The sequence below is a fragment of the Lycium barbarum genome, chromosome 8 (genome assembly GCF_019175385.1).
Source record: "Lycium barbarum isolate Lr01 chromosome 8, ASM1917538v2, whole genome shotgun sequence".
NCBI classification, from domain to species: domain Eukaryota; kingdom Viridiplantae; phylum Streptophyta; class Magnoliopsida; order Solanales; family Solanaceae; genus Lycium; species Lycium barbarum.
Genome location: NC_083344.1, coordinates 121,559,860 through 121,620,807, shown reverse-complemented (window position 1 = coordinate 121,620,807; position 60,948 = coordinate 121,559,860). Strand labels below are relative to the sequence as shown.

The 60,948-nt window shown below is 38.3% G+C and overlaps 3 protein-coding genes, 1 long non-coding RNA gene and 1 pseudogene across 6 annotated transcripts in view; 1 reads left to right on the top strand and 4 right to left on the bottom strand.

The window, feature by feature from the left end:
* Nucleotides 1-355: 355 nt before the first annotated feature.
* On the bottom strand, nt 356-3,047 carry LOC132608255 (tRNAse Z TRZ4, mitochondrial-like). The gene is made up of 10 exons (XM_060322308.1): nt 2,973-3,047; nt 2,112-2,156; nt 1,969-2,023; nt 1,737-1,792; nt 1,225-1,620; nt 1,085-1,145; nt 849-997; nt 634-708; nt 504-542; nt 356-397 (listed from the first exon to the last, which is right to left on the bottom strand). Exons 1-10 carry the CDS (start codon nt 3,045-3,047, stop codon nt 356-358), a joined length of 993 nt encoding a protein of 330 aa, XP_060178291.1.
* Nucleotides 3,048-6,479: 3,432 nt separating this feature from the next.
* On the bottom strand, nt 6,480-25,283 carry LOC132607017 (tRNAse Z TRZ4, mitochondrial-like). Of its 3 annotated transcripts, none has more exons than XM_060320801.1 (14): nt 25,128-25,283; nt 21,965-22,033; nt 18,063-18,152; nt 17,101-17,145; nt 16,958-17,012; nt 16,725-16,780; nt 16,213-16,608; nt 15,840-16,108; nt 15,632-15,767; nt 15,490-15,528; nt 13,673-14,043; nt 12,955-13,573; nt 12,526-12,753; nt 6,480-7,553 (listed from the first exon to the last, which is right to left on the bottom strand). In XM_060320801.1, exons 2-14 carry the CDS (start codon nt 22,016-22,018, stop codon nt 7,521-7,523), a joined length of 2,391 nt encoding a protein of 796 aa, XP_060176784.1. In that variant the 5' UTR covers nt 22,019-22,033; nt 25,128-25,283; the 3' UTR covers nt 6,480-7,520. The 3 variants fall into 3 exon arrangements, with proteins under 3 accessions (XP_060176784.1, XP_060176785.1, XP_060176783.1); XM_060320802.1 differs by having other exon boundaries at nt 12,601-12,753; XM_060320800.1 differs by having other exon boundaries at nt 6,480-12,753; nt 25,128-25,282.
* Nucleotides 25,284-31,294: 6,011 nt separating this feature from the next.
* LOC132605380 (uncharacterized) lies at nt 31,295-36,177 on the bottom strand. The gene is made up of 3 exons (XR_009569164.1): nt 36,109-36,177; nt 32,148-32,237; nt 31,295-31,339 (listed from the first exon to the last, which is right to left on the bottom strand). It is a non-coding gene; the product is annotated as an uncharacterized LOC132605380 (long non-coding RNA).
* Nucleotides 36,178-56,356: 20,179 nt separating this feature from the next.
* On the top strand, nt 56,357-59,294 carry LOC132608254 (tRNAse Z TRZ4, mitochondrial-like; annotated as a pseudogene).
* A 373-nt stretch (nt 59,295-59,667) lies between these two features.
* The window catches only part of LOC132607016 (transcription factor ORG2-like), a 7,898-nt gene continuing 6,617 nt past the window's right edge, over nt 59,668-60,948 (bottom strand). Inside the window, exons 2-3 of the mRNA XM_060320799.1 lie at nt 60,026-60,391; nt 59,668-59,844 (exon numbers count right to left, since the gene is read on the bottom strand). Coding sequence (XP_060176782.1) covers nt 59,761-59,844; nt 60,026-60,391 — 450 coding nt within the window. The 3' untranslated portion in view covers nt 59,668-59,760. The remainder of the gene's footprint in view (nt 59,845-60,025; nt 60,392-60,948) is intronic.

The following is a 60,948-nucleotide window of genomic DNA, read 5'->3' as shown; positions in this document are numbered from 1 at the left end:
GCTCGAGATGCTACTTGTGCGAAATAAAATCAGAGTGTATAAACCATCTTTTTCTACACTGGAACCACTTACCAGATCTGGAAACTCTCTTTGAACATGAAAGGTATTTATTGGACTATGACAAAGTCCACAAGAGATCGGTTACCATGCTGGATACTGGAGGATTTTTTAGGCAGAAGAAATGGTGGAAAACAGTTCCTGCTTGTATATGGTGGACCGCATGGAGGGAAAGAAATGCAAGATGTTTTGGAAGAAAGACCCAGGCCTGTGCAGAAAATCAAAATGAACTGCTTGCTTTTGATTCATTTTTGGTGTAAAGAAGAATAACTGGAAGATGCTGATTCACTCTTAGCTATCATAGAGTTGTTGTAGGAAGCACAAGGATATACTCTTGCTCCTTTTGAACAGTAAATATAGTTTGTAGCACATCCATTGTGCTGATGATTTATAATACAGTTAACCTTTCTAAACAAAATAATCTCGAAAATTGGAGTCAACAATACCTTTAAGAGATTTTTAGCAGATATGCCACAAACTGAACCCTGCAAAGACAAGTATCACATATCACAAGCTTTCCTCGACTTTTAAAGATGTCTCACAAGTGACTATCAACTTTTAGAGCTTAAAACAAACCTCCACCGGTACCTTGAAATTTGGTGCTGCAACATCGTCATTCAGAACGGAAGGAAGACTAGGAGCTGGAAAAAGCTGAGGACACAAATAATGTAGTCTTGTAGCGATTCTAGCACTAGATACCAGAATTGGAGTTGTTTAATACTTCCTGTGACAGAATGACTATGAACCAGTGTTGATATGGAAAAAATTAAAATCAGCATTAAGAGGGTTACAGGCCTTGTAGTTCTTGCCATAATATGTTGGGCGAAACCAAATTTGCTCATCCATTTCTCATAAACTGGACAGCTGACAACTGTAGCAGGGCTCAAATGAATGATGCAGTTCACAACCTTGGTGGTCTCTGGGGAGTTGCTTTGGGGATCTGTATAATAGGCATCAAGGGCTTGTGCAGAGAGTAACTCTTATGCATGAGGTTCTGTTGGACAGTCAACAATCAGTACAATGGGACCAGGAATAAGTGGACCTATAACATCACTGGATGGACCTGAACGAGGCAAAATGAAAGTCAGCTGCAATTTAATAACTTCAAAGGAACAAGTATTGTAGATTTAAAGTCCATATAGTAGTTCTAATGAGAGTAGAACTGACCTCGATATCCAGAAGATCTGACTTCACACTGAACCCCTTCTCCAATTCTGCAACTTTTCTCCCTTGTTTAAGTCCGCAAGCTTTAATCTTTTCGGGGTCAAAATTCCCCCTGATGTCATGTAGTTTACAAATATATACAATGGAGGTATCATTTGGCTTAAAATAAGATCCAGCCAACTGAGTCAGTGATAGGAGAATAGCTGATATAGTAACTGCCTTGAACTTGTGTTTATCTTTCAGCTCCAACACATGTAAAGAGGGAGCTAATGCAGATCCATTTTCATGAATATTAGCGTTGTCTGGGATGATATGTTTGTTGACCATGGTAGCATGAGGGTCAAAATTGTTCATTGCATTAACCAATAAATCTAGATTTGGAGGACCCCATATGTCGACCTTAAAGGATTAGTAGAGATGTTTTTTCAGTAAGTACTAGCACCACTGTTGCTGTTCATTTTAATGATAAGTAACATATGAAAAATAGGGGAGGTAAGCACTGGACTGGTACTCACATGCCCAGTACTCTCAGGACTACCATTGTTCATGCCAGCCAAAGTTAATAGGAAGCCTGAGAAATGGTGAAATAGGGATCATGAGGAAAAGATTTCCTGAGAGATTTGACTCTTGGAAATTGTCATAAATTGTACCACATAGATAATCAATTTAATTTCTTAAGAAAACAACGGGACAAAACAATTTATGGCTTTAAAAATTAGTTCATTCCCCGAAGGTCGAGATACAAACCTGGAAGTCCACCTGCTGTCTCTGAGCAGACACGAGTCAGACATATGTGGTCTACCTGTAAATCGATTGTTTATGTCCGTCCACAAAAGCAGTGACCAATTGCTTCTATACTTTGAAACTGAAATCGTGCATGTGAGACATACCTGAGATAATTTTATCTTATGCTCTGTACAGAAGCGTTGTAATCCCTGCAACATAAGTAATGCTTTGAGGAATAACGCCTTACAAGTGTTCTTAGAACTAACTAGACAACTCCCACAAGCGGGTAACAACTTCTTCTTTTTTTATTTTAAACAAGTGGATAATATTTGCTCTGCAGAACAAGTTTTTTTTTTTTTTTTAGAATACAAAATGCAGAGCTTTAATTCTTATTACAGAAAACTATTTCAACTAAAAACCACAAGGAAAAGTTGTCACTATTCTACTCAATGTGGAAAACAATCACAGCAAGTGTCACACGCCCTCCTCCAAGCTCCCCAAAAAAACAAAAAACTTGGAATGTTCACCTGTTGATAGTGAACTAGCAATCAATTCAGTTCAACAAAGAGTTGAATCGGGATCTTTACTTCAGCAAACTAACTCGAGGTTAACAGGGAATATTGGGTTTAAGCATTCTACCAATTTACTAAAAGAATGAATGTGAACAGAATACTTCTACTCATTATACTTTGTCAACAAACGCCCATCGCCCCATCCTTTGAAAATAGCATTGTGTTGGCATCTCCAAGCTGCCTGTTCCTAGAGCTTTCAAATTAAATTGTTTTGCACAATCAAGATGCGAAAATTACTAGGAATGAGAATATTCGGGAAAGCAAGAATTTTTAAGATAAGTATGAAATGGCTCACAAGGGTGAAGCATAAACAGAGTTAATGAGTATCCTCAACTTCAATAATCATACTTTTAGAAACATAACGAAATAGCAGGCAAGTTGAAGTAAGCCCCAATCTACTCTCCAATAAAAAGATGTAGTGGGTAATAGATATTACTATCACTCAAGAGTTACCTCTCCAGCGTTAAATATGAATCTTTCCTTGTTAAAGAAGAGCAGAACAGACGGGGATGTTTCGTGGGTATCCATTCCTGTCCCTAAAATCTTTATGCCAGAGGTAGGCCTAACGCCAAGTATTCGAGATTATGATAGAGTGATCCAAGCCATTTAATTGAGACATTTGAGTTGGGAAATAAAAGTCCAAGTTTCATTGAAATAACAAAAGCGAGTACATTGATGAGACAATAAACCAAAATACATAAAAGGTGACATAATGTAAAGACAATCCTAAGACTTGACCTAGATCTTTCGCACTTGATCATGCTGGCGGCTGAACTGCATTATGTTAGCCATTTGAGCCCACATCTCGGGAGTGACAACCATGGTCCCTAAGCGAGAATGTCTTATCCAAATTGTCTTCCCATGACGACATCCAAACGCAATAAACACTCTCAACCCAGGCGAAACTTAATTAAATTAGAATCCTAATAGAAAATTTCCATACGTAAACCAAAAGAAGAAAAAATCGCGAAATTAATTCTTATATAAATTTGTCCTTCTCCTGCTACTACACATACAAATATCAAAGAAAACTAGATGGTTCAAGGCATCATTTGATCCCCCAGTTAGCACCAAAACGACTTTAGCCTTAAGGAAACCAGCTGGTATCCTTTTCCTCCTTAGTTCTACAAAATACAGCCTTTAGCAGTTGCAACTGTTAGCTTCCGCATGACGTCATGTTATTTCGTTTCCAAGAATAGGTACACATATATGTATATTACAGGCATATGGTCTTTGTAGGCGTTTGAACGTGAAATGAGTGATATAGAAAAAGTAGTATTTAGAGTTAAGTTGAAAAATGATATCCGAGAGTTGCTGTCGTGTTTGAACATGCATTTCACTTGAGAAAATGTTGAAATTTTGTAAGAGTAAAAAAAAAAAAATTACTTGAAAAATTAATCCTAAACTTTCGAACTCAGAAAAACTTTATGTCCAAGTTCAGAGTGAGTCGACACAATGTATGACCAAAAGAAAAACCTTGAGAAAAGCAAAATTTACGTCCCACCGGGTCTATTTTGAGAAGTCCAAGAATTTATTTCATGTTAAAATAAGTTGTCTTCAATTGAGTCTTTAATTATTCAGCACTAGTACTTAATTCAATTATCATCGACATATATTGGTAATTTTTGCTTGCCCAATATGACTACGGGACGAAGCAATGTGACTAATGACATGCTACAATGAATGAGGACCAAGATGAGATCTTTTGTAGTCAAGTCAATAACTAGTTGCATCCAGGGGCGGTCCTATGTTGAACTCACTTTATTGAAAAATTACACTGTATATACATGTATATTTAATTTGTTTTTAAAAAATATATATGTATATTTTAAAAAATATATATGTATATACAGTGTTATTTATATATTTCTTATATATTAAAGAGAAAATACATGTTTTAACCCCTGAACTTGACACGAAAACTCAATTTAGCAACTAAACTTAACTTCTATTTATTTATTCCCCCCCCCCCCCTTAACAACTTACGTTTCAATTATTTTTCACCCCAAATGCTGACCTGGCAAAAAAATATAAAGAGAGTGAAAAACAAAAAAAGTGGACCCGCTCATATATATATATATATATATATATATTATTATAAATTAAAAAATAAAAAAAAATCTTTAGTTTTACAAATAAAATTCAACTCTTTAGCAACGGACAATCTAAAAATTAAAATTAAATCAATAATTAGAACGATTATAAATCAACACGATTAGATTGCTTGAATAAATAGAATGATTTGGTAACTAACATCAAAATTTATGATTGAAATTCACAATATATGACAACAGCAAGCTTTTTTCTTGGAGTATTCCTGGAATTAACCTCCACAGCCCCCCCCCCCCCAGCCACAGCCCCGCCCCCCTCCCCTGCCACAGCCCCCCCCCCCCCCCACTAGTTGCTTCTTCTTCTTCTTCACTTCACAGCCCCCCCACCCCCAGCTGCTGCTTCTTCTTCTTCGTCACAAATCCCTCTTTCTCTTTATATTCTCATCATTCTTTTCTTTTCATTTTCACCATTTTTTGATTTCTTGATTTTGATTTTTATTTTCTTTCAAAAATAAAGTTATGGAAGAAATGGATTTGCTAATAATAATACTAATAATGGCCAACAATAACAACCAAAACAACCAATTTGGATGAGACTAATTTGAGAAGGAGTTGGATGAAATTTGTTGGGAGAGATAATGGTGGTGGTTGTGGATGTGGGTTAAAGATGGTGGTTCTTGATTTTGATTTTTATTTTCTTTCAAAAATAAAGTTATGGAATAATGGTTATAGAAGAAATGGGTTTGCTAATAATAATGCTAATAATGGCCAACAATAACAACCAAAACAACCAATTTGGACGAATTGAAGTGTAAGTGGGACTAATTTGAGAAGGAGTTGGATGAAATTTGTTGGGGGAGATGATGGTGGTGGTTGTGGATATGGGTTAAAGATGATGGTGGTGATTTTTTTTTGGATTGATAATAATAATGATTTTTTTTTGCGGAGGTGGCGGCAGCGGCGGTGGCGGTAGCAGCGGCGTAGTGGTTGTTAAAATTAGGGTGAGGATAAGGAGAAATAAGAAGAAAGAGAAAGAGAAAAAATAATAAAAGAAAAACAAAAAATGAAGTATTGGTAATTTTGACATGGCAATGATGTGGCAACGACGTGGCAATGATGTGGCATTGACGTAGCGCGAGTGTAATACACCTCCCATTGTGAGAGTGGTATTATATTTTTAGGGTGGAAAATAATTGAAACGTAAGTTGTTAAGGGGGTAATAAATAAAAGTTAAGTTTAGTTGCTAAAGTGAGTTTTCGTGCCAAGTTCATGGGTTAAAACATGTCTTTTCTCTATATTAAACCCACTTGGTAAAAAATCCTAGGTCCGGCACTGATTGCATCATCTAAATATTTGCTAATTGGCAACTTAAGCACCACACAAGGAGACAGTTTTTTTTTTTTTTAATAAGGTAAAGTTTAGAGAGCCAGATAATGCTTTGAGATCATAATTCAAATGACTAATCACTTATATCCTCCTCAAAAGTCAGGTTTGGTGGATTGACCATAAACAGACGTCCTAAATTTAGGCAGAAAATGACACATGATCTTAGCATCGTAATTGTCAAACTTCAATCTCGTTATTTCTTCTTCCGATTTTACTAGTCAAATGTCGAATTGTAGAAGTGTGGCCCGGTGCACAAAGCATCCTAAGTTAACAGGGTCAGGGAAGGGCCGCACCCCAAGGGGTGAGATGTACACAACCTACCCTAATGCATCAATGACTGTTTCCACAGCTCGAACCTGTGACCTATAGGTCACACAGAGACAACTTTACTATTGTTCCAAGGCTCCCTTATATGCCATAACGTAGAAGTAAATCTGAAATCCTTGCATGCCATAACGTCTAGTTGAAACAACAATAGTACGATGCCGTGTCCCAAAGGATTTCAGAATTGTAGAGGCCAACATTGCAAACAGAACATAACGAGGAATTGACTCAATTATAAATCGAAGTCAGTACATAGGTGACCAAAGACTTGAGCATCAACAGGGACTCAATAATGAAGCTAGTTTCTTCCTACTTTTTCTGTTGTCTTTCTACTCTTCTATACACAAGATTTCAAATACATCGGATGTAATCACTACAAATCACTCCATCATAGATGGTGAAACTGTCGTTTCATTTGGTGGAACCTTTGAGCTGGGATTTTAAACCAAATTACAGCCATCACTTGGTTCACAAGTGCAGCAAGATTTGACCATAGCAGCTGCATAACATTAGAGTGTAGCATCTCTTCTTTTTAGATGGGCAGCGATTTGATCGTAAACATAGCAGCAGCCATTTTCATCAAAAGATAAGAACTGGAACGCAGCAACCAGTCTACTCCAAGCAGAGATAATATGCCTTTGAAGGCAGAAACACAATGGTCTCAAAAGTGCAGCAATACGCCTCTTAAAGTACAGCAGCAAACACAACAGTCTTGTATAAATATGCAGCCACAAGTTGGCTCAAAATGCAGGCAATATATCACTACCAAACTGAGGTTTGAATTGCCAAAATGCAGTATCTCCTTGCCACAAAATATAGCAGCAATTCAGGTTTAGAATACAGTAACTCGTGGCCAAAACAAATCAACGGAATGGACAAAATGCAGCTAGAGTAGTATCTGTTTCCTCATAAATATAGTTGTAACCCATCAGCTTGTTACCAAGACACTAGCTCAACCACAAGCTAGGCAGCATCTACTTTTGCCCCAAACTTAAAGCAGCAAATCAGCAACTAGTAGTAACAATAGGCAGCCACGCGGCCTTAGAAAGGCAATCACAATGAGCCACAAAATGCAGCAAACAAATTGTCACAGGGCTGTAGTTAAGTGCAGTATTTGGTTTAAGGAATGTAGCGGGAAAACTGGTCCAAGAACCACCATTTATTTGCAGGTAGCAGCATCGATTTAATCACAAATGGGACTTCACAATACAACCAGCAGCTCTTTCAAATGTGCAGCAAATCAGTCCATGATATTTGGGATTTGGAGAAGTCCCTCAAGTTATGAAAAGAAAACAAGGGATGAAGGATGAGCATCCGAAACAAAAAGATTTTATCAAGATAAATCAGATGAGATGCCTCATCTATCATATTTGGTCAAGTCTTAATTTTAAGACTTGAAGAAGAGATGACCATTGCGCACAGATTTTCATTATGACCAAAGTATTCAGAAATCACCACTTAATAGGATATAAATGTTGATCCCTTAAGGCTGAGGATATTGGAATATAATTTATTAAAAGAACAATTTGTTAAAACACAACCTCTTACGAGTAGCATGGACAAATAGGTACTTAAAACAAAATCTTCATTAGTGAGCCTTCAAGCAGCTAATAGATCGCCATTGAGGAAGGATTAGATTTTAACACTAGCCCATATCATTAAGACTAACACATATCCAAACAAGATAACAAATATACTCCAAGGTGCTCAAAGTAGGTGCTTAGTTTAGCTAAAAGGGATTCGACAGCATATGAACATTGTGAAAAGATTACAGAACTGACAGTAGCCTTAAATGCCAGATATTAGCACAGCAAAACTCAACTAAGAACAAACAAAAGTCTAATCATAAATGCTAGAGCCAAGTACCCAACTTAACAGGTTTGCTTTCAAGAGCCAGGGAGCTTAAAGGTTGATCATAAACATCACCACAAGACCTCCACTCAAAAGACATAAGCAACAAAGGGGTTACCACCATCCACATCCTAATGCCGCACAAGGTCAAAAGGTTTCTAGAACCTTAGGCATGGCGGGCTATCGGAGGAGGCTAAACCAAACCCAAGGCATGCTTTGGCTTTCAGCAGGCATAACAACAAAGGAAGAGACTTTAAACCAATAAGTCATTCAGTAAGACAGATTCAGAAGTACTTAATATGTTTCAAGACAGCCGCACTTTATAACCCTCAGGGGTTTGCCTGGTGGCAATTGGCTTGAGCCTTGGGGTGCTCCCTTTCAAGGTCTCAAGTTCGAAACCCACTGGGTGCAAACAATTTCTGAGGGCCATCGGACTGGGTAAAACCCTGAATTACCCGTGGTGCACTTGCGGGAAACTCCTTGCCGAGGGCCTGTGCACCCCCGGGATTAGTCGGGGCTCAAAGAGCCTCGGACACCCGGTGCTTAATCAAAAAAAAAAGACAGCCGCTCTTTATTAAACTATTAGATTACCAGATGGCATGCTAAACACAAGCTCCTTATCGAGCATATGCGCACAAACTAAGTTTTGACTAACTCCTTTCCCTCTCAGAAATAATTAAGCAACTGGAACCCGATCCCAAGACTTGGCACCTTTACTAAACTTAAGAGATCTCTATCCTTTGAAAATGTTTACAGCGATCAAAAGGGAAGCAAGCTTAGCTCTCATTCAAATCACCTAACTACAACATTCTTTCACATATTTCAAAAGAAAAGAGTGTCCAGCTCTTTAGGCACTCCCTAATTAGTGGTTGAGGAAAACATTGACAACAGTAATTATGCAAGCCTTGTGAGCAGTTTAAAAGAAACTTATAGTTAACAAAAAAAATGGATCCAAACCATACTTAGTTTAAAACTCAAGATACAGACCAACTTTTTTAACAACTAAGCTAAGCAAATGAAATAATGAAACCTTAATAAAAAGCTCTCTCATGAGCACGAAATGAAAACTAGTTTATGAACAAACATTAAACTGAGCAGTATTTTAACAAATGAGGGCTATCAGTCGGTCCATACCATACTTCAAACTGTTAGTAATTCCTAAAAGGTTATCTTTCTTAATTAAGACATAACTAAACTTAAGTTAAACATAGCAACCCATGGTAGAAAATAGATTTACAATACACCTGATGTCTTGGCTCAACTCAATCAGATTCTAGATTTTAAGCCAACATAATGACGCCAAAATGATGTGTACAAGCACACCTCAGACAGTGATCTGCCCTTTTTATCTTAAACTGATCCTGAGGTTTGTCTCTATTTTCTCCCCCCTCTTTATAACGTGTAAGCAGTTAGGCAGAGGAAAAACAAATTAAGACAGTTCATACATGCCCAAGGTAGAAATAAGGAATCATGAGATTGTGCAAGAAAAGGGGCTACTTGACTGGTTTAGAAGCTAAAGCATAACTCTTGTTTATTTTTATACCAGTAGGACTTTAATCTCAGATTCAAAATGGTCCCATAAATGTCACAGAATGCTAGCAACTATTAAGGGATAGGGGTAGAAGGTATTGAATTAAGTTTTTTTTCAAAGGGGCATCTTGATGACTGTCGAAGTTTGAAGTAGCATCTAAGCACATAGATATAATTTTGACAAAGCTAACTGATGTTCTAAGTTAGATTAAGAATCACATGAAAGGAATTATCACAAGCCACATTGGATCACTTCTGTTGGCTATCCCTAAAGACCTTGTATTACTATGAAATCTGAAATTCAAATTTTAACTTCCTATACCAACTTAAACCATCCAGATTGAAACCAACCACAAACAACATCCTTATTAACTAAACATGGACTGGTTTACAAATCAGATTTCCCTCTGGCACTAATCTAAAATAATCATCATGAGAGAATTTGGAAACTAAAATATTTTTTAGTAGTTAATCAGGTCAGCAAATGAATCAACCTGGGGCATTGCTAATTCTTCAAGTTTTGACTGAAACAACACTGAGATTTGCAGCTGCTACACATAACTAAATACAAACAAGTCCAAAACAACATCAAATATAGCACACATAATGTTCTTCTCTTCCAACTATATGAGTATAATTAAACTAGGGTCATTTTTAGTCAAGAAGTCAGTCCAAACAGAACATCATTATTCTTTAGGATGAACACTAAAGGGAAAAAAAAAATAGGCACAGAGGCTTAGATTAAGTGAACATGGGGCATATTTCCAGGTTTTGAACTAACATGTAGTGATTTTATGGCCTAAGGATCTATGCTTACCCTCAAAACGATTTGAGATCAATACTTCAACTATTTTGAAACAAGCTTAACAGATGAAGAAGCCAGGACAACTTGTTAACAGAAGGACAAACTGAAGTGTAACCAAGCTTTCTCATGCCTAACTATGAAAGGAGAGAGAAAGAGAAATATATTCAGTGAATTCTAAATTAGCCCGTGCAATGAATTTTAGTGATGGGCAAGGGGAGAGTCTACGAACAAAATCTCACGTTGATAGCTAAACACAAAATTAATCTATATATAAGATATATGATACTCTTAATGATGTGATTAATACTTTTTGGAAAACATCGCGTGGATTCGGCCTAAAGCCAAGAATATCATTACATGATTAAACCTATGTACACCAATAACTATCTTTTAATCTCTAAAGTAGAACTGAGACTTAATTTTAAAGTAGATTTTTTCATCATCTGCTAACACTTCATTATTCTTCATGTTCACAGAAAAGACTAAGCATTCCATCAACAGTATCAAGAATTCTAACATACATACCAGAGTTATGAAATGAAGTGGAAATACTGATTCAGAAGAAAGAAGAACTTACGTCAACAACCATCTCCAATAATGAAAATTCAGCTAATTTTACTAAGAAAAAAAGAAGAGGTGGAATTGAGAGATCTTCCTTGATTATTTCAGCAAGTGAAATAGGTGATAAAGAAGTAGTGGTTCAAGTGTCTACTTTGAAGATCAATAAAGGTTCAATTGCTGAGGCTGTATCAAAATTAGAGGATGAAGGACTTGTGCTACTAAATGCATCTTCTTTGAAACTTTTTAGGATAGGGTATTTTATACCTCGCATTTTCAGGTATTATTAAATAATTCTTCCCCTTCTTCCTATTAGACAAAGTTTAACGCATCAGAATGAAAAATTACTCGCCCTTTATTCTTTTACTTCCCCCAATATACATTGTTCTTCGTTATACTTTTTAGGTCCGACATGGGCAAATATACCCCACAACTTTGTCATTTATATTTGATACTCCTCTTGTTAAAAAAAAAAAAAAAAAAAAAGTGGCTCATATCTTCAACGTCTAACACATAGAGCATATTTGCCCTTTTCGTTAACAGACTCCCATTTACTGAATTAAAAAATCATTTACCTTATTTTTATTGACCCAGATCCCACCCAAGGTTGCGGGGTATATTTTGCCCCGAATCCCGTCCAACATTTATACTTTCAACGTCTCATTTTATGTGATACAATGTTGAGTACGAGAATCAAATTATTTTTTGAGTGTGAATCGGACAAAAAAATTTCATTTTTTAATAATAAGATTTACAATATATTTAGAAATTAAATAAAATATACTATAAATCACAACAATTAGCGATTTAGAATATTTAAGACGAATTAGAGTTTAATGTATATTTTTGTGGTGGGGAAGGTCTAACGGGAAAAGGTAACTTTAATTAACAAAATACCTTGAGTATAGTTCAAAGAGGTCACAACTTTTATTAACTCTTAAATTAAAAGAAAACGAGGCATACTCCATGTCCTTTAAGTTTCAGAGAAGCTATGTATATGCCACTTAACAATTTAATTTCTTGAGTTAACAGTAGACTTATCAAATTGTACCCGCTAAAATCTCCACCTCTATTAGTCTTTGTTCATATATCTTCAAAATTGTGTTTGTTCTGTTTTTCTTATGGGTATATTTTTTTTCTTTTGGTCAACAGGTTGAAGGAGCTATGGTTGTTGAGGTTGACACCCTAAGAGAGAAGCTCTCATCATATTTTGAGAATGAAGACAAGTTATTACCATAACGAATTTCTAGCTTTATTTTTACTAAAATTATAATGTATTCATACTTATCTTCTTTTTTTCATCTTTTTTCGTAGGATAGTATCAGCAACAAATGTAAATGCATTTTAGGAATTCGAGAGAGGTATTTTCCTTATAAAAAATAAAAATTGTTGTTTCAAAAATAAAAATTGTCCATAACAAAAGAAGTTGTGTCTACAATATGTTACTTTCAAATTTAAATTAACCAACGTTTCTGAAAAGCAATTTGAGGTACGGAAGAACCTTAGGGAGCACTGGCAAATCTGCTAGGTTTACACTCATTAGGTCAAACGCAATACAAGTTCTTTGCATGCTCACTTCATCAAGTGCAGGTACTTTTGGGTATCTCTGGCTGAAGTGAGTCAATATTACCCGGTATGCATCAGCAGAATGTCCGACTTCTGTAGCTTCCTTAATTGTGCTGTGGTTTCTTGCAATAGCCTCCTCCACCAGGCCATCCTCGAAGGTCGCCTGCAGATAATGTACTAGCATGTCAATCGTTAAAAAAAAAAAAAAAAATCCTTGCTACAATTTGTGCACTTTGCATAACCAATGATAAGTTTACTGTACCAAAATGTTACTAAAATAAATAAAAAACCAAGCCATGAACTACTAACTGATTATCTTTAAAGCGACCAAACTACCTGATGAATGGAGAAATATTGCACTAACCTCATGTATAAGAATTGTTGCTCCAAGAGATGCTTCTATAACTTGTGAGCATGGCCTCGTGTCACCAGAGTACACAACCTTCCAACCTGGTATTACTTTCCCGCAATTCACTTTTTCTGCTGATTCCAAGATGACTCCAAACGCCTCAGGACAGTGTACAACAGGGAAGCTGATGAGTCTCACTAGCCCTGCTTCACTCAAAACTTTCTTGAAACACTTTAGCAATGTTATGTCATCAACTGGAGTGCTTGGCTTCATTCTTTTCGAACAGCGCAACAGAGAACTGTCTTCAGAAAGAGAACTCAACAGAGTATGATCTCTATATTCTCTACTTTCATCATGCACAAAGTCATCCTCCATGTTATCCCAGTTAGACCCAGTAGTGCTCTTACAGTCAAGGAACAACATGTCTAGATCTTCTAACGTTACATATACCTTGAGAAACTCCCCAACCTGCTCTGGCCCAATAACCAGCATGGGTTCATGGGCTACTCCCTTCAACAAATCACGTCTCAAAGCAAGTATCCGTGCCAAACCTGCGTGGTGATCAGCATGGATATGAGAAATCCAAATGCATTTAAGATTCCTAACTGCACTGTCTGCACCATTAATCCCATATCTGTTCCAAAATTATTAAAATATATTAATTCACAGATTAAAAATGACAAAAGAGGTTCTGAACAACATAGCAAAAATCCTAAGAGTCCAATGCTACTACCTCCTCTTGAGTTGTGCCAGGGTTCCTTCACCACAATCAAGGAGCAAACCCCCTTTAGAGAAAAGATTAACATAGATGGAACTGACATTTCGGTATTTTGAAGGTATAGATGAACCGGTGCCAAGAAAAACAATCTCCAGATCATCTCTCTGTACATTCTCCAGACACCTTGGGACTTCACCATTGTGCTGAATGTTGGATAATTCCACCTCATCTTCTTTAGGTTTGTGCCAACATTGGCTTATGTTCTTTGCTACATCAGCAATCTCAGGAATCTCTGAAAGTAACTCTTCAATGAACACTGAAGAGGTCATCGGATTTTGAACACTTGATCTGTCCAATCCCAGTCGTCTAGGAGGACGTAAGGTGAACTGTTCAAAAGGTTAGACAAGAAAAGTTCATTCAATCGAAGGCCATGCAAATGAAATTTTTTATAAAACCATAGGTAAGAACAATGTATTAAGCCTAGAAGAAGAGGAAAAATGTTAAATGTAGCTTCGAGAGGAGGGAGAATGGTTTCCATCACTTTTATAAAAGGATGAGTTTTCCTGCTCAGGAGTGAAATTATTGAATTGCTAATGAAATGATTCATAATCACAAGTACTAATCCGAAAAAGTTCTTAGATAGGTTCGTTAAGGAACAGTTTAACATGACATGGTTCCAAAAAAAACTCATAAAGGCAGGTAATTCATTTCCAGAGTCAGAGAACATTTGAACAAACTCCTTTCTCACTTATATTCTAGCTGGCAGGTGAACTAGATTTACTATATCATAAAGTGGAGTGCTTTCACTGTCAGAAAAGAACAGAAGGGGTTTAGGCATAAGAAAGAACTCACAAGCTTATGAAATGACTATGGAGATTTAGTTTGGAAGATCAAGCTTTATGGAGAAAAATTATTAGTGAAAAGTATAGTTAAGAGGGACAATGGTGTTCAAGGATTGTAAGCACCCCATATACACCAAGTGTCAGGAGAACTATCAAAAACTATGGACTTTGTTTTTCAATGATATCAGAATAAAAAGTTGGCAATGGGATGAAAACTTTTTAGATAGCAATTGGACTGGGCATGGACCTTTAAAAGACCTTTTTCCTGAATTGTTTTGTTTGAACCAGCAGCTGATGCTACAGCGGGGTTGGAATTTAAACTTTAGAAGACTTTTCAATGACTGAGAAGTTACTCAAATTGCTGAATCTTTCAGAAGTTTAGAACATGTACAAGCCATTACCACAACTGAAGATAGATTGTTATGCAGAGAACATTTACAAGGAAACATATATGACTCGAGAAAACTTAAGAGAGAAAATGCAGCTGTGCTCAAGATGCTACTTGTGCGAAATGAAATCAAATCGTATAAACCATCTATTTCTACAGTGGAACCGCTTACCAGATTTGGCAACTCCCTTTAAACATGAAAGGTATTTAGTGAACTATGCCAAAGTCCACAAGAGATTTGTTACCATGCTGGATACTGGGGGATCTTTAGGCAGAAGAAATGGTGGAAAACAGTTCCTGCTTGTATATGGTGGACCGTATGGAAGGAAAGAAATGCAAGATGTTTTGGAAGAAAGACCCAGGCCTGTGCAGGAAATCAAAATGAACTGCTTGCTTTTGATTCATTTTTGGTGTAAAGAAGAATAGCTGGAAGATGTTGATTCACTCTTAGCTATCATATAGTTGTTGTAGGAAGCACAAGGATATACTCTTGCTCCTTTTGAACTGTAAATATAATTTGTAGCACATCCATTATGCTGATGATTTATAATACAGTTAACCTTTCTAAACAAAATAATCTGGAAAATTGGAGTCAACAATACCTTTAAGAGATTTTCAGCAGATATGCCACAAACTGAACCCTGCAAAGACAAGTATCATATATCACAAGCTTTCCTCGACTTTTAAAGATGTCTCACAAGTGACTATCAACTTTTAGAGCTCAAAACAAAGCTCCACTGGTACCTTGAAATTTGGTGCTGCAACATCGTCATTCTGAAGAGAAGGAAGACTAGGAGCTGGAAAAAGTTGAGGACACAAATAATGCAGTCTTGTAGCGATTCTAGCACTAGATACTAGAATTGGAGTTGTTTCATGCTTCCTGTGACAGAATGACTATGAACCAGTGTTGATATGGAAAATATTAAAATAAGCATTAAGAGGAGTTACAGACCTTGTAGTTCTTGCCATAATATGTTGGGCGGAACCAAATTTGCTCATCCATTTCTCATAGACTGGAGTGCTGACGACTGTAGCAGGGCTCAAATGAATGATGCAGTTCACAACCTTGGTGGCCTCTGGGGAGTTGCTTTGGGGATCTGTATAATAGGCATCAAGGGCTTGTGCAAAGAGTAACTCTTGTGCATGAGGTTCTGTTGGACAGTCAACAATCAGTACAATGGGACCAGGAATAGGTGGACCCATAACATCATCTGGATGGACCTGAACGAGGCAAAATGAAAGTCAGCTGCAATTTAGTAGCTTCAAAGGCACAAGTACGGCAAATTCAAAGTCTATATATTAGTTCTAATGAGAGTAGAACTGACCTCGATATCCAGAAGATCTGACTTCACACTGAACCCCTTCTCCAATTCTGCAAGTTTTCTCCCTTGTTTAAGTCCGCAAGCTTTAACCTTTTCGGGATCAAAATTCCCCCTGATGTCATGTAGTTTACAAATATATACAATGGAGGCATCATTTGGCCTAAACTGAGATCCAGCCAACTGAGTCGGTGATAGGAGAATAGCTGATATACTAACTGCCTTGAACTTGTGTTTATCTTTCAGCTCCAGCATATGTAAAGAGGGAGCTAATGCAGATCCATTTTCATGAACCTTAATGTCGTCTGGGATGATATGTTTGTTGACCATGGTAGCATGAGGGACAAAATTCTTCATTGCATTAACCAATAAATCTAGATTTGGAGGACCCCATATGTCGACCTTAAAGGATTAGTAGAGATGTTTTTTCAGTAAGTAGTAGCACCACTGTCGCTGTTCATTTTAATGATAAGTAACATATGAAAAATAGGGGAAGTAAGCACTGGACTGGTACTCACATGCCCAGTACTCTCAGGACTACCTTTGTTCATGCCAGCCAAAGTTAATAGCAAGCCTGAGAAATGGAGAAATAGGGATCATGAGGAAAAGATTTCATGAGAGATTTGACTCATGGAAATTGTCATAAATTGTACCACATAGATAATCAATTTTAATTTCCTAAGAAAATAAAGGGACAAAACAATTTATGGCTTTAAAAATTAGTTCATTCCCCGAAGGTCGAGATGCAAACCTGGAAGTCCACCTGCTGTCTCTGAGCAGACACGAGTCAGACATATGTGGTCTACCTGTAAATCGATTGTTTATGTCCGTCCACAAAAGCAGTGACCAATTGCTTCTATACTTTGAAACTGAAATCGTGCATGTGAGACATACCTGAGATAATTTTATCTTATGCTCTGTACAGAAGCGTTGTAATCCCTGCAACATAAGTAATGCTTTGAGGAATAACGCCTTACAAGTGTTCTTAGAACTAACTAGACAACTCCCACAAGCGGGTAACAACTTCTTCTTTTTTTATTTTAAACAAGTGGATAATATTTGCTCTGCAGAACAAGTTTTTTTTTTTTTTTTAGAATACAAAATGCAGAGCTTTAATTCTTATTACAGAAAACTATTTCAACTAAAAACCACAAGGAAAAGTAGTCACTATTCTACTGAATGTGGAAAACAATGACAGCAAGTGTCACACGCCCTCTTCCAAGCTCCCCAAAAAACAAAAAACTTGGAATGTTCACCTGTTGACAGCGAACTAGCAGATACCGCACCAACAGTCCAGATTAGATTTTCATATAAAGCAATCAATTCAGTTCAACCAAGAGTTGAATCGGGATCTTTACTTCAGCAAACTAACTTGAGGTTAACAGGGAATCTTGGGTTTAAGCATTCTATCAATTTACTAAAAGAATGAATTTGAACAGAATACTTCTACTCATTATACTTTGCCAACAAACGCCCATAATTCGAAAATAGCATTGTGTTGGCATCTCCAAGCTGCTTGTTCCTAGAGCTTTCGAATTAAATTGTATTGCACAATCAAGATGCGAAAATTACTAGGAATGAGAATATTTCGGGAAGCCAGAATTCTTAAGATAAGCATATGAAATGGCTCACAAGGGTGAAGCATAAACAGAGTTAAGACATATTTTCAACTCAGCATGTCACTGTTAATACTTAATACTATAACATTCTGAAGTATCATCTAATGAATATCCTCAACTTCAATAACCATACTTTTAGAAACATAACGAAATAGCAGGCAAGTTGAAGCCAGCCCTAATCTACCTCCGATAAAAAGATGTAGTGGGTAATAGATATTACTATCACTCGAGAGTTACCTCTCCAGCGTTAAATATGAATCTTTCCTTGTTAAAGAAGAGCAGAACAGACGGGGATGTTTCGTGGGTATCCATTCCTGTCCCTAAAATCTGTAATAAACAGGAAAGTAGCAATTACTACTACAAAATGAAAGAGAATAGATATAAAGGCAAAAAAACAAAGAAATATGAGGGCATCCCCTTTTCAGCTAAGACTTAAAGGTAATTAATAATTCATGAGACAGATATATTTTTTTTGTAAGGAAAAGTTATTCATCAGAGATAGTTATGTTTTTGTATACTTTATAGATGATAAGGATATGTAGGTATGCAAACCGCTTACAAGGGTCTGGGGGTATTCATGTATTGCTTTAAGGTTTTGAGATGAAGGCACAACTCTTCCCTTGTCAATTTTGTGTGGACTGTCAGACTCGATTGTTCAATACTCAGTTCACATGCAAATTCAAGAATCGGGTTAGGCATGTCAAAGGGTGTTAGAGGGGACCTAAAATGCTTTATAGATGTCTTCACGTACTTCCTCCAATTGTCTGAAGATTTTGAAATTAATGCTCACGTATTTTCAGAATTAAAAATGGACAATTTTTGTAGTGCACATGGGTTGCACACCATCACTTCACGAGTTAGTAAAATTGTGTCCACACCTCGTAAAGAAGCAAAGAAATTAAAAGGACATGCCACTAACATACAATAGAAAATAAAATTACATGGAAGCTCAGGTGAGGATCAGAGTTACCAAACTAAACATCCAACGGTCTAGACACATCAAATCAAAGACTCTAGAAAAGCATTTAAGGAGAATACTATGGTCGATATTATGATCTCTAAAGAGGGTATATCTCTTATTTGCATAATGGTGCACAAAAATTTTTTCAAAAGAGCCACGCTTCAGCGCATTTGGTGTGACATTAAAAAAAAAATCTTGATGATGAAGCAATTTCCCGAAGATTGGTTGCCTAAATAGGGACGGAGGGAGCAGTTATTTTTTAGCGTTGTCCTCTTCAAGAATGGGCCAATGGGTGATGAGACACACCTTTTTCGCCTTGGTGCCTAGATTGGAACTATGCCTAACCAATGCGAAGTGATCTGCTAGTTTTTGTACTTAGCTTCAAGGCTTAAGTGAAGTGAACCTTTGATAATACTGCATTATTCATACAAAGTTAGAAATAGCAGATTTCTCAGTTATTAAAAGATTTATTTTTTTGAAAAAACTTTTGATCAATTAAATTGGTCTTACTTAGTCAACATCCTAAAGAAGATGGGCTTTGGAGATAGGTGGATAAGGTGGATTTACTTCTCCATATTAACAGTGAAATACTCTGTCTTGATAAACAGAAGCGGGTTTCTTCTCTCCACACAAGGATCTTAGACAAGGAGATCCCCTCTCCACTTTTCTTTTTATACTTGTCATGGAGGGTCTCACTCAGTTGTTGGATAAAGCAAAAGAACTACAATGGATTCATGGTTTCCAGATAGGCAGGAATCCAGCCACCACAGTTACTATTTCTCATCTAGTGTATGCAGATGAAACTTTGATCTTTTGTGGATCAGACAGACATCAGGTGTCCAATCTCAACTTGCTCTTCTGGTCTTTGAAACCATTTCTGGATTACACATCAACATGAACAAAAGCATCATATACCCTGTTAATGATGTTTCCAATTTAGAAGAACTGGCAAAAATCCTAAGTTGCAAAACTGGTTTCTTTCCAACCACCTACCTGGGATTGCCCCTAGGTGCCAAATTCAAATCTGTTGAAATTTGGAACAGAGTCATTGGAAAAATGGAAAGGAGACTAGCAACATGGCAGATGTAATATCTCTCTATGGGTTGCATTTTACACCACAAGTTCAAAAAGTCCCCTCTTTTTTCTTAAACTCCATGTCCAGTCAAATAAGTGAGTATATATTTTCTATTTCTTCTTCATTAGCGCCTCTTCCACTAAAACTCATACTTAAATTTTTTTTTTGTACTTGAATCCCCAACTGACCTTGGTGTTCTTTTACATTTTTCTAAGAGCGACCTTAACCATTTCTTTGTCCCAGGGCTCGGGATGGATTTCTGTATTTTATTTGCTCAGTTCCCTGTAACTATAAATAGCTCACTGATCTGCACAGAAGATTCATTTTTCATTTTCAATACAAACTTTCAATTTTCTCTCACACACCTTATCCACACCCCACACCCCCCCCCCCCCCCCCAAAAAAAATCTCTCTCTATCTTTTTGACTTCTCATTTAGGGTTCCAATTGATTCTTTCTTGCAATTTTCCTTCAACTAGGATCTAACGGAAGGACAACGAAGAAGAAGAGGAGAAAGCGAAGGAGGAAATAGAATTGAGAGGGGGTGTAACAGACATGTTGTTTAGGACTTCTGCTGCATGCTTTCTGTTTTTCGGGGACTTCACGTGAAATGATTATCGGTTGCATCCCATGGATGCTTAAGAAATAAATTAGAAGGTAATACACATGATGTAAAGGGGCATACTAGGAAACAAACAAAACATGTCAGAACCACCAGCAACAGCTTCGTTTTGAGTACTTCAGTTTAACTGGTTCTCTTTAGGTAAGGAGAGTTTACCAATAGATTAAAACAGAGGACATGTGAACTCTAGGATCCAACCCCTCAACTAAACAAGTGAAGTTATACACGAATCAGGGGAAATCTCCAATTCTCCATAAACAAATAACGGTCGCAGTTTGAATATAATCGAACAAGAGACTAAGTGATGTAGAAAGAGTCAGAAATTCCATGAGAAGCACGACAATTAATGACCCAAGAGAAACTCTAAGAAATCATTTTTTATAACCGCGGTGTCCCAGCACAGCTTGCGCACACCTCGACTAATTCTAGGGATACCTACCACCTCCTACCAGCAACAGGTACCAAATAACTCTGTCCACCAACGCTAGGACACATGGGAAGAAACTCTAAGAAATCTATTCAAGGGCATTTAGCTCCAGGCTACAAGATTTAAATTACTGTAAACACTGCTACATAAAAAAAGTCCTCATACCTATTAGACCACATGTTACAATATTCAGGTCGGTAGAAATTTGGTCTTTTACTCTTTCAGATTTCTTCCAAAGAAAACTTCCTGATGTGTAACGGTTCAGCAAGGCAAAAGCATTTGTATCCTGACTAGTATATAAGATTTTAGCGACTAGAGCGGTTAACCAACACAGCTTGTACAGCAACAAATCTGAGAATAATATCGATGTCTCACCAAGATTAATTTATTCATCTACAACCATTCTAATGATCGTTTCTTCCTCTTTTACCAACATACTTTTGTTCTGGTTCATCCGTTTGACTATAGTATACTCTATGTTTTCTTTCTTTTGTAATCTATGCATCTTCATGATGCTTTTGTTAATAATATCCCACTTACTTCATCAAAAAAAGACAAAGTATTCTTCGTGATGTTTTTGTTAATAATATTCCACTTCATCAAAAAAAAAAGTCTCATTATGTTTTTTTTTAATCAAAGAAATTCCTCGAGATCAGTGTCAATTGAACCCTAGGGTAATTTTTTTTTTTTATGACATGGAACCCGCAGCCGCTACAAAGGTGCGCACAGGTAAACCCAGCTCCTGCGCAATAGCTCGCAAACCACACAGGAGAGATAACCCGCACTAGTCAAGCCCCGTGCGGTTTTTTTTTCTCACATATATAAGTTGTCAAACCCCTTTTGACATAAAAAAAACTCTTTTTTTAGTTCCTAGAGATTATGACTGACTCGTTTTACTGTAAAAAGTGAAACTTTTAGTTACTATTCCATTATTTTTTCCCCCTTTTGGCACCTTCAAATCCGAGCAAACAAGTTTAAGCAAGTAAGTATGCTGAAGAGATAAATAAAATTAACAAAAGCACTGCACAAATATAGAAAAAAAAAATTAAAAAAACCTGGACATAGGCTTCTGTATTTTCACGGGGAACATTATTTTTGGGCTTAGACATTGGCGAAACCTGGACCTGTGTAGAACAACAAGTGCATTATGTTATGAATCTTCATACTAAAACACAAGGTAGAAAACAACACTAAGTATAATTTAATTTAATTAACTAAGTCTGTGTTTATATTTAGAGAAGGGGGGAAGGAGAAACATACAATTTAGTGGAGAAATTGATGGAGAGGACCAAGCTGGCGGCAATAGTTTATTTGTTCTAAGCTCTTCCGACTCGGTGAAGACCGGACTCCGAGTCCAATTATTTATTGGGAAAAACCACAAAATATTCCTTTATACTAGTGGGCTGTTGCCCGTGCTGTGCACGGGCCCAATAAACTTGTTAATCATTAATGCAAAGTTTCCAAAATTTACAACATAATTTAAGCTGCGTATTTATCAGAAATATGCGACCATTCGGGGTTATTTTTAGTCCAACTCAGCGTAAAAAAATATTCTATGGCTAGCACATCAAACACATTTATGGACAGGAAGAGAAACCAATGCAAATTGTTCAAATTCACAAGGCAAAACAATTTTACACAGAAAAAGAAAAATTAATCTAACTGTTCAATTTTTGTTTAGTCTTCATTGAGGGTACAACTAACAGATGTTTTAAGGTTTACACAATCTTAACATAGAAAGATGTGAATCACTGATTCACAATGTCAAACAAGTAAAGTACAATAAGGATGGTCTAAACCTTATTCCCATTCATCATTTTTATGTGAAACCAAAGTAGAAACTTAGTGAATCTGTATAGAGAAAGAAAAACTCGGGATGAGGTTTCTGAAATATCCCGAGTTTTCATATCAGAATCAAGAAGCAGATTGTTCCTCTCTATGTTGGTGTAAAAAGAATGCAGCTTCCCATTTGTGGATTTGCAATCTGTTTAGAATCACTGTCAATCCAACTGAATGGAACTGCAATATCAGTATAAATGTATGATGCTTTTCAGCTTGCAAGCACTCTACATGAATATGATCTGAACCAATCAATAACTTTGATAATTTCAGAACTTAACAGTGAGTAGTGCACTCAAGTTTGAAATGAATGTGTTGAACACATGACATTGTATTAAATCAATAAATCAATGCTATAAGAAATTAAGAATCATCAATTAAATTGAGGATTTGCATAAAATGTTTATGGGCATCACAACGTCCTCTTACAATGGCCCATCTATTGAAAAGAAATGAGGTATTATATGTTGAACAACTTGAATATGGAGAAGCAACATATTATGGAGAATTTTCTGTCAATACATCAAGATACTGGCTCATTAGGGTTGGAACAGTCACTGCGCAATATAGATTCCCCTAGGCCAGCATTATTTTTCCAACCCCTAGATCACGTGTCCGCAGCTTGGAGTTGTGACTGTACTTTGGGGAATTGGGGTTGTTTGATTTGACTCCCGTCACCTGTTATATTTGTGTTGTATTTGTAGGTCTGAGACGTGTGCTATGCTATTCCTTTTCTATCCGGCTTTGACACGTCATTCTCGCAAATACAGCTAACTAAATGTTTTCATATCTATCTCAAATTCCTCTTATGTTTTGGTGCTAAGCTTTTGTTCTTCTCCTGCACTGTTAATTTCTAACCAGTGAATTTTGTTCTGCACTCTGTTTTTTCTTCCATTTTCTGCATATATGTGTTTCAAGCTCTTTGATAAATTTTTCAGTAATATCTAATACCTCATAATTTCATAGGCAATTTAAGAATTTAGCCTAGAGCTCAAAATTTGGGATTTCGATACTCAATCGAAGTGCTATCTTAGAGTTGGACCAAACATATGAAAGTCTTCACTTCTTAGCACCATTTTTCCTTGGGTATTTGTTTTTTCCTATTGTTTTTGATATATATTACTTTGTATGTGAATGTCAATAAATTATATCTGCTTTCAAAGGAACAGACAACTTAAGTCGCATCAAAATACAAATAGGTATTTGTGCTTTCCCTTGTTTATGTTCGGAGTACGGAGAGGAGTTTGGACAGTAGCTGCGATGAACAAAGCTAAAAACTTGATAAAAATCAATTACCGGGAGTATACAGAGGATAAGCCCACCAGAAAAGAAACTCATTTACCTCCAGAAAAGGAATTACCTCATAAAGGAGAAAAACGGAAAACTAACAGAAGTATACAGAGAATTGGCGCAAAGGGAAAAATAGAACGTCCATAAAAATTACTACTATAAAATTCAACAAAAGGAGAAGAATGATACCCGGATTGGATAAACAAAGGGGAAAACAGACAACATAGAACTGAACATAAAATGAGCAGCCAGAAAACAGCCCGACAGATGAAGCAAAACGATAGAAGACGTTGAGAAAATATCGAGATACGGAGAGAGAACACTTTAAAGGTGAGGTGTTCATCAATTAGATATATATATATATATCAATCCAGTAGAGTTCCGTAAGAACGTGTCAAAGACGGGGAAAAAGAATAGCATGTGTCGAACAGTCGAAGCTATCTTTGGGTGGTCAAAATCAACAACTCAACATGAATGATTACTTCACTACTGAAAAACAACAACTACTAAGCAAGTTGGCGTGACTATATGAATATTCACTACTAAAAAATTTCCTTTGTTGAATTCGGCAAAACCCAAACTAACTTTTGGTTGGGTATGTAAATTTCCATCTGTAATTCAAAACACAAACCAGGAACTTACTTGAGTCTAATAAGTCCCTGAACCACACAGTCCATTCCCACTTCAATTTATTCTAATCCACGTGCAAAGAACTCTTTAGAACATACCTGTGAATTTCTAACATAGTCCACAAACAGTCTTAGTTTCTTTTGGACAATTTCGCGAACTCTATTAGAAGTTCCAATGTAATATCTAAAATAACAACTCAAAATCCGTTGCTACCCACCTTGAAAAAGTTGGAAGTTGGACCAGATTAAAAAAAAAAAAATGTAAGACTAAATCATGAAAAGAGCAAACAAACAGAAGCTTAACAACATATCAACAATTAACCTGAAATTTTAGACAAAAGGAAGCTAAATCTTTCATGGGAAATTCAAAACCTCTAAATTAAAAATTAGCACAAGCTTAAACCTAAATAACAGTGATAACAAAAAGAGGCAGAATAAACAAACAAAGGGGAAAACTTACCTATACAGAGAACGAGCGGCGACAGAGAAAGACGTTGAGAGCTCCAGATTTTGAGAGCTCCAGATGACGGCGTCAACACTGAGGAGGTAAAAAAGAATGAAGTTACAGCTCCCCTGAACGGCTGAAAACCACCCCAAATTACCAAACTAACCCAAGCTGGCTTTTATATATATATATAATATAAATAAATTAGTCCTAGTGGCATTTGGTCCGGGCTTACTAAGATTAAATGTTAAATTTTTTAGGGCAATTTGCAGGATTACCCTTCATTGGGGTGCTTCATTGGGGTGGTCTTTAATTTTTACCCCTCAAAATGGTGGTCTTTAAATTCTACCCTTCAGGTAGAAATTTTGCCTTCCGACATAAATTGACCTGCACAGGCAGAATTGCTGCCCATGCGAATTCTGCCTTAACGCAGACCTATGCAGCCCAAATTCTGCCTTGTAATTTTTTTTTAACTGAGCTGAGGTTCGAACTCACAATCTTGGAGTGTTAGGCGAGGGGTAAAAATTTAAAGACCACCAATTTGAAGGGCAAAAATTAAAGACCACCCCAAATAAAGGGCAATCCGCGCAAAAAAAAAGATTTTTTTTTTAATTTTTTTTTGTTCGCTTCTTTGTGACATTAAGTTATTAAAACATTAGTTTGATATTTTCTGCAAACTCTAACACGGGCCTAAAACCAAGATTAAAAGTTAAATTTGTTATTATTTTTTTATTTCTTTCCCGCTCTTTGAGACATTAAATTATTGAATGATTAGTTCGATATTTTCTGAAAACTCTTAAAAACTAAAGGCTTACCATATATTTAAATTGCATAAAAATATTTGAAAATTGAGCAAAAAGTCTTTTTTTCCCTTACTCTAGACCTCTTTTTACCTTCAAACAAATACATGCCATAAAGTCTCTTAATTTTTTAACAACAATATAAACAATAACATTTTTCTTCCCCGAAAAAAAAATAGTTTGGTTCTAGAGAGATCAATTAGATATGTTATATTTATTCTTTTGTTGAGATTTTAATGAGGTTACTTATAAACAAAGATAACTTTCAAATAAATAAAAATAAATTCTTATATTTTACAAATGTTTGTAGATGTTAATTCAATTAAATTATACAAAGTATATTGAAAAGATGAAGAAAATCAATTACTTTTCTTAATATAAGTAGACTTTCCTTTTACTTTCTAAAAATTTACGTGATGAGAATGTAACATCTCAGATCTTTGGGCTAAGGTTTAACGCGTAAGATTAGGGGGGAGGGGGGGGGGGGGGATAATGAAACCAATATGGAAGATATAGGAAGTGTTTTCAAAACCCACTTAATAAAAAATCCTAGGTCCGGCACTGATTGCATCATCTAAATATTTGCTAATTGGCAACTTAAGCACCACACAAGGAAACAGCTTTTTTTTTTTTTTAATAAGGTAAAGTTTAGGGAGACAGATAACGCTTTGAGACCATAATTCAAATGACTAATCACTTATATCCTCCTCAAAAGTCAGGTTTGGTGGATTGACCATAAACAGACGTCTGATACTAAATTTAGGCAGACGTCTGATACTAAATTTAGGCAGAAAAAGACACATGATCTTAGCATCGTAATTGTCAAACTTCAATCTCGTTATTTCTTCTTCCCGATTTTACTAGTCAAATGTCAAATTGTAGAAGTGTGACCCAATGCACAAAGCATCCTTAGTTAACAGGGTCAGGGAAGGGCCGCACCCCAAGGGGTGAGATGTACACAACCTACCCTAATGCCTCAATGACTGTTTCCACAACTCGAACCTGTGACCTATATGTCACACAGAAACAACTTTACTATTGTTCCAAGGCTCCCTTATATGCCATAACGTAGAAGTAAATCTGAAATCCTTACATGTCATAACGTCTAGTTGAAACAACAATAGTACGATGCCGCGTCCCAAAGGATTTCAGAATTGTAGAGGCCAGTTTCAACATTGCAAACAGAACATAACGAGGAATTGACTCTCAATTATAAATCAAAGTCAGTACATAGGTGACCAAAGACTTGAGCATCAACAGGGACTCAATAATGGAAGCTAGTTTCTTCCTACTTTTTCTGTTGTCTTTCTACTCTTTCTATAGACAAGATTTCAAATACAACGGATGTAATCACTACAAATCACTCCATCATAGATGGTGAAACTGTCGTTTCATTTGGTGGAACCTTTGAGCTGGGATTTTGCACCAAATTACAGCCATCACTTGGTTCACAAGTGCAGCAAGATTTGACCATAGCAGTTGCATAACATTAGAGTGTAGCATCTGTTCTTTTTAGATGGGGAGCGATTTGATCGTAAACATAGCAGCAGCCATTTTCATCAAAAGATAAGAACTGGAACGCAACAACCAGTCTACTCCAAGCAGTGATAATATGCCTTTGAAGGCAGAAACACAATGGTCTCAAAAGTGCAGCAATACGCCTCAAATGTAACAGTAACATTAATGTAACAGCTACTCTTAAAGTACAACAGCAAACACAACAGTCTTGTATAAATATGCAGCCACAAGTTGGCTCAAAATGCAGGCAATATATCACTACCAAACTGAGGTTTGAATTGCCAAAATGCAGTATCTCCTTGCCACAAAATATAGCAGCAATTCAGGTTTAGAATACAGTAACTCGTGGCCAAAACAAATCAACGGAATGGCCAAAATGCAGCTAGAGTAGTATCTGTTTCCTCATAAATATAGTTGTAACCCATCAGCTTGTTACCAAGACACTAGCTCAACCACAAGCTAGGCAGCATCTACTTTTGCCCCAAACTTAAAGCAGCAAATCAGCAACTAGTAGTAACAATAGGCAGCCACGCGGCCTTAGAAAGGCAATCACAATGAGCCACAAAATGCAGCAAACAAATTGTCACAGGGCTGTAGTTAAGTGCAGTATTTGGTTTAAGGAATGTAGCGGGAAAACTGGTCCAAGAACCACCATTTATTTGCAGGTAGCAGCATCGATTTAATCACAAATGGGACTTCACAATACAACCAGCAGCTCTTTCAAATGTGCAGCAAATCAGTCCATGATATTTGGGATTTGGAGAAGTACCTCAAGTTATGAAAAGAAAACAAGGGATGAAGGATGAGCATCCGAAACAAAAAGATTTTATCAAGATAAATCAGATGAGATGCCTCATCTATCATATTTGGTCAAGTCTTAATTTTAAGACTTGAAGAAGAGATGACCATTACGCACAGATTTTCATTATGACCAAAGTATTCAGAAATCACCACTTAATAGGATATAAATGTTGATCCCTTAAGGCTGAGGATATTGGAATATAATTTATTAAAAGAACAATTTGTTAAAACACAACCTCTTACGAGTAGCATGGACAAATAGGTACTTAAAACAAAATCTTCATTAGTGAGCCTTCAAGCAGCTAATAGATCACCATTGAGGAAGGATTAGATTTTAACACTAGCCCATATCATTAAGACTAACACATATCCAAACAAGATAACAAATATACTCCAAGGTGCTCAAAGTAGGTGCTTAGTTTAGCTAAAAGGGATTCGACAGCATATGAACATTGTGAAAAGATTACAGAACTGACAGTAGCCTTAAATGCCAAATATTAGCACACCAAAACTCAACTAAGAACAAACAAAAGTCTAATCATAAATGCTAGAGCCAAGTACCCAACTTAACAGGTTTGCTTTCAAGAGCCAGGGAGCTTAAAGGTTGATCAAAAACATCACCACAAGACCTCCACTCAAAAGACATAAGCAACAAAGGGGTTACCACCATCCACATCCTAATGCCGCACAAGGTCAAAAGGTTTCTAGAACCTTAGGCATGGCGGGCTATCGGAGGAGGCTAAACCAAACCCAAGGCATGCTTTGGCTTTCAGCAGGCATAACAACAAAGGAAGAGACTTTAAACCAATAAGTCATTCAGTAAGACAGATTCAGAAGTACTTAATATGTTTCAAGACAGCCGCTCTTTATTAAACTATTAGATTACCAGATGGCATGCTAAACACAAGCTCCTTATCGAGCATATGCGCACAAACTAAGTTTTGACTAACTCCTTTCCCTCTCAGAAATAATTAAGCAACTGGAACCCGATCCCAAGACTTGGCACCTTTACTAAACTTAAGAGATCTCTATCCTTTGAAAATGTTTACAGCGATCAAAAGGGAAGCAAGCTTAGCTCTCATTCAAATCACCTAACTACAACATTCTTTCACATATTTCAAAAGAAAAGAGTGTCCAGCTCTTTAGGTACTCCCTAATTAGTGGTTGAGGAAAACATTGACAACAGTAATTATGCAAGCCTTGTGAGCAGTTTAAAAGAAACTTATAGTTAACAAAAAAAATGGATCCAAACCATACTTAGTTTAAAACTCAAGATACAGACCAACTTTTTTAACAACTAAGCTAAGCAAATGAAATAATGAAACCTTAATAAAAAGCTCTCTCATGAGCACGAAATGAAAACTAGTTTATGATCAAACATTAAACTGAACAGTATTTTAACAAATGAGGGCTATCAGTCAGTCCATACCATACTTCAAACTGTTCGTAATTCCTAAAAGGTTATCTTTCTTAATTAAGACATAAATAAACTTAAGTTAAACATAGCAACCCATGGTAGAAAATAGATTTACAATACACCTGATGTATTGGCTCAACTCAATCAGATTCTAGATTTTAAGCCAACATAATGACGCCAAAATGATGTATACAAGCACACCTCAGACAGTGATCTGCCCTTTTTATCTTAAACTGGTCCTGAGGTTTGTCTCTATTTTCTCCCCCCTCTTTATAACGTGTAATCAGTTAGGCAGAGGAAAAACAAATTAAGACAGTTCATACATGCCCAAGGTAGAAATAAGGAATCATGAGATTGTGCAAGAAAAGGGGCTACTTGACTGGTTTAGAAGCTAAAGCATAACTCTTGTTTATTTTTATACCAGTAGGACTTTAATCTCAGATTCAAAATGGTCCCATAAATGTCACAGAATGCTAGCAACTATTAAGGGATAGGGGTAGAAGGTATTGAATTAAGTTTTTTTTCAAAGGGGCATCTTGATGACTGTCGAAGTTTGAAGTAGCATCTAAGCACATAGATATAATTTTGACAAAGCTAACTGATGTTCTAAGTTAGATTAAGAATCACATGAAAGGAATTATCACAAGCCACATTGGATCACTTCTGTTGGCTATCCCTAAAGACCTTGTATTACTATGAAATCTGAAATTCAAATTTTAACTTCCTATACCAACTTAAACCATCCAGATTGAAACCAACCACAAACAACATCCTTATTAACTAAACATGGACTGGTTTACAAATCAGATTTCCCTCTGGCACTAATCTAAAATAATCATCATGAGAGAATTTGGAAACTAAAATATTTTTTAGTAGTTAATCAGGTCAGCAAATGAATCAACCTGGGGCATTGCTAATTCTTCAAGTTTTGACTGAAACAACAATGAGATTTGCAGCTGCTACACATAACTAAATACAAACAAGTCCAAAACAACATCAAATATAGCACACATAATGTTCTTCTCTTCCAACTATATGAGTATAATTAAACTAGGGTCATTTTTAGTCAAGAAGTCAGTCCAAACAGAACATCATTATTCTTTAGGATGCACACTAAAGGGGAAAAAAAAGGCACAGAGGCTTAGATTAAGTGAACATGGGGCATATTTCCAGGTTTTGAACTAACATGTAGTGATTTTATGGCCTAAGGATCTATGCTTACCCTCAAAATGATTTGAGATCAATACTTCAACTATTTTGAAACAAGCTTAACAGATGAAGAAGCCAGGACAACTTGTTAACAGAAGGACAAACTGAAGTGTAACCAAGCTTTCTCATGCCTAACTATGAAAGGAGAGAGAAAGAGAAATATATTCAGAGAGAATCAAAGCGGGCAACTTATCACTGATTTAAAACATATATGGGCAGTTAGGTATCTCAATTCTTAGGGGGATAGTTATGAAAACATTAGTTAATTTTAACCTACCAAGCTAGCTTCAAAATGCAGGTCCTCAGAATAAATAAATACACCACAGTTTCATATCACAACTAGGTGTCCAGAACCCTAAAGTTATAAGCATTAAGAGGGTTACAGCAGTGACCAATTACTTTTGTACTTTCAAACTGAAATCACATGTGAGACATACCTGAGATAATTTTATCTTATGCTCTGTACAGAAGCGTTGTAATCCCTGCAACATAAGTAATGCTTTGAGGAATAACGCCTTATAAGTGTTCTTAGAACTAACTAGACAACTCCCACAAGCGGGTAACAACTTCTTTTTTAATTTTAAACAAGTGGATAATATTTGTTGTGCAGAACAAGGTGGTTTTTTACAGAATACAAAATGCAGAGCTTCAATTCTTATTACAGAAAACTATTTCAACTAAAAACCACAAGGAAAAGCTGTCACTATTCTACTGAATGTGGAAAACAATCACAGCAAGTGTCACACGCCCTCCTCCAAGCTCCCCAAAAAAACAAAAAACTTGGAATGCTCACCTATTGACAGTGAAATTGCAATCAATTCAATTCAACCAAGAGTTGAATCGGGATCTTTACTTCAGCAAACTAACTCGAGGTTAACAGGGAATCTTGGGTTTAAGCATTCTACCAATTTACTAAAAGAATGAATGTGAATAGAATACTTCTACTCATTATACTTTGTCAACAAACGCCCATCGCCCATCCTTCGAAAATAGCATTGTGTTGGCATCTCCAAGCTGCCTGTTCCTAGAGCTTTCGAATTAAATTGTATTGCACAATCAAGATGCGAAAATTACTGGGAATGAGAATATTCGGGAAAGCAAGAATTCTTAAGATAAGTATGAAATGGATCACAAGGGTGAAGCATAAACAGAGTTAATGAGTATCCTCAACTTCAATAATCATACTTTTAGAAACATAACGAAATAGCAGGCAAGTTGAAGTAAGCCCCAATCTACTATCCAATAAAAAGATGTAGTGGGTAATAGATATTACTATCACTCAAGAGTTACCTCTCCAGCGTTAAATATGAATCTTTCCTTTTTAAAGAAGAGCAGAACAGACGGGGATGTTTCGTGGGTATCCATTCCTGTCCCTAAAATCTGTAATAAAAAGGAAAGTAGCAATTACTACTACAAAATGAAAGAGAATAGATATAAAGGCAAAAAACAAAGAAATATGAGAGCATTTCAGCTAAGACTTAAAGTTAAAGGTAATTAATAATTCATCAGACATAGTTTTTTTTTTGTAAGGAAAAGTTATTCATCGGACATAGTTATGTTTTTGTATACTTTATAGATGATAAGGATATGTAGGTATGCAAACCGCTTATAAGGGTCTGGGCATATTTCATGTATTGCCTTAAGGTTTTGGGATGAAGGCACAAACTCTTCCCTTGTCAATTTTGTGTGGACTGTCACACTCAATTGTTCAATACTCAGTTCCCATGCGAATTCAAGAATCGGGCTAGACATGTCAAAGGGTGTTAGAGGGGATCTAAAATGCTTTATAGATGTCTTCACATACTTCCCCCAAATGTCTGAAGATTTCGAAATTAATGCTCACGTATTTTCAGAATTAAAAATGTACAGTTTTTGTAGTGCACATGGGTTGCACACCATCACTTCACGAGTTAGTAAAATTGTGTCAACACTTAATAAAGAAGCAAAGAAATTAAAAGGGCATGCCACTAACATACATTAGAAAATAAAATTACATGGAAGCTCAGGTGAGGATCAGAGTTACCAAACTAAACATCCAACGGTCCAGACACATCAAATCAAAGAATCTAGAAAAACATTTAAGGAGAATATTACTGTCGATATTATGATCTCTAAAGAGGGTATTTCTCTTATTTGCATAATGGTGCACATAATTTTTTCAAAAGAGCCACGCTTCGGTGCATTTGGTGTGACATAAAAACAAATCTTGATGATGAAGCAATTTCTCGAAGATTGGTTTCCTAAATAGGGACGGAAGGAGCAGTTATTTTTTAGCATTGTCCTCTTCAACAGAGGGCCAATGGGTGATGAGACACACACCTTTTTCGCCTTGGTGCCTAGATTGGAACTATGCCTAACCGATGCGAAGTGCTCTGCCAATTTTTGTACTTATCTTCAAGGCTTAAGTAAAGTGAACCTTTGATAATACTGTATTATTCATCTATTTTGAAGTTAGAAATAGCAGATTTCTCGGTTATCAACAGATTTATTTTTTTGAAAAAGCTTTTGATCAATTAAATTGGTCTTACTTAGTCAACATCTTAAAGAAGATAAGCTTTGGAGATAGGTGGATAAGGTGGATTTACTTCTCCATATAAACAGTGAAATACTCTGTCTTGATAAACAGAAGTCGGTTTCTTCTCTTCACACAAGGATCTTAGACAAAGAGATCCCCTTTCCCCTTTTCTTTTTATACTTTCCATGGAGTATCTCACTCAGTTGTTGGATAAAGCAAAAGAACTACGATGGATTCATGGTTTCCGGATAGGCAGGAATCCATCCACCACAGTTACTATTTCTCATCTAGTTTATGCAGATGACACTTTGATCTTTTGTGGAGCAGACAGACATACATCAGGTGTCCAATCTCAACTTACTCTTCTGGTCTTTGAAACCATTTCTGGATTACACATCTACATGAACAAAAGCATCATACACCTTGTTAATGATGTTTCCAATATAGAAGAACTGGCAGAAATCCTAAGTTGCAAAACTGGTTTCTTTCCAACCACCTACCTGGGATTGCCCCTAGGTGCCTAATTCAAATTTGTTGAAATTTGGAACAAATTCAAATCTGTTAAAATTTGGAACAGAGTCATTGGAAAAATGGAAAGGAGACCAGCAACATGGCAGATGCAATATCTATCTATGGGTTGCATTTTACACCACAAGTTCAAAATTCTTCTCTTTTTTCTTAAACTCCATGCGCAGTCAAATAGGTGAGTATATATTTTCTATTTCTTCTTCATTAGCACCTTTTCCACTAAAACTCATACTTAAATTGTTTTTTTTTGTACTTAAATCCCCAACAAACCTTGGTGTTCTTTTACATTTTTCTAAGAGAGACCTTAACCATTTCTTTGTCCCAGGGCTGGGGATGGATTTCTGTATTTCATTTAGTTATGTTATTTGCTTAGTTCCCTGTAACTATAAATAGCTCATTGATCTGCACAGAAGATTCATTTTTCATTTTCAATACAAACTTTCAGTTTTCTCTCACACCCCGCCCCCAATCTCTCTCTATCTTTTTGACTTCTCATTTAGGATTCCAATTGATTCTTTCTTCCAATTTTCCTTCAACTCTGATCTAACGGAAGTACAACGAAGAAGAAGAGGAGAAAGTGAGGGAGGAAATAGAAATTAGAGGACTGACTTGTGAAAAATTCAATTGATGTGTTATCCACGTCATAACAATTGAGGATAGCGTGCTATACCCAGGGATTAGAGGTATTTATTATCTAGTGATTTACCAAGTAAATGTGTTACAGTGGAAAGATCTAAGTAGCGGCTTTACAAACACCGAGCAAATTGGAGTCTCAATTTCTTTATCAAACCTTAAGATAATAAATATGCTATAAAATGTGTAGCACTATACTAGAACACTTGAGATTCGTAAGAGTTAATACTAGTCTGCTAGATAAATCTTTGTTAGGGGGTGTAACAGACATGTTGTTTAGGACTTCTGCTGCATGCTTTCTGTTTTTCGGGGACTTCACTTGAAATGATTATCGGCTGCATCCCATGGATGCTTAAGAAATAAATTAAAAGGTAATACACATGATGTAAAGAGGCATATTAGGAAACAAACAAAACCAGTCCGAACCACTAGTAACAGCTTCGTTTTGAGTACTTCAGTTTAGCTGGTTCTCTTTAGTGTAAAGAAAGTTTACTAATAGATTAAAACAGAGGACATGTGAACTCTAGGTTCCAACCCCTCAACTAACCAAGTGAAGTTATACGTGAAACAGGTGCAATCTCCATAAACAAATAACGGTCGCAGTTTGAATATAATCAGACAAGAGACTAAGTGGTGCAGAAAGAGTCAGAAATTCCATGAGAAGCACAACAATTAATGACCCAAGAGAAACTCTAAGAAATCATTTTTTTTATAGCCGTGGTGTCCCAGCATAGCTTGCATACACCTCGACTAATTCTAGGGATACCTGCCACCTCCTACCAGCAACAGGTACCAGGTAACTCTGTCCACCAAGGCTAGGACACATGGGAAGAAACTCTATGAAATCTATTCAAGGGCATTTAGCTCCAGGCTACAAGATTTAAATTACTATACACATTGCTACATAAAGGGAGTCCTCATACCTATTAGACCACAAGTTACAACATTCAGGTCGGTAGAAATTTGGGCTTTTACTCTTTCAGATTTCTTCCAAAGAAAACTTCCTGATGTGTAACGGTTCAGCAAGGCAAAAGCATTTGTATCCTGACTAGTATATAAGATTTTACCGACTAGAGCGGTTAACCAACACATCTTGTAGAGCAAAAAATCTGAGATTAAGATCGATGTCATACCAAGATTAATTTGTTCATCTACAACCGTTCTAATGATCGTTTCTTCCTTTTTTACCAACATATTTCTGTTATGGTTCATCCGTTTGACTATAGTATACTTTATGTTTTCTTTCTTGTGTAATCTATGCATCTTCATGATGCTTTTATTAATAATATCCCACTTACTTCATCAAAAAAAAAGTATTCTTTATGTTTTTTTTCTTTTTGCATATATATAGGTTGTCGAATCCCCTTTGGCATAAGAAACTCTTTTTTTTTTAGTTCCTAGAGATTATGACTGACTGGTTCTACTGTAACAAGTGAAACTTTTAGTTACTATTCCATTGTTTTTTGTTTCCCTTTTGGCACCTTCAAATCCCAGCAAACAAGTTTGAGCAAGTAAGCATGCTGAAGAGATAAATAAAATTAACAAAAGCACTGCACAAATATAGAAAAAAAAAACCTGGACATAGGCTTCTGTATTTTCGCGGGGAACATTATTTTTGAGGTTAGACATTGGCGATACCTGGACCTGTGTAGAACAACAAGTGCATTATGTCATGAATCTTCATACTAAAACACAAGGTACAAAACAACACTAACTATAATTTAATTTAATTAACTAAGTTTGTGTTTATGTTTAGAGAAGGGGGGAAAGGAGAAACATACAATTTAGTGGAGAAATTGATGGAGGGGACCAAGCTGGCGGCAATAATTTATTTGTTCTAAGCTCTTCCAATTCTGTGAAGAACGGACTCAGGGTCCAATTATTTTTTGGGAAAAAAAACACAAAATATTCTATTTATATTAGTATTAGTAATCTTTTTTTCCATATTAAAATTCATTACATTAAATACTTAATTTCTATTTTCTTTCTTTTTCCTTTTCTTTTTCGCCCTTTTCTAATACTCAAAAATTAAAGACCAGCAATTTGAGGGGCAAAAATTAAAGACCACACCAAAAGAAGAACAATCCACACAAAAATAATTTCCCACCAATTGAGGTCTCACAGGGGCTTGTCCGTTTGCTTAGCGCGTACCAACACAGTTTTGACCTAACGAGTACGAATGCACTTTCGACTTGCTAATCTTCCTAAAATGAACACACAATTTATAACACTTAATACTAGCACGGAATTCCCATTTGTTCACATACTTAACATGCATCCTACTCATAGAAGGTCTTCTTCGAATCAATATAATAAGATACCAATTGGAATCAACAGATACCAATTAACCCGTCAAGATACCAATTAGAATCACCTAGATATCAATTGGGTTCAACTAGGAGACGACGTATTTGGAGTAGCACGATAGAATGAACGAAGTGGAAACTTCTAGATATCCTATAGCCTCTTGCAGATAGGTACAAACGTCATTGTACCATTCCACAAAACTGTACTGGACATTTGCTCTTGTATTTGTGAGACCGGTAACCTAGGCTCCGATACCAACTATCACGACCCAAATTACGGCCCGTGCAAGCACCTACCATATTACTACTTAGTGGGTGAACCTTTACCAACCAACCCAATGTTCAAATAGTTTTGTTAACAACAAAATACTTATCAATCACAAATTAAAAGTAAATACTCGGGATGACTCTGTTATTGATACAAGAAACTGAAAAATCCCCGGGATCTAGTCTAGACAGGTACAAGAGCTCTTATTACGCAAGGACTAACAAAATAAACGACACAGCCTCTGCCTGGAATGAGATGAGCAAGACTGTAGGAAGATGTCCGGAATCCACGGAGAGAAACTTCAACTTATCACCTGTAACACACCTACACCCCAAAAGGAATGTAGCAAGAGTAGTATCAATACACCACACGTACTGGTAAGCATCATAGGTCGACTAAGATTAATTCACGCAACACAATATAAAATCAATAAGATAAGCAGATAAGTCAACGGGCACCTTCAAGACTCCCCATATAGATTATTACACCGATACGTACTCACCTCTATACTCCTAATTATTTCAATTCTCTTATTCCCACAGTAATACCGGTTATCCGACTAGTCAAATGTAGTCCTATTTCGTATTCCCTTAGGCCAATTAATTAAGTCTTATCTCCTTATTTACACTAACGTCTAATTCCTGATTTTTAGCCTTAGAGCTTTCTATCCAGTTCATTTACTAAGATATGATGCATCCACGGAACATACTCACCACACTTCCACCAATCATGGAACTCCTGATACGCCCAAATTACACCTTTATTATAAGGAGTAAGCGGTCGTTGTCAAATATAGAACCCAACAAGGTTGGGGTCGAATCCCACAGAGAATACAGTGAAGAAATAGACTTATCACGTGTAACACTCGACTATTAGTCTAAACTTCGAGGGTAAGAGGATATAATGATATTAGGTTTGATGTTTGATTACTGACAATTAAATAGTATTGTAATGAGATGTAAACTATTAGAGAGAAGGCCTAAGGTTGCAGTTCCAATGGGAAGCAATGCGAGAGGGTATCAATTTAACCTCTTTGAATGTTGTGATGCGATTAACGATGGATTGCTTAAGTTTATTAAAAGTCCTTCGATCAAATTAATAAATATCATTACTAAGCTTTTTCAAGCCTTAGAATGTGAACTATATACACATCCAATACGCTACAAGTTAGCCATCTTATCTCTAGCTCAAGCTATTAGATGGGTGTATTGACCCAGATCCTTGCTATCTAACCCTTTTCCTAACTTCCACCTTCTTTCTCAAGCAAGGTGAAAGTGACTAGGCGCAATTGATGTTTGCAACCATCAAAAGATGTTAAGGTACGAAGAGCAAATAGAATGCATCGTCAACATAAAAATGAGGAGTGAATATGAAACCCAATCACATTACTAACACATTTGGTCCCACAACCTTAGCTAGTGAGATTAGCTAGACATTTGCATTAAATAAGAAATAAAGATAGGTAATGTAGTCATAATGCTTACAAAGCTTGTTGTGAAAACAACTCCAAATAAAGTGAAAGATTCTCCTTCAAAGCTTCAACAACCAGACATAAATGTTTCTTACACAAAAAGAAAATATCAAGTACAGAGAATGTCTTTGTCAGAACCCTAGTTAGGTATTTATATCTCCCATAAACGTGCACAAAGTTTAGACACAAGTACCCCTGCAGATGCAACATGCGTCTCGCATAGTGTGCCGCAAGACAAACATGCGAGACACATGTCGTGCTCAGCCGCCGCACATTGTGCTTTTGCCTTCCAGAGTACTGGCACACTTTGCGTGAGCATTGTTGTGCCGCATGTTGAACATGCGAGTCGCATGTTGGACTCGCATATGGCGCAACTTTTCATTTATCTTCTTCAGAGTTCTCTGGCACACTTTGGGTGAGAACTGTTGTGCCGCATGTTGAACATGCGACCCGCATGTTGGACTTGCATATGGCGCAACTTTTCATTTCTCTTCTTCAGAGTTCTGTCACTCTTTGCGGTATAATTGTGGAACCGCAGGCATGACATGCGATTCACATGTTGTGCAGTGTGTTCTTGTCCTATTTTTCTTCATTTTTTTCCGTTATGCTTTCCAACTATCTTTTCCTACAAAATGACATAAACACACGAAAAGTAACACCAAAAGTGCCTGAAGATTTACAAAAGCTTAAGAGATTAGCATCGAATATCAAGTAATTTCACGGCACATCAACACCCCCAACTAAAAATTTTGCTTGTCCTCAAGCAACTAAAACAAAACCGAGACACAAGACAGGCGTTCAAGCATTTCAAAGACAACATTGGCTACGATGGTGATAGTGATCAGTTACAAGCATGTATTCAGGACGTTGAGTGAAACCCAAACGTTTCATTAGGTGGTGCAATGTGTTTTGCTTTAAGGGATTGTCCTCGAATGCTAAGTCGGGAAGCAATTCTTTTATCAAGTTTTGTAATCCACATGCCCTGACAAAAGACCAACGAAAGTCCCGGAATGCAAATATTCACAAGAATAAATGGGACAACAGACGAAAGAGAAGAGAAAAAACTCACACTCCAAGAATGTGTACAAGCACACAAATACGATGCCATAGGCTTGCCCTTTAAGTATTTCTCCACTAATGTAAACACACCTCATTTGAAATCAGTTAGGACTTGCGGGTAGTTTTGTGGGCTTTTGGTTAGGATAGGGCACAGTTTGGGTACGAGTGACTCAAAAACCTCTCGGAGCACGACACATTTCAATCAATCAAAGTACTCATCCCTTAAAACTTTTCCATCATTTTTCTTCATCTGTTCTTTTCACCCATTAGTCTTTCCTTTATTCAAAACTTCTCTTTTCTATATAAGTATATATATATATATATATATATATATATATATATATATATATATATATATATATATATATATATATATATATTTAGATAACCCTTTCACCTTTTAACCGACTTCCACATTACAAATTTTTCCAACCATCACCGCTAAACTTAGGCTTTTAGCCTGTGTTTACACTTTCAAAGTACTCCGGGAGGTAGGATTCCAATAGATAGATCAAAAGAAATAAAAGGTTAAGGCTTGTAACTTGGTTGCCAGAGAAAAAGGTTAAAGGCCCAAAGAGGTTGACGTGGGAAAATATGCATCGGGTAGGCAATTTTAAGGTTTTAGTGACAATCCAAAGAAAGCCTAACATCCTTTTTCAAGCAAGGTGTCGTTTAGGATTTCGCCTTGATATACTTTCCGGGCAAGTTCTAGATCACAATTATGTAGAAGACACGAATGATAAAAACCTCACACAGATAGCACATGAATTACTACATTATTTTCTAATTGCTTCCCAACTAGATCTTCGCGGCCAATACATCCTTATCAGCAAACACTATGTCACTACGTGCATCATGTAAAGAAAAAGGGTTTTTTTTATATGCCATAACTGATTAAACTGTCACTATACAAGTCGAGTTGCTTTATACTACTTTAACCCAAAAGCTAAAAAGAAAACATAACGACAACAACACCCCCAACAAAAACCTGATTAAACTGTCACTATACAAGTCGAGTTGCTTTATACTACTTTAACCCAAAAGCTAAAAAGAAAACATAACGACAACAACACCCCCAACAAAAACCTGATTAAACTGTCACTATACAAGTCGAGTTGCTTTATACTACTTTAACCCAAAATCTAAAAAGAAAACATAACGACAACAACACCCCCAACAAAAACATATGCTCCCACCCCCAACAAAAATATATGCTATGTCCTCATATGCATCTACTACACAAAATTAGGAGGTAGGAAGCTCACTGAGACGCCTTAAGCGACCGGACGAGCAGCCGGAGGAGCAGGACTCGGGACAGCCGGGATTAATTCCAATGGTGGTGTGAGGTCAGGCGATCCGCTCAAAATCTCCTGAATGGGGTCGGAGGTGCCAATCCCACTGGCCTGTGTGGGATCATCGTCTGTGCCTACGGTCCCAAGTTGCTCTTCTATTGACCTCTGTACCCCCACCATGGTGTCTACATCTTCTCTATCAACTCCAGCCGCTAAGGCTTCCTTGCGAGCTCTATCCAACCTCTGATTCTCATCATCATCCTTATACTCACCCTCATCTTCTTCTTCGGCCTCTTCTTCAGCCTCCTCGGAAGCAAGGTCGTCCTGCGGCTCAGCGGGCCTTTTGGAGAAAAGTTCTGTCGCTGAGGGTAAGATAGGGCCAATGTGGGATGGATCAAACTCCTGACTCACTGCACGGGCTTGTGCCAGATCAGCTCGGATGAAGGGTAAGTCCTCCGTACGACCACCCTCGACTCGCTGTAAGCGAAGCTCGATCGACTGCAACCGATCATTTAATTTTTGTTATTCTCTTTTGACCTCTTCAAGGGATGCAACCTGTGGAGCTAATGGCATCCTTGATGATCCCAGGCAGCTCAGTCACCAATTTATTTACCTTAGCGTCCGCAAGACGGATCAGACGCATGCCTTCCCTGGGAATAGTGGCCCCCGTTGATGAAGCTGAGGGAGTGGCCCTGGAAGTGGAGGGGGCTGTGTCTGTGGCTGCTGCTGGCTCACCTGAAAGCTCAGGACCCGAGTAGGCGGATGGAACAGTTGGGCTCTGACGCGAAGTGTCCATAATGTGTGGGTCTAACTCGGTAACTGATTCCCGCGAGTGCTCAGCCTCTTTCCTCTGTCTGGTCCCGGGTTTAAGTCTGGTAATGTCAATCGTTTGATCTGCTATCAAGGGTATATCAATCCTTTCGAACTGAGGGACCCCAGCTTTCCGACAAAAGGCAGTGATCATGCAAGGAAAGGGGAAAGATGTATTTTTATGATGAGCCCGTTCCTTAATCTCGTGCTGGATGATCTCTCCCAAGTTCACTGGATACCCTGACATGAGAGAGTCGATTAGAACTGCCTTGTCGATGGAAAGCATAGTATCATTCTTAGAAGGCATGATTCTGGAGGATACGATGGACAACCATAACTTAGCTTGAAGGCTGAGGGTACTCTTGTGGATGCTAACCGCTGAGTCTATCCAGTCTGGTGTCCAGTCAAAATCACTGACGCTGCCCACTCACGATAATCAGCTGGAACTTCCTTTCTTCGAGTGTATTCAGAATAGGCAGGTGGCCATTCCCCCCTCAATTCATCTTCCCGGTGTCCACAAATGTACGAATTTATTTCCTCGGCGGAGCAGTCCACCTCAACACCTCTCACCGGCACCCAATTAATGTGATCAATTGATTTTTTGGGTTGTCGACGCACTCGTTTGCTACTCAACAGGGCCCCATAATTGGCATAAAACTCTCTTACTAACGTTTGACAGTAGTCTCCAGGAGGGTTCATGAACGATTCCCACTGCTGGGCTTCCAGTTTTTGAACCAATCCTGGATATGATGCCCGTAGCCCATTGCGGCTCACTTGTTTCTCCTCATGGAAACCTCGGGTGAGGTTACCATCCTCCTTAACCTTGCACCAAGCATAGTATAGTGCTTTGGACCCCTCATTAGCAAATCGGATTTCATGTTCGGCCTTTCTTTGCCTCCTTGCCACATCGACATCACTCTCTGGTTCCCCTGTTGTGGCTCTAGCCGGTTGAGAGGCCCTTGGTGCATCCTGGGTTGTAGACGTCCCCTCTTCAGACTGAGGGACGTTGGTATCTAGGGCATTCTGCTTTCGCGAACCGACTGCTTGCTTCTCTGCTACAGGAGGGGTGTCCTTTGCTCGGTTAGTCCTTGCCGTCCTGCAACCACACATGGAATACTATCTTTATGGTGTTCCGAAATGCAAATATAAGCCAAACGGATGTAAAACCCAACAAATGAAAATGACAAAGAATTTAAGGCGCATTATGCATTGCTGTCACACTTTGCGTCACAACATGCGATTCCGCATGACTGACATGCGAGTCGCATGTTGAACCGCAAAGTGTCCCATTGTTGGTGAACCTTCTGGCACACTTTGCGATACAACTGTGACTCCGCATGTTTGACATGCGAGTCTCACTTTGTAACGCAAAGTGTGACACCTATGATTTGTCCCTCTAATTCACACCCGTTCACCCGTTCCACGTCCAACCTCGGAACTTATTCCCTTAAGAGGGTTGTCACACCGTCTATCATTGGCTAAAGCGACGAATTCGAGCGGGAATAACAAGACGGAATAGCAATTAAGATCTTTGGGACATTTTCTCAAGCATGAAGTAGGCGATACTAACGCAAGCGACTATTCTAACTATTTCGGTTCCCCCTAACACCTACCCAACAGGTAAACAAGAAAGCATTCATTTTTGGGTAACACCCCACATACGTGTCTAACATTGACAAGATATCCATCAATCATTGAGTGCATATTTCGGAACACAGCAAGAAATATTTAGGAACACAGCAAGAACGACATCAATCACTGATTTCATAGGATCATCAGAGTGTATTTAGCATTAGTATCCAATTCTTACCACCTATCAGCAGGGTAAAAGAGTCTGTACCTGAACTCCATAGAGAATGGAGAAATGAGGGCTTTGTTCCAAGTCAATCTTTAGAGGCACACAAAAAAAGCGAATTTTCAGTTGTTGATTTGCACTAATAGCAGATGGAAGAGAGAGAGGAGGAGATGAAACGGTGGAGAGGGAGAATTGAAACTGATTGGAATACGTGGGAATCGTTTAATTTTAAAAGAAAAGGATTGGGTCGGGTCGGGTCAGTTGACCCGCACCTCACTTACCTGTGGCACGCTTTGCGGCCAATGATGCGTCCCGCATGTTGTGTTTGCGGGACTGCAGTACAAACACATCTTATGTCAGAGCATGACCAATTCCACAATTCTTGTGGCAGCACTTGCGAAGTAACATGCGGTTTCGCAAGTTGAACATGCGAAGATGCAGTGACACTGCAACGTGTTTTTTTTTTTTTTTTTTACACTTGGGCATGTTCCCTTGATTAGTCCGCGTATAAATCCCATATATTCCAAATCACTGAAACAACAAAACAAACACATAACAACGTATATGTAAATCACAAAACAAAAACAATCAAAACATAAAAATACCAGCTTGGGTTGCCTCCCAAGAAGCGCTTGATTTTTGCGTCGCGGCACGACGTGGTGACTTTTCCTTCATGGTTCATTGAGGTAGATCTCCTCAATACTTTTTGTCTCCAACTCATTCGGGAGGCCCAAGTACTGCTTAACCCGCTGTCCATTCACCTTGATACGATCTCCGTTCGGACAAACGATTTCGATCACTCCATGCGGGTACACTTGTGTCACTTCAAAGGGCCCGGACCATTTGGATTTCAATTTTTCAGGAAACAACCTGAGCTTTGAATTAAACAACAATACACTATCCCCGGGGCTAAATTCTCTTGGCAAGATCTTTTTGTCATGGAAGTGTTTCATGCGGGCCTTGTAGAGTGAAAAGCTCGCATATGCTCTAAATCGAAATTCATCGAGCTTATTAAGCTGCCCCAACCTCAAGTCTGAGGCATCACCCCATTCCAAATTCAGCTTTTTCAAGGCCCACAATGTCTTCTGTTCGAGTTCCACCGGAAGATAACAAGCTTTTCCAAACACTAATTGATAAGGAGACATGCCAATTGGGGTCTTGTAGGCTATTCGGTATGCCCATAGAGCATCATCCAATTTCTTTGACCAATCAGTCCGGTTAGCATTTACTATTTTGGAAAGTATGCTCTTGATTTCTCTATTTGAAACTTCAACTTAGCCACTTGTTTGGGGATGATACGGGGTGGCAACTTTATACTTGACTCCATACTTCTCAAGAAGAGTTTTGAATAATCGATTGCAAAAATGAGAGGCCCCCGTCACTAATAATTGCCCTTGGAGTTCCGAACTTTGAGAAAATATACTTTTTCAAGAATGCAGTGACACTTCTTCTTTCATTGTTGGGGAGCGCGATTGCTTCCACCCATTTGGACACGTAGTCTACTGCCACCAGAATGTACTTGTTGCTGTAAGAGCTTACAAATAGACCCATGAAATTAATGCCCCATACATCAAACAATTCGACCTCAAGAATCGGGGTCATCGGTAGCTCATGCCTCCTCGAGATGCCTCCATGCCTTTGACATTGATCACAAGCTTTCACAAATTCATGTGCATCTTGATAGATTGTAGGCCAATAAAAGCCACTTTGCAGAACCTTAGCCGCTGTTCTTGCACTGCTATGGTGTCCACCAACCGGTGATGAGTGACAAGATTCGATGATGGGCATCATTTCTACTTCGGGTATGCACCTCCTTATGATGTTGTCGGCGCAAACTCTGAATAGATATGGTCGTCCCAATAGAATTTTCGGGCATCACTCAAAAACTTCTTCTTTTGGTGGAAGTTCAAATCCACCGGCATAATGTCACTTGCATGGAAGTTAGCAAAATCGGCATACCAAGGGATCATGTCATGCGACCCCGCCATTACTTGCTCATCCGGAAATGACTCATTGATTTCTAGGCCATCCAATGGACGCCCACCCTCTTCAAGACGAGACAAGTGGTCCGCCACTTGATTTTCACACCCCTTTCTATCTTTGACTTCAAAGTCAAACTCTGGCAAGAGAAGGACCCAACGTATCAACCTCGATTTTGCATCTTTCTTTGTCATGAGGTAACGTAGGGCTGCATGATCGGTGTGAACAATCACATGGTTGCCCAACAAATAAGCCCGGAACTTCTCGAAGGCAAACACAATAGCTAGCAACTCTTGTTCTGTGACAGTGTAATTCATTTGGGCACTGTTCAGAGTCTTGCTTGCGTAGTAAATTGGGTGAAAGATCTTATCAGGCTTCTGGCCAAGAACAGCCCCCATGGCAAATCCGCTTGCATCACACATCAACTCAAAGGGTTGACACCAGTCCGGGGCAATGATGATAGGAGCCGATGTGAGTCTCTCTTTCAAAGCCTCAAATGCCTTCAAACAAGAATCATCAAATACAAACTTCGACTCCTTCTCCAATAACTTGCATAGAGGGTTGGCTATTTTCAAGAAATCCTTGACAAATCTTCTATAAAACCCAGCATGCCCGAGGAAACTACGAACACCTTTAACGGAAATTGGAGGGGGAAGCTTAAAAATAACCTTAATTTTAACTTGATCGACTTCAAGCCCCTTTTCCGAAATCTTATGCCCTAAGACGATGCCTTATTTAACCATGAAAAGGCACTTCTCCCAGTTTAGAACCAAATTTGTCTCTTCACATCGTTTCAATACTTGGGCAAGATTCTGCAAGCATTCATCAAAGGAATCCCCAACTACGGAAAAGTCATCCATGAAGATTTCAATGGACTCCTCAACCATATCGGAGAAAATAGACATCATGAAACGTTGAAATGTTGCGGGTGCATTACATAACCCAAAAGGCATTCTCTTGAAAGCAAAGGTCCCATAAGGACAAGTGAAGGTAGTTTTCTCTTGGTCCTGGGGTGCAATGGTGATTTAGTTGTACCCGGAATACCCATCAAGGAAGTAGTAATAATCTCTGCCCGCAAGCCTTGCATTTGATCCATGAATAGCATTGGGAAGTGGTCCTTTTTGATCCACTTATTTAGCTTCCGATAATCCATGCAAACCCGCCATCCGGTGACCTTGCGAGTGGGAATCAACTCATTTTTATCATTCGCAACCACGGTGATCCCACCCTTTTTTGGCACACATTGAACCGGACTCACCCATGAGCTGTCCGAAATGGGGTATACAACCCCGACATCTAACCACTTGATTATCTCAACCTTTACAACCTCTTGCATAGGAGGATTTAATCTCCTTTGATGTTCAACGCTTGGCTCACAGTCTTCATCAAGCTGAATTTTATGCGTACAAATACCGGGTGGAATCCCTTGAATATCAGCAATACTCCACCTAACAGCTTTTTTGTGTCTTCTCAAGATCACCATCAACCTCTCTCTTTGCTCATCCGTCAACCGGGCAGATATAATCACGGGCAATGTGTTGTTGGATCCAAGAAACTCATACCTCAAATGTGAAGGAAGAGGTTTGAGTTCCAAAGTAGGAGGCTCAACAATTGAAGTTTTTGCAGGAGGAGTTGCTCGATTTTCCAAGTCATGATCGAGTCTCTTTGGATTGAGGTGGTAAGACCCCATTCCAATCAATGCATTGACCATCTCCTCAATTTTTTTTTCGTCGTCCCATTCATGGTTCATTATCACCGCAGCCAACATATCACCTATATGCTCATGTTCTATATTTGTCTTCATTGCTTCATCAATTGTGTCAATAACCGATACAACACTCATATCCGCCGGTTGTTTCATTGACTTGCAATTTTGGAAAGTGATCTCTTCATCATTCATTCTAAATTTCAGATCACCTCTTCCACATCCACGAGGGCACGCCCCGTGGCTAAGAATGGTCATCCCAAGATTATGGGAACTTCAAAGTCAACTTCATAATCCAAGATCACAAAATCGGCAGGAAAAATAAATCGATCCACTCTTACAAGCACATCATAAAGAATACCAATGGGCCTCTTTACGATTCTATCCGCCATAAGTAATCTCATCGTGGTAGGACGGGGGGTGCCTAATCCCAACTTGTTGAATATAGACAGCAGCATCAAATTGATGCTTGCTCCAAGATCGCATAAAGCTTTAGCAAACTTGTATTTACCAATGGTGCATGGGATTGTGAATGCTCTGGGATCGTTTTTTTTGTGCACCAAAGCTTTGGTGACTATTGCACTACAATGATGAGTGCCTCCCAATGATTCAATGCCAGGACTCCTTCTTTTGGTCACGATATCCTTCATGAACTTCGCATAACCGGACATTTGTTCAAGTGCCTCAACCAATGGAATATTTATTGAGAGATCCTTTAATCGTTCGATGAACTTGAGGAACTTCCCATCTTCTGCTTTTTTTGCCAATCGTTGGGGAAAAGGAGGGGGAGGCCTCATAACGGGCGGTGAAGCCCTTGGTACCTCCTCCGCAGCTTCCTTGCTTTCCGAGGCATCAATGATTTCCGGAAGGTCCTTGTTAACCATGGGATTTTCAATACCAGCCCGCATATTCTTTGGGTTCGCTTCTTCTTCAATAACCATGGGTTCTTCAACCATTTTCTCTTCATCACCCAACATATTCTCTTTCACCAACGCATTTTCCCCAATTGTTTTGCCACTCCTAGAAGTAATTGCATTGCATTTATGTTCACCATCGTTCCTTGGATTTGCAACTGTGTCACTAGGGAGTGAGCCTTTCTGCCTTTGGTTTAGGATTGCCGAGATTTGGCCAAGTTGAGACTCCAATTTTTTAATGGAGGTGGAGTGTGAACTTACAACTTGACCCATGGATTTGACCTCATCTCTAGTCTCCTTGCAAAAGGTGTCGGTGGACTCCACTTTCCTCAATACCCTTGACAACATATCTTCAATTTTTGAGCTAGCGGAGTCGCTATTGGGCAGTTGACCAGAGCTTGGTTGATTTCCCTTTAGAGGGACATACGGATTTGTGCTCCGATGATTGTTGTAATTGCTATTGTACCCCCCCCCCCCCTTGATTGTTGTTACGATTATCTCTCCAATTAGAGTGACCTTGTTCTTTGTTCCAACCTTGATTCCCTTGACCTTGCTGCCAAGATCCTTGATTCGGACCTTAGTAGTTAGGACGGGAACCCTCCCTTAGATTGTTGACATAACTCGCCTCCTCATTATACATTTGAAAACATTGCTCATCCGGAGGACCCCCTTCACAGGATTCTACCGCGTTCACCTTTTTGCTTCCGCCACCCATGACATGTTTTGTCAGAAGGTCCATTTGGGTGACAAGTTTGGCCATGGACTCATCTCTCTCTTCCTCCTTCTTAATCATTTCACGGGTGAGGACATGTTTGGAGGAACTTCCTCCACCCACTTTCGAATCTCTAGTGTGCCATGCTTCATTAGTCTCGGTCAATGTTATATCCCGTTTGCACATTCGGAAAGTTTGAAATAATTGTGACAAGTTAAAGACAAGACCATATTTTGATCTGATTCAATATATAAGTTGTTCATGAAAAATATTGATGCAGAAATATTGAGAAAGGCTAAGGGCAAAAATTGGAATGTTGGAAAATAGTTTCATGAATTACAAAAATTAGCCAAAAATAATTGGGCTTGGAAAAGAAAAAAAAAGGGAATGGCCCAATAAGTGGCCGGTTGTGCCAAGGCCCAAGTGAGGCAAAAAATTAAATGAATAAAAGGGGATAATCTATCACTAAATTGTCAATTTCCTCTAGAACATTCAAGAAAAAAAAAAGCAACAAGAGTAAGGGGCCATTCGGCCGAGAAAGAAGAGAGAAAAAAAAACTCAAGCCAACAAACTTTGATCCAAAAATTCCTTTCTTCTTGAATTCTTACTAAGTTCAAGGCCCTCTTCAACGTGGTATAATTATTTAAGCAAGAAAATCACTTTAGTGGCAAGTGGAAATTTTGGAAAAGGTAAGAATTCTACTCTTTTATATGTTATAGAAGGTTTATGTGCGTTGTAGTATGTAGAAATGAATGAAAAGCATGAAAATGGTGTGTTGTGGATGAGGCCGTGTGAGTGTGTGTGGCGGTGTGATGTTGTATTGGTGAAGGAAGATGAATTAAATTCATTTAGTATGTTAATTGTGTTGTTGTGGCCTTTGTGATGTAAATGAAAGACTAATGGTTCAAGTTGGCATGAAAATTTGTTGTAGGTTATGGTAAGAAATTATGTGATTTTAATATGGTTTTTATGTAATTATGGAAGTGGAGTTGCTAAAGTGGAATTGTGGTTGTTGTTGATGAATTTGTAAGAAGAAAAATGTGTCGTCGTAGTTTCGTTGCATTTATGGAAGTTTCGGGTGCAATATGATGTTGATGGGATTGTTTGAATATTTTGTAGATTGTTTAAAAATGCTTTTGAATTGTGTTGAATGATCTTGGACTAGTACTTGAATGTGTGATCAAATATGAATTGAATATAATTGAGACGCCGTTGAAGTTGTAGAACGAAGCTGCTAATGCTAGTATGCGTTTTGAATCGATGGTGGATATTGTTAGAATAATTGTTGGTATTGTTGTTGATATTGTGGTCAAGTTAAATTCTCGGATTTGTTGTGGTATTCTTGGCCGAGTTGAATTCTCGGGGATGGTGCATTTACAGGGGAAATGCTGCCGAAATTTATGTAGAAAAAGTGTTGGTTGGAATCGAATTTTTAAGTGTCTATACCTAATGTTTGGTGCGCATTAATTTTGTTGTAGATTTTACGAAGTCAAAGACTTAAATTCGGATTTGCGTAGAAAGCGGGCAAGGTATGTAAGGCTCACCTCTCTTTCTTAAGGCATGATCTCTATAAATTGAACAAATGACGTATATGCATGATTTCAAAGAAATTCTTGTTCTTGGAGCCATTAGGGTGGCTAATATCTTTGACCTCCATAAGTCGTTTCATATGGTTTCGATACGTACTTATGATTCCGAAGCTCTATTGATAAGTTTCCAAGTTCGTCTACGATTTCTATTGGCCTTTTAATACGATTATACGTAGTATGGTTGGGATTGTTGCATAATTGGATAAATAGCCAAGTATAAGAATTCATGTCCTTAAAATGATTTTGTAAGTATTAATGTTTCTAACTTTTGCATACAATCTTGGATCGGGCCGAACGTTCCTCGGCAATAATATAATATGTTCATGGATCGGGCTGCACGTTCCGCGGTAATATAATGTATGACGCTCTACGAGTATGCGTGCATGAATCTGTTATATGTGTATATATATGATATATGATGTCGGCATGATGTTCAAAGGCCTACTTGATATGTTCCTTAATTGGTATTAAAAGATAAGTGATGTAATTAATGTCTTGATTTTCAAATAATAGCATGCCGACTATTCTATCGAGTCTTGATATACTATGATATGTACCTATGATCCCAAAAGTTATATTTGCTTTGATCTATACGACATCCGAAAGATGCCTGATATGATTATTACTTCGATTATCCAAAAATAGCTTCTAAAACGCTTATAGAACGTTCTGTACTTCAAACGTTCGTAACAGACTAAGTCGGATCGACCCGAAACTTGTTTTTGAGCCTTCTGATGTCAGTAAGTGTGTGTATCCATCGGGTCTTGATTTATGTGCATATGGTTTCGTATTATTCTGTTCGTGCAAGCCTCAGTTTGAATTTCATTGAGCCCGGGCCAGGACATGTTATCGTGCGCACTTCTCTGCATTATTCACCGAGTCCCTCTCACTTGCGGGCCGGGACACGTTATATGTATATGTATGTGATGATATGATGACATGGGGATGGCGGCCAGGATGGCATGTGATGACTTATCCACCGAGACCCGTAATAGAGGGCTGGGACACGTTATGTATATATGGTATATGATTCTGCCATGCATGATTCTATCCACCGAGTCCCTTAGTAAAGGGCCGGGACACGTTATATGCATACTCTATACATGATGCAAATATACATGATTCTATTCACCGAGTCCCTCACAAAAGGGCCGGGACACGTTATATGTACATATGGTATGTGATATTGATATGCCTGTCCTTACTCACCGAGTCCCTCACTAAAGGGCCGGGACACGTTGTGTATATAAGTATGTATACGTATATGTATACGACTCATGATTTGAGATATACTACTTTGTTACATAAAGGAAACGTATTGATGATTCTACACAGTTTTACTAGTTCTGTAGAGTTTCCATTTTTGGCTATGATTCCCCGTTCTATATTTCATGCCTTACATACTCGGTACATTTTCCGTACTGACCCCCTTTCTTCGGGGGCTGCGTTTCATGCCCGCAGGTACAGACGCTTATTGTGGTGATCCGCCAGTCTAGGGTGCCCCTTTCTGCTACTTTGGAGTGCTTCTTTGATCCGGAGCCCACACTTTTGGTATATATCTTCCCGTTGTACATATTCGTGTGTATATGACTATTCAGGGGGTACGGCGGGGCCCTGTCCCGCCATAAGATTCTGTTATGTTTGTTAGAGGCCTGTAGGCATATATGTGGGTCATGGGTCGTCATTGTCCGGTTATGTCTGTGATTTGCGTCTAAGCGGTACTATTTACCATGACAGCCTTAACGGCTTGTATATACAGGTATATATACATATATATGACTGCTTGTATATAACAACCTTAATATCTGTGATGATTAATATTGTGGGATATGAATAAGTTATAGATATATCGATTCGATAAGTAGCTATCAGTCACGGCCCACGGCCCAGCTCGGGCACCAGTCACGGCCCACGGGGTTGGGTCGTGACAGAAGTGGTATCAGAGCGGTTTGTCCTCGGAATGTCTACAGGCCGTGTCTAGTAGAGTCTTGTTTATCGGTGTGTTGTGCACCACATCTATAAACAGGAAGCTACAGGACATTTAGGGTATTACCTTTCCTTGGATCTTAGATCGTGCGATAGAGCTGTGCTATTAGGGTGGCTCTTTTCTAACAGATTGCTATGTTTTCAGCGATGCCTCCGAGAAAAGCGACAGCCGCCCAGAAGGGCAAGTCAGTGGCAGTTGGAGAGACTAGCCAGGCCCAGAGAGTTACCAGGGCCCGTGCCCAGACTATACCCGAGGTTATGCCCCAGTCAGAGGGCTCTGCTACACCACCATTATCAGAGGAGCCTAGAGCAGCAGCCACTGCCACTATGGATCAGGAGGCGGCTCCCCCATTAGCTCCAGAGGCTCCAGCGCCCGAGCCTCCAGCTCCTCAGCCAGGGGCGGAGGATAGGGCGATGAGAGATGCGGTACAGTTATTGACGAGGATAGTAGCAGGGCAGGCTCGCAGACGCGGGCTTGAGGGTGATGATGGTGACAGACGTGACAGTTTGAGGGTCCGTGATTTCTTGACCTGTAATCCCCCAGAGTTCTACGGGTCTAAGCCCGAAGAGGACCCCCAGGATTTCATCCGACAGATGCAGCGCACATTGAGACTGGTCAGGGCTTCTGAGATTGAGTCTGTCGAGCTGGCTTCACATAGACTGCGAGATGTAGCGACTAATTGGTATGAGTCTTGGGAGTTGTCCAGAGGCGAGGATGCTCCTCCAGCCGTATGGGATGAGTTTGTAGCCGCCTTTCTTAGCCACTTTTTGCCCCAGAGTTGCGGCGGGCGAGAGTTGATAGATTTTTACAGCTGAGGCAGAATGGCAGGAGTGTCCGGGAGTACAGCTTAGAGTTTGATTCTCTGGCCAGATATGCACCTACCATTGTGGCAGATATGGCTGACAAGATGCATCGGTATGTGATAGGGTTGGATCGCTACTTGATTGACGGCTGTATGGCGATGGCGTCGCAGACTGGCATGGACATTGTCCGGTTACAGGCTTATGCGCAAGGGATGGAGGACCGACACAGAGAGAATCAGTCGGGTAGAGATCGTGACAGGAGACAGCCCAAGAGGGCTAGATCAGCTGGGTATTCTGGGGAGTTTCGAGGCGGACAGCCTCAACAGTATGTTAGACAGTCTTCTCAGCCAGCGCGAAGTGCACCCCCACAGCCTACCGGTGAGAGATTTGATAGCATCGGGTATTCAGGAGCTGGTCAAAGCTCTAGGGTTTCCGATTCGCAGGTAAGTAGAGAGGTCAGCCAGACGAGGCTGTCTATGCCGCAGTGTCCTCGGTGCGGCAAGCGCCATCCGGGGGAACGTCGTCTCGCCACCGGTGCTTATTTTTCTTGTGGCCTCCAGGGCCATGTTATGAGGGAGTGCCCATTTATAGGTGGTCCAGGTGGTTCAGCCCAGCTCACCGGATCAGTTGCTGGATTGTCTTCCCCTTCTGTAGCTATGCGGCCGACACCGGCAGGTCGCGGTAGAGGTCGAGGCGGAGTTCCCGGTTCTAGCGGTCCTTCGAACCGCACATATGCTTTGGCCAGTCGACAGGACCCGGAGGCACCACCAAACGCGGATACAGGTATGTTAATGTTCTTTTCTCGAAATGTATATGCATTGACAGGTGTAGGCTCTATTTCGTGAAATTTTCCCCTCCTAATCACTAATAGAATTGGGACAAGACCCAAATTGATACGACCGTCTGAGATAGTTATTCATACGGATAAAAAGTGAATGTTGAGAATTTAAAAGGCTAATTTGGTAATTACATAATCAGAAAAATGAACGACCCTCTCTAGATCGGAGTGGGACCAAATTAATAAATATCATTACTAAGCTTTCTCAAGCCTTAGAATGTGAACTATATACACATCTAATACGCTACAAGTTAGCCATCCTATCTCTAGCTCAGGCTATTAGATGGGTGTATTGACCCAGATCCTTGCTATCTAACCCTTTTCCTAACTTCCAACTTCTTTCTCAAGCAAGGTGAAAATGACTAGGCGCAATTGATGTTTGCAACCATCAAAAGATGTTAAGGTATGAAGAGCAGATAGAATGCATCGTCAACATAAAAATGAGGAGTGAATATGAAACCCAATCACATTACTAACACATTTGGTCCCACAACCTTAGCTAGTGAGATTAGTTAGACATTTGCATTAAATAAGAAATAAAGATAGGTAATGTAGTCAAAATTCTTACAAAGCTTGTTGTGAAAACAACTCCAAATAGAGTGAAAGATTCTCCTTCAAAGCTTCAAAAACCAGACATAAATGTTTCTTACACAAAAAGAAAATATCAAGTGCAGAGAATGTCTTTGTCAGAACCCTAGTTAGGTATTTATATCTCCCATAAACGTGCACAAAGTTTAGACAAAAGTACCCCTGCAGATGCAACATGTGTCTCGCATAGTGTGCCGCAAGACAGACATGCGAGACGCATGTCGTGCTCAGCCGCCGCACATTGTGCTTTTGCCTTCAAGCTTTCTAGAGTACTGGCACACTTTGCGTGAGCATTGTTGTGCCGCATGTTAAACATGCGAGTCGCATGTTGGACTCGCATATGGCGCAACTTTTCATTTCTCTTCTTCAGAGTTCTCTGGCACACTTTGCGTGAGAACTGTTGTGCCGCATGTTGGACTTGCATATGGCGCAACTTTTCATTTCTCTTCTTCAGAGTTTTGTCACACTTTGCGGTATGATTGTGGAACCGCAGGCATGACATGCGATTCGCATGTTGTGCAGTGTGTTCTTGTCCTATTTTGCTTCATTTTGTTCCGTTATGCTTTCCAACTATCTTTTCCTACAAAATGACATAAACACACGAAAAGTAACACCAAAAGTGCTTGAAGATTTACAAAAGCTTAAGAGATTAGCATCGAATATCCCGTAATTTCACGGCACATCAACTCCCTAAGTCCAGCAGACTCAATGCAGAAGTCTACCCCTTAGTAATTCGCTCTTACACTCACCTTTCTATTGATCAACACCTCACACAACACAATATAATTATAGGAGATGCACAATGCGATATGATAGACTGAAAGCACACAATCATAAGGACATGGAAGTATACAATGCGATGCGAAGGCCAAAATCACACTGTACATACATGCTAACTGATGTCATTTCTCAGTAGTCATGACCTGCAGGGGACCCATAGCGTCCATGTACCACTTGTTCTGGATTCACTCCTCGAACCCGAGTCACAATCAAGGCCACATCTTCACCCCCGGTCAAATGTGCCTTTTCATACATGTAGATATATTTACCTTTACATTGCTGCCAATGATTGGCTGTCAAATAAGTACCTCATATTCAACCCAACTCGGCTATACAAACCGAATAACGCAACTGGTACTTACTCAGACTTTCTGCTACATGTATTACCTCATGACCACATGCAACATATGCAGCGATGCTAATGAACGAAACCAATGTCATGAAATATGCCCTTGACGGCGTACGCTATTATGCCATCTTTTCAACTCACGCAATGCAATGATTTTATGTTAACAATAATGAACAACCATATGGATATAGCAATTTACTCAACAATCAATACGGAGGCTAGATATACTTGGGAATAAATACTCTAGCTACGGAAAAACGCTTCCTAACCAAGACAAATAATCACTTCCTATTTCGTAACGCATAAACATCAACAATAGTAGCACTCAATACTCAATTGTATACTTGTTGTTACCCTAGTTACTATTTACACATAACTTTCATTAAATTGTGAATATATCTATCCAAACTCCATGTCCGAAGACCTAATCATGCCATCTCCTGTCAACTCTATATGTATATACGATTCACTAATCAAAGTCTAACTCAAGTAAACCGTAACCTACCTTGATGATGAACAACTATTTGAATTTCCATGAAATACTCGCCCTCCTAGCCCTTATCTGAATCCGTGAAAGATGATAGTTGTAGGGAAAGATGTGGAGAATGTTGGAGAAGCCTCTTTTTCTTGGTGTCAAGGGTTTTTCTTCTTGTAAAACCTAATAGCAGCCTTGGAGGGTCTTTTATTAAAAAGAAGGATGAAATATAAAACTGAGTATAGAAAAAAGCGTCCACTGGTCCGTGACGTCCGCTGCAGCGGACGTCGGATTCGCTATAGTAGGATCGCTGCAGCGGTACTCTGGCCGTTGCAGACCAACTTCTGTCGGGCCCCATGATTTTTAACTCTTTTCGAAACTGATTTTTCCCATTATTAATCATTTAAACACCCTATGTGGCTTACTATTTAAGATCGTAGACCTAAATTGGGCATGGGTTCGCGAAGTATTAAATAACGACCGGGTGGGTCGTTACAATGAAAAAACTCCAATTTTAGAATCTAGTGCTAGAATAGCTACAAGACTGCATTATTTGTGTCCTCAGCTTTTTCCAGCTCCCAGTCTTTCTTCTACTCAGAATGATGATGTGGCAGCCCCAAATTTCAAGGTACCAGTGGAGGTTTGTTTTAAGCTCTAAAAGTTTATAGTCACTAGTGAGAACATCTTTAAAAGTCGAGGAAAGCTTGTGATATATGATGCTTGTCTTTGCTGGGTTCAGTTTGAGGCATATATGTTGAAAATCTCTTAAAGGTATTGTTGACTCCAATTTTCCTGATTTATTTTTAGAAAGGTAATAGTATTATAAATCATCAGCACATGGATGTGTTGGAAACTATATTTATAGTTCAAAAGGAGCAATAATATATCTTCTTTCTTCTTACAATGACTCTATGATACCTAACAGTGAATCAGCATCTTCCAGCAATTCTTCCAAACTACATCTCCATAGTCATTTCATAAGTTAACGTTTATTGTGCATTCTTAAGTTCCTTATGCCTAAACCCTTTCTGTCCTTTTCTGACAATGAAAGCACTCCATTTGATTTATAGTAAATCTAGTTCACCTGCCAGCTAGAATTTAAGTGAAAAGGAGTTTGGTCAAATGTTCTCCGACTCAGGAAATATGCCACCTGCATATATGAAATATTTTTTTGGAACATGTCATGTCAAACTGTTCCTTAAAGAGTTTGCATTTATGAAATTTTTGGATTAGTACTTGTGATTATGAGAATTTTCATTTGCATGGCGTTCCTTGGAATGAACTTTTGTCTAATCTGTTGAACAGTTCACCTTATGACCTCCTAGAAAAATGGGTTTGGACAGATCAACCATTCAAAATCTGATGACCTCCTCAGTGTTCATTGAAGAGTTACTTGCAAAGATTCCTGAGATTGCTGATGCAGCAAAGAACATAAGCAAATTTTGGCACAAACCTAAAGAAGAAGATGAGGTGGAATTATCCAATAGGCAGGACAGTGCTGAAGTCCCTAAGTGTCTGGAGAATGTACAGAAAGATGATCTGGAGATTGTTTTCCTTGGCACCGACTTTTCTCTAATGTCGTTCAGAACCTTTTACGAGATTTTTATTTCAGGGCTTCTTTCAGCACTATGAATTAATTTGTTTAATTACTTTGCAACAGATATGACATTCATGGTGTAGACAGTGTGGTTAGAAATCTTAAATGCATTTTGATTTCTCATATCCATGTTGATCACCACGCGGATTTGGCACGGATTCTTGCTCTAAGGCGTGATTTGTTGAACGGAGAAGACCATGAACCCTTGCTGGTTATTGGGCCAGAGCAAGTTGGGGAGTTTCTCAAGGAATATATAAAATTAGAAGATCTAGATATGTTGTTCCTCGACTGTAGGAGCACTGAAGACAATTTTCAGTTGCACTGTCCGAAAAGAATGAAGCCAACATTCCAGTTGATGACATAACATTGAAGTGTTTCAAGAAAGTTGTCAGTGAAGCAGGGCTAGTTAGATTCACCAGCTTCCCTTTTGTACATTGTCCCGAGGTGTTTGGTGTCATCTTGGAATCAGCAGAAAGAGTGAATTGCGGGAAAGTAGTACCTGGTTGGAAGGTCGTGTACTCTGGTGACACGAGGCCCTGTGAACAAGTTATAGAAGCATCTCTTGGAGCAACAATTCTTATACATGAGGTCAGTGCAAAAACTTTGTGCAATTTTTCTCTATTCATCAAGAAGTTCGGTCGCTCTAGGGATGGTCAATTATGTTCCAACTTGTCCCTTGTGTCAAAATGAAGTTGGATATTCAGATACTGTCACACCTCTCTATAGCGACCATCCTCTATAACAACATTTCACTATTACAGTCAAATTTTTTGTGGAACCGATCTGTCATGTTATGTTATATTATCTATTCTCTATAATAACATTTCACTATGGCAGCCAAAAATATCCAGACAAATGACGCTGTTAGAGAGAGGTTTCATTGTAGTAGCTCATGCCTTGGTTTTTTATTTTAGTACAGTCAGGCCTATCTATAACAGTAATCCTCTATAAGAACATTTCACTATAACAACCATGATTCTGGAACTGATCTTTCATGTTATGTTATATTGTTAGTATATTTTCTCTATAATAGTCAAACAATATCGGAACAAATGATACTTTTATAAGAGGTTTGACTGTATCATTTTGGGTACCGTAACTTATCCTTTGTTATGCAAAGTGCGCGAATTGTAACGGGTTGAACTAGGAATTATTTTTTTCCGCGATTGACATGCTCCTACATTATCTTCTGCAGGCGACCTTTGAGGATGGGCTGGTGGAGGAGGCTATAGCAAGAAATCACAGCACAATTAAGGAAGCTATAGAAGTGGGACATTCTGCTGGTGCATGTCGGGTAATATTGACTCACTTCAGCCAAAGATACCCAAAAGTATGCAAACAACTTGTATTGCTTTTGACCTAATGAGTGTAAACCTAGCAGATTTGCCAATGCTCCCTAAGGTTCTTCCCTATCTCAAATTGCTCTTCAGAAACAGCGGTTAATTTAAATTTCAAAGTAACATATTGTATACAACTACTGTGTTATGGACTAAAAAATTTGTTATGGAAAATGCCTCTCTTGAATTCCTAAAAGAGAAAGAAAATGAAATCTTTCAAATGTCAGTATACCGACTAGATGTTCGCAGTCGCAGGTGGTGCTGGCAGAATGGATAAAATGTTAAAGTATCCTTCCAACCCGCCCTAATTATTGATTTATTTAAACTGGATCAAAGATGGATTAGTTCATATAACCCGCTATGATATGATGATCAACTTATTTTCACGCTTTCAGATATAAAACTAAAAGCGAATTTGGAAAGGGCTGCAAAATCAATTGACCTAGATAGAGGAAATGGTGATAACAATAACAGGGGGGAAAAATACATTTACATTTTGTACTGCACTTGTCCTACGATAAAAAGTGGAGAAAAGAAGGTTTTCTAATAAAGATAAAGCTAGAAATTCATTTTCATAATAGCTTTTCTGCCATCTCAAAATATGATGAGAGCTTGTCTCTTAACATGTCAACCTCGACTACCATAGTTCCTTCAACCTGGTGACAAAAAAAAACACAAATAAGGAAAACCGAATAAGCGCAACTTCAAAGATATTTGAACAAAAACTATATAAAGATGGAGAGTTTAACGTGCATGGTTTGATAACTCAAGATATTAAATTGTTCAGTGGCATATTGCATATCTATAAAAACAAATTAAAAGGTTATTCAATGATACCTGAAAATGCAAGGTATAGAAGATCCTAGCTTCAAAAGTTTCAAAAGTAGATGCATTTAGTAGAAAAAGTCCTTCATCCTCTAATTCTGATATAGCCTTAGAAAATGAACCTTTATTGATCTTCAAAGTAGATACTTGAATCACAACTTCTTTATCACCTACTTCATTTGCTGAAATAACAAATGAAGAGCTCTCAGTTCCTCCTCTTCTTCTTTTTTGCTTGTTAAAATCATCTGAATTTTCTTTATTGGAGATAGTTCTTGATGTAAATTCTTCTTTCTTCTGAATTAATCGTTCCACTTCAATTTGTAACTCTGGTACGTACGTTAGAATTCTTGATACTGTTGATGGAATGCTTAGTTTTTTCTGTAAACATGAAGAATAATGAAGTGTCATAAGCATATGATGAAAACAACTACTTTAAAATTAAGTTTAAATATCCAGCTAAAAGGTTAAATTGATAGTTATTGGTGACGTATACATAGACTTAGTTATTGTTAGGTTTTGAGCATTTTAATATTGCAAATATTTTTCACATTTTGTCCAAATTCCTCACATGTTTTGTGCCTTGCCATACAATTTTATTTTCATTTGGGTAGCCACAAAAGTTGACCATATCTTTCACATTTTTTGTGAAAAAAAATGTGAAGACCATGGTAGCCACCATATGAACATATTTGGTCTTAGTTTCACATTGTTTTGTAGTATAAAATGTGACAATGTTTTTCACATTTTTTGTTGATCATGATTTTCACATTTGTGTTGACCATGATTTTCACATTTTTTGTTGAACATGTTTTTCACATTTTCATCCATTATAAAAGGATGAATTATGATTCACCAATTTATACATTCAAGAAAAAAATAAGTTCAATCCTTAACTTGTGGGTGTAGAGAGGAAAAGTGAGGAAAGTGAAAAATAA

Coding starts and splice junctions, on each gene's coding strand:
- LOC132608255 (XM_060322308.1), bottom strand. CDS start 3,047: ATGGATACCCACGAAACATCCCCGTCTGTTCTGCTCTTCTTTAACAAG. Junction 2,024..2,111: donor ATAAGATAAAATTATCTCAG/GTATGTCTCACA, acceptor ATCGATTTACAG/GTAGACCACATATGTCTGAC. Junction 1,146..1,224: donor CAGATCTTCTGGATATCGAG/GTCAGTTCTACT, acceptor ATTAAATTGCAG/CTGACTTTCATTTTGCCTCG.
- LOC132607017 (XM_060320800.1), bottom strand. CDS start 22,018: ATGTCTAAGCCCAAAAATAATGTTCCCCGTGAAAATACAGAAGCCTAT. Junction 17,013..17,100: donor ATAAGATAAAATTATCTCAG/GTATGTCTCACA, acceptor ATCGATTTACAG/GTAGACCACATATGTCTGAC. Junction 15,529..15,631: donor TTGCAGCACCAAATTTCAAG/GTACCAGTGGAG, acceptor TTGTCTTTGCAG/GGTTCAGTTTGTGGCATATC.